The sequence below is a fragment of the Eleutherodactylus coqui genome, chromosome 6, assembly GCF_035609145.1.
Source record: "Eleutherodactylus coqui strain aEleCoq1 chromosome 6, aEleCoq1.hap1, whole genome shotgun sequence".
Lineage (NCBI taxonomy): Eukaryota > Metazoa > Chordata > Amphibia > Anura > Eleutherodactylidae > Eleutherodactylus > Eleutherodactylus coqui.
The window spans coordinates 127,697,264-127,769,352 of NC_089842.1; the positions used below are offsets into that span (position 1 = coordinate 127,697,264).

Here is a 72,089-nt window from a genome sequence, read left to right on the forward strand (position 1 = left end):
CCTGAGTTAGATCTCTACGTAAACCTTCAATAGACTTAAAGCGCAGAGTTTTCAGAACATTTTCAAAAGTAGCCCAGGTCCTCATCGGCTGCGGCTTGTGCCCAGTTTTAGCTCTATCAGGTCAGTTTTCCATGTAGATTTTCCTATTTTTCTGCTACTCTGCTCTAAATCCTAATCCAACCATTTTGCCAGTACTAATCTGAATTTACTCTTCCACACTTCCCATACTGTCTTGCATAACCCCGCTCCAATCAGCTGCAGGGCAGAATCTGAATGCCTGCCCTGCTGTTGCATGTACCATGCTTCTCTGAAAATAAGACACTGTCTTATAGTAATTTTTGCCCCAAAAGAGGCACTGGGTCTAATTTTTGGGGGGTGTCTTAATACTCACCCCACAGTTGCCGTTCGGGTCCCGCTTGCTGGGCTGCGGCGCTTCCAGCAAGAGATAGCCAATTAGAGCTGGAGCTCAATGAACCAATCACAGCCAGTGAATGATTAATGCAGACTCCATCCAGCTGCTAGACCGCTAAATTGATTTGGATCCCCACACCAAGACCGTTATAAGTAAGTCTAATCACATTCTAACCTTTAACATTCCTCGATTTCGAGCTTCATCATCTATCTCCCTGGTGTATCATACCCTGAGCTCCATACCTCCCATCCTTCCCTGAAGTAGTGACATCCAGAACTTCACCACTCCTCCCTGTAGCAATCACATTCAGAGTTTCACCATTCCCCTCCAAGTTATCACATCCAGAGAGCTAGCTATACCTACGCTGATTGTAGCAGAAGGAAGATGCTAGTGCTAACAGATTCACTGAGCAGTGGCCACACTTCCTTGTCCGTCTCTTGCTGGCACCTACCTGGTACTCCCCTGGGAGTACCCCTATCTGGTAGGGGTACTCCCAGGGGAGTACCAGGTAACTGGCTGTAACTGGCTGTTTTGCCAACAAGACAGGAGTTTTGTCAACATTCAGTATTAATTGTCTGAAGTGTAAACTCCCATAAAGTGAAAGAAAGGAAATCAATCAACCAGCATACAATCAGAGGGACAGCCGAAAAACAAAAATAACAGAAAATACAGTAAATATCACTGCCATTCATTCTAGGAAAGTCACACTGTTAGGCTGGTCTTACACGGTCAAGTGAGATGTGGGAGCCCACAGCGGAATCCGGTCCAGACCTTGGCCGGTGACCCCATGTTCCTGAATTATCTTTACTACGGCTGACCGCAGGCGCTCGCTGTCAGTCATGCACAATAGAGATTTAAAAAAAAAAAAAAATTTGCATTTCCCGTGCCGTCGCTAGGCGATGACGCAGGTACCCGTAGCCTAACAGCAATGTCAATTGTGGACTGCCGTGGATTGGACGGCTTCCATTGACCTCAATGGAAGCCGTTCGTCAGAAAACGGGACAAAAATAGAACTTGACGCAATTTTGAGATTTGTGCGTCCTAAGGCCTTATGTCCATAGGCATAATTGGAATGAGGAATCCGCGTAGGTCACCCGCACGGATGATCCGCAGTTCAATAAGCCCATAGACCATCATTGGGCATCCGCAGGTATTTAAATACCTGTAGATGTCATTTTTTTTCCCGGATCGCACGCGCAGGAAAAAATGCAGCATGCTTCATTCTTCTGCGGATCCCGCAGGGACGGCTTCCATTGAAGACAATGGAAGTTGTCACTGTGGCCGTGCCGCGGATCCGCGGGAAAGCAGGAGTTTGAAAGAAAAAAGCAAGGCGCATGCGCGTGGCACGCTGGCCAGCATGCCAAGCGCATCCGCTGTGCAGAGGAAAGAAGATCTGGCCACGACAGAGGAGACCCGTGCCGCGTCCGGACAGGTGAGTAAATATATTTTTTATCTCATGTCTGCGGGCACGTGTAGTGGCCCAGTACATCTATTTCTGGCCCCCTCCATAATGTCATACGTGATGTCTTTTGTAGGTGCGCTGTGCCAATTGTCTAGTCATTCTGTTATCTGTATTGCACAGCTGCAACAAGTGGGTAAATGTTTTCATGAGACTGGGAGATGCTTACAATGTATCAATTTATATCCTGTCACGTGGTATGTGAGGGATTATAAGTATGAGTGTTTTGGGGGTGGTGGGGAGTCCATCATGGAGTTAGAGAGTGAGTCTAGAGTCTGAGTTCTTCTTCTGGGTTCCTGAGAGTTCCAGCCACATGGAGGTACCTTCAACTCCCATGTGCTGAAGATTGGAGGAGGAAGAGCGGTTCCTGATCTTCTGCGTGCCAGTGACTGTGGAGGAGTGAGAGTCCCAAAAAGAGAGAGAGAATGAGCGTGTTGGCGGTGAGTAAAGGCCCAGCCCCTGTGCAGTGGTACACTTGCGCTGCTTACCTACGTGGCCGCCCTGTACCTTGAGATCACCGCATAGAGGTATTAAAATTCTGCTGTCCTACACAGCCGTCCTTTACCCTGGAATCACCGTGTAAAGGTACTAAAGAAGATCCTTGTTGTCCTGCACATCTGTCCTTTGTAATTTGTGCATTTTACCCAGTGTTTGATGAGAAGTAAAGTTCTGCAAGTCCCTGACCGTTCTAAGGGACCTGAGGTACGTTATACAAGCCTGCTTCTATTTATTAACCGCCGAGGGTCTTTCCAGTGGGTAACGGAACAGTGGCATCACTTGTGACAACCCCTATACCTATTCGCAAGTTTATTGGGCATCTTTCTCCGAGGGGTGTCTGGAAGAGGCCCAGTGTTGCTCTGGCTGAGGCTACGTGTGTCCCTCCGGGAGGGAGCGTGGTAAGTGCCACGTGACAAGCCGCCATCTTGCCCTCCCAGCTCAACGTACGCTCTTTGTCTGGGGTCACCCTATGGTATGCTGCACACGAGTGGAATCCGCTGCGGGATTTCACACTCAGAATCCGTGCGTTCCCGTGGACATGGGGTCTAGGTGTGGCCTGCTACTCATGGGCCAGAGGTGTGTGTTTGCTTTGGAGGCTAAAATTTGCCAGTCAGCTACTGGCTTAGGCCTTATTTATTTGCATGACCGTATTTGTGAAGGTATTTCGCTGCATCCAAAAATTGTGACCATCTGAAGCGTTGGATTCCAATGTATTCATTCAGATTAACGATTTTAGGCCATGTAAAAAAATTGTGCCGGGAAAAATAGCTCATTGGTTTGCCGATTTTATAAACGCTGCGCCCAAAGATAGGTCTTACACTATCTTTCGCCGAGATGTGCTGGAAGCTCCCATTGACTCTTCTATGGGAGCTGAAAATAAAGGGAGGGGGAGGGAGTTTAGCTGCGTCCAGCTCTGGGAAAAGAAGGCAGCTGCTCTAACTTGCAGTCTCAAGCGGGCAGGTACTCGCTAAGGGCAATGCTCGCTCGAGCAATTGCCCTTAGTGAGTATACTCGCTTATCTCTAATTAGCAGTCATTCCGAGGATTTCTGCTGATTGACGGGGTTTGCACGCTGCAGCGTATTTTTACGTGTAAATGACCGAGAATACGCCAATTAAGATCAGGACATGATCGCTGCTATTCTTTATTGATATGATTTACTGGCGTGTACATCCGGACGTAAAAACGCACACGGTGCTGGTTACAGCGGTTGAACAGTATCGTACATTGGAGGCTTAGATACAGCGGCCCGGCAGTCAGTATCACACATAGCAGGTTTAGATACATTGGTTCAGGAGCCAGTATCACTCATGCTAGGATTAGATACACCAGCCCAGCAGAATGTAGCACATGAGTAGCATTGTATCTCCTCGGTAGTATGCGAGCCGGGCATATTAACATCTTCATCAACACTTCTGCCCTAATCGCCAATCAGGTTGCTGGAATTGTGAATTAGCCAACATGCAGCAGCTGCGGCGGCGCAGCGCACTAAGCATCTCCCTCCCTACTGTTGCTAGGCGCTGACACTTCCGGGTGTCATGTGACTTAGTCAGGTGATGGGAGGGACGGTCAGATGACAGGCGGCAGTAATGTGGCTGCTGTGGGCCCTTCTGTGTGTGCAGGGGGTGCGGGCGGTGTACGAGCTCAGTGACCGGGGAGGATGGGGCAGGCAGTTCGACGGGATCGGAGCTGTCAGCGGAGGCGGCGTAAGTGACCCGGGACAACCGGGGGGAGGACGGAGGAGGTGTGATGCGGGAACTAGACGGGTGCAGGGGTCACAGGAGGGGCCGGCGGAGGGTGCAGGTGTCACAGGAGGGGCCGGCGGAGGGTGCAGGTGTCACAGGAGGGGCTGGCGGAGGGTGCAGGTGTCACAGGAGGGGCCGCTGGAGGGTGCAGGTGATACAGGTGTCACAGGAAGGGCCGGCAGAGGGTACAGGGGTTTCATGGGCCTGCTGGACAATACAGTGTTACGTGGTGGCCGGTGAAGGGTACAGGGGTTACATGGGGACCTGTCGAGGGTACAGGTGACACATGAGGAGTGGTGGGGGGTACAGGTGTCACAGGAAGGAGGGATCGGCGGAGGATACAGGTGTTACGTGAGAGCTGGGGGAGGGTGCAGGTGTCCCTCAGAGGGTGCAGGTGTCAGAGGCAGCAGTGGCTGAATGATGCAGTTATGATGAAGAGGGAGCTGGGAGGGATGCAGGTGTTAGAGGAAGTGGCAGGGCAGAGTCACACGGCTAATAGTTGTGCCCGAGACCCCCCATCTGTGTGCGGACCGCTGTGCAGGCAGCACACATTACATGTACTGTTCTCTGAGAATCAGACAAGAATACAACATGCAGGCCATTTATCTCGCACGGGACTATCAGTCCACGAGAGAGATCGCTCGTGAGTTATGTTCCCATGTGAGATCTGTCTGTCTCGGAATCTCAGAGAACTCGTACAGGTAAATCACCTGTGTAAATACACTTAGAGGAGGGGACTGAAGGAATACAATATGAGGTGTGGGCTGATGGATGTTATTTTGGGGGTCTCTATTATCCCCCCCATATGGCCATCACCTTGCTGATGTTCTCCCTTGTGATCCTGATTTGTTTTGTTTCCTGTTTGCAGGCCACCTCCCGCTTGCTGGTGAATTACGCGGAGCCGTACCGCTCCCAGATCCTGGATTATCTGTTTAAGGTACAGCGCTGTAATGATGGAGGAGCGGCACTGCTAATGCCATCCACACTTGAGTAGGGGCCTCTGTGGCACTTGTCACCGTACCACCCACCTCAGCCCGAGTCCCTCTGTACTTCTGTTTTAGGATCATACACATTCCTCAGTATTCTTTACTATAACTATCCTCCCGCTTTGTGTATACAGCTCCTATGCAGACCTATGCTTGGTAGGTTAGCAAGTAGTAGGCCACAGATGGCAATATAAATTCTGGTTGACCCTACAAAAGGCTTATAGTGTGTAAGGCCTTCCTCACACAGGTGTTTTTTTACATTTTGGCTGCGTCTTCATCTGCGAATTCAATGAATGGCTGTGATTGGTGCATCAAGTGTTGGCCTTGATTGACTGAGCCAGCGCTTGAGAACCGATCAGAGTAATCTCTTGCTGGAGGTGCGGTTTTCAATCCCCGTTACCAGCAAGAGATGTGCTGACAACTGCAAGCAAGCCTGCAGGAGCAACGGAGAGCAGCGGGAGGGACCCGGACGGCACCTGCTAGGAGAGTATTTTTTTCCTTTTTCCCCCCCCACGTTGTGTAGCTAGGGCGTTTAGCGCTGTCAAAAGCGCAGTACTTAGTTGTGCCGTGTTTTCAGCAGCACTGAAAACTCTGCCCATTCATTTTAATGGCCGTCGCATAGTGTTTAAAAACTCAGCAACACCCAAAAATAGAACATGTACCGCTCAAACATCATGGCACTAAAAAGCGCTGTGACCGATCGGCTGTCTGCACCTGTGTGAGTGGTCCCATTGAAAATAATGGGAGTGTTGTACCACGATTAGCGCAGTGCTGAAAGCGCAGTCAGCGGAAATGGCAATACGATTGACATGCCACGGCTTTGAATTCTGTGCCGCATGACAGTTTCAGCGTGGCTTGGCCGCAACGGATTGACCGCAGCCTGTGGATGAGAATTTTGCAAATCTCGTCCATTTTGCTGCTTAATCCCGGGATTAAAATTGCAGGTAGAATTTCCGTGCAGAAAGTGTGCATGGAAACTCCGCGGCAGTTCTGCCCCGTGTTAACCCAGCCTTTAGCTCTGCTTAGGAGCTGCATACATAAAAGCTATATGTGCTTTGTAGAGTCAGTCCTGCATCCTGTAAATAAATCTTCACCTTTCTGTAATAAACAATCTTACAATTTACTAATGTTTTGGGTTCCACTTCTTTACCATTACAAGATGTCAGCAAAGCCTCAACAGCACAAATGTCTCTCCCATTGTGATAGTCAGAACCAAATCACACTAGGGCGCATTTCTGCCGCATTGCCCCGCAGCTATTCAGTTCTATTGAACCTATTAGCTCAATGCTCACGGTGTGGAATTCCACTGCGGAATTCCGCACCGTGAAATCTCCCGCCCTCACCTGCGGCATGTTCTATTTGCTGTGGGCGTATGCATGGACGGCTTCCATTGCAGTCAATGGAAGCCGTCCGTCATGCTATCTTCTGCTGTAGAACAGCGGAAGATGGCGTGAAAACGCTTCCCCGCCTACCGCCGGCCACGTCATGTGACGCTGTGGGGCGCGTCATGTGCTCTATTGCGCATACGCACTGAAGCGTCATAAGGGACGTCGGGCGGCGGATCCGGCAGTAAGTATGGGGTCTCTGAAGGGGGCGCCGTGACGGGCTCCGCTGTGGAATTTCGATTGTGGAGCCCGTCACGGTTGTGGGCACTAGGCCCTAAAGGACATATGAATTAAAAACGCCCAAGGGACCATATTGACTGGTATAAGGATCCAGAATCCAAGGGCAGGTATAGACATCCCTCAGCATGCAGATGGGCAGATTGCTATATGGAGGAGCATTGCAATATACTGACAACCACTCACATACATACCACATATTAGCTGCTTAGTATTATACTTGCACATAGATAAGGCATCCAAAGGGTGCCAGGCCAACTGATACATGTAGTGCACCATGCAGGCTTACAACCTATTAATGACGCCACATATGATTCAGCAGCCCGGTGGGTTCCCTGCACTTATAAAGTGAGCCACTCTGACACTGGACTCCGCCAGCATTTAGGCTTCTCCGTTCAGAGGATTGCCTAGACTGCATGGAATAGTAACAAACCCTCAGCTGTGAGGTTTTTAGATCCAGTGTCCAAACAAGCATGTCGATTATTCATTGATTGCTAATATACAGTAAATCATCAAAATACTGTTGCCCAGATGAATGGAGCGGTTTGCTTTAAGACTCCTTTTCCGGTGTCATAATGTGACTCTTTTCTCAGAATCTTGGCTGACATTTGGTTCTTGACATCTCACAATCAGGGCACGAGGTGCCAACCGCCATGACGGTGGATGTGGGTTTGTCATTTCCTGGTAGCTCTCATCATGATTAGATTAGCAGCTAGAAATCACTAGTTTAACGCTGACGATGCACTCCAGATAGCTCTGAGCATTTGGGTGACAGCTGTCCCCCCATCCTGCTTCTGTCCTCCTCTGCAGCCTCATCGGCAGCCCGGCACTGAAGACCTGGGATAGGGTGCAGTACAGTATGTAAGCATAGTGCTGACTGCAGAGTCACAGCCGGTCAGCGCTATGCTTGCTTGCAGCACCCGGCCTCCACCACAAGTTGTCCCTCACCCACAGGGTCCAGGCTAATATCTATGTCACGATGCAGAGGAAAATCTGAATCGTGCAGCATTTAGGTGGCAATTTAATCAAATTAATTCAGTTAATTGCCCGGACCTACGTGTATTCCATTTGGTTTTGTGCTCAATATAGGGTCACATTTTTTGGGATCCCTGGACCTTTGTGTTGTTTTTATCCTTTCTGATATCGTCTCACTTTTTGATAGTATATGGTCTTCACATGTAATTAATAGGAGCGCACTTTTTTCTTCCCCCTCTCCCCCCTGTCCCCCCTCTCCCGCCTGTCCCCTCCATTGCAGTAATTTGCGTGACCTTTTTGTTTTTCTTGTGATGTTTCATTGTGGCAATGCCTTGCGGTCGTGTATTCTTATGCTGTTTCTAAGTAAATATTCCTGGGGGGGGGGGGGGGGGGGGGAATTAAGGAAAAACTTGACTAGATTATAGGTCATTTTCTGCTGACACATTACGTGGACTCTGACTCGCGTCACCTAGTGTCTTGTAACATTTTCCTTACCTGCATGTTAACGATCAAATAAAACCGTGAGCTGCACATTGTTACATGTCATTGGACAATTTCCCTGGGACATGTGTAGATAAATATTTTTTTTTCTCCCTTTTTTGCAGCCAAACTTTGGTGCTTCTTTGCACATCTTTAAAGTGGAGATTGGAGGGGATGCCCAGACTACAGGTAAGTTACAAGCTCTGTCTCGTGGAGTCGGCTTACAGGGTGGTTCACGTTAGAAAACCCATTTTCCTACACCCCATTAGGAAATTGAGTTAATAGAGCAAGGGGTAGGGGGCCTTTGTTTCGGATCCTCATTTTTTGCTCGGAGTGAAGAGTGGGTAGAAAGGGCATTTCTTGCTCTGGAGGACTTGTATAGGGTGGTGGAGTAACAGAATTTTAGTGCAATTGGCCTTTTAACCTGTGGCATTCCATGTTGGGGAGTGGTACAGGAAATGCTCTTCATAATGCTGGGTGCGGACGTGTCTGTGTAATAAACCACAGTGTTCTCTGTCAGGCTGCAAGTGATATGCAGGACACGAAACGCGACAATCACAGCAGCCTTTACCAGATCCACATCGCAGGATGTTGTTTCATTACTTTAAGGCCGCTTTCACACGGGCAACAAAATAGCGTGATTTTTATTTTGCAATGTGTCAGCGCTACAAATAATGAAAACAAAGATCTGGTACCGTGTTAGCCAGTAGCGCTAAATGTGATTGTTCTCGGCAAGAGAAACCACGTAATCTTGTAGATATGATACCTTTTAATGGCTAACAAAAATACATGATGTAATAATAGCGAGCTTCCGAACCAACGCAGGGTTCTTGTTCAGGCTTATGGATTGGATCTGAAGAGGCATGCATATTTATACACACTTATAACATACATACTTATGACAAGGTATAGACATGGATGTGATTGGTTCGCACTTAAAAGGAATTCTGCAACAGCAAACAAACTTTTTTTGTCTAGGCACTGATAGCGGAGTGAAAGTTTTATGGTCCCTAAATTACTGTTGGAGGGGGGGAGGTCATCAGGTTTGAATTGCTACAAGAGATACACAAACATTTTTTGCTAAACACTGATAAGGGAGTGAAAGTTTATGGTCCCTGAATTACTGTTGATGGGGGTCTTATCTGTATAATAAATGTCTCACACTTCCCATTCACGCATAAATCCTGGGGAATAATTTAACCCAGTATTCAGCGTGTCAAAGGTTGTTATCAATTTATATTCCCAAATTCTTCTGTGGTTTTGTGACTTGAAACCACCCTTCAATATCAAAACTCTCATATCTCCTATGTCATGTCCATGGTTAGAGAAGTGCTCGGCCACAGGTAATTCTCTGAGAGATCCGCTATCAGTGCCTAGACAAAAAAAGTTTGTTTGCTGTTGCAGAATTCCTTTAAAGTGCGAACCAATCACATCTATATCTGTGCCTTGTCATAAGTATGTATGTTATAAGTATGTATAAATATGCATGCCTCTTCAGATCCAATCCATAAGCCTGAAGAAGAACCCTGCGTTGGTTCGGAAGCTCGCTATTATTACATTGTGTATTTTTGTTAGCCATTAAAAGGTATCATATCTACAAGATTACGTCGTTTCTCTTGCCGAGAACAATCACATTTAGCGCTACAAATGGCATGTATGTGAAGCCCATGCTTGCCTGAGGGTTACGTCACATTTGCAATGTTCTGTAGGCTGCTACATTGCGACAAAAAAAATCACAGCATGCTCTATACAGCCGTGTTTTTCTTTTTTGTCGCCCATGTTTCCTTATGGAGCCTTTATTTTATTAGCATTGTATCACATGAAATCACGTTTTTCATGCGATTCTACTTCGGGGAAAATAAGACCTACCCCAAAATCGCAAAATATGGCACAAAAATCACGTGAACACAGTTGCTGTATCGCTGTGATTCTTCTGAATGAGGCCTTGGGCTACATTTGCACAAGCGCAAATCTTGAGCGATATTTGTGCGTTGTGAGATGCTGCTTATGTATATGACTTTCTTTTGGATAGAGTCATATGCATAAGCAGCTTTTTTTTTTTTTTTCTTACAGCGATGCTGCGACGTAAAGAAAGTTGCTGCAAGCTTTTTTTTTTTTTTTTTTTTTTTTAACCCCGTGTCCCTCAGAACACATCGCCCATTGTTTTCAATAGGAGTGTCAAACACGTTACATGCCGTGCGATGTGATCTTTCCCATTGAAATTAATTGGATACACTTGCCGATCCTCCAACACACGTGAAAGAGGGGTCGGAGGATCGGAATTTCTGAGAAGTGATGCCAGGTGTTTTCTGCGTGAAAGATGCCTCACATCTGCGGGTAAAACGTACCTTTAAAAGTGCGAAATAGGGCTGGGTTTCTTGGACTGATATTGCGCTCACCTGTGTAAGGCAGTATTTACACTGACAAGCATGATATCCATCCGAAAAACTTCCATGTGTGTGAAAACTGCATGTTTTTTTTCAATTTTAAAAAACTGCATCACACTTGCATGAAACGCGCTTGTGAGTGCAATACAACATTTAACGCATGCAGGAAATAATGGGCACGTTTTCTAACGATTCGCAGACGGGCAGAAAAATCGCAGCATGTTGTATTTCCCAGATTCGCTGGAGGAGTAAAGTCACACATGTAAACACTCATTGAAAATAACCGTGCTTCTATCTCTGCATCTCACAATGCAGAAACGTCGCCCTGGAAACTTGCCCATGTAAATGCTGCCTGACTTGAGCACATCAGAAACCCCCATCCTAATGAGGGGGCGGCACACAGTCAGGTCACAAGTTCATAAAGTCCAGAACTTCAAGAGTTCTCCTTTCTTCAAAAGGGTTTTCCAGTTTCTGTCTGAATTATTGTCATGGAAGTTATAGACTTTGTGACTTATTGCCTTACGATTTTCAAGATCTTTGGCTTACTGCCGGTGAATTTGAACATTCCCCATCTAGTTACATACAGACTTGGCCTGGCTGCAGGCTGATACATTTGATACTGATGCATTGTAGCTATCAGGACTGGAGAGAGATTCTTACTGCTGTGTATTGTGTAGACAGTATACACTGTAACAAACCCTCAGCCATAAGAAGCCAAAGGAAGGAAATGAGAAAAGAGATGGAACAACTTCTACTTGGCATGTGATGAGGTGCTGCTAGCCCAGATGCCACCACCGTATTTAACGGGACGTGATAATGTAAATGCAGAAAAAGAGAGAATGATGGACCGCATGCACAGCCCTTTGTATAGAAGGCTCTTTTAGACTGGGGAGATTAACCCAATTTCTGTTTATTGATTGATAACCAGTGCATTGAACATGTTTCAGGGCCGCAGCCCCTTCTTCAGAAATATGCCGGGTAGAGCACTAACGGTAATATACAGAATTATTTGTTATGACAATCAAAAGGATGTAGAAGAAAAAATAGGAAAGACTGAGTCTTCAAGACATACTAAAAAGGATAAAATGGCAGTTAGAGATTGTATTCGGTATATGTGAAGGCGTTGAAATTCATAGAGATAGTTCAAAAAGGATTACATATGCAACCGTTATCCTGTATTGAAAAAATGGCAATAAAAAAACTATTAAAAAAAGGATTACCGTATTTTCCGGACTATAAGGCGCACATAAAATGCTGAGAATTTCTCAGAAATAGAAAGTGCGCCTTATAATCTGGTGCGCCTTATATATGAACCCGACAGTCCAGGTGCTCCCCGACTTGCGAACAGGTTCCATTCCGGGAGCCCGTTCGCAAGTCAAACAAGTAGTAGTATGGAGCGGGATCGCGGGTGGATCCTGCTCCATACAACGTCGGGTGCCGGCTGTTCTTACAGCGGGCACCCGGCGGCAGCAGTTCCGACGAGCCGCGCCGCTTGTCAGAACTGTTAACACTTTAAATACCACTCTGACAGCGGTATTTAAAGTGTTAACAGTCCTAACGAGCGGCGCGGCTCATCAGAACTGCTGCCGCCGGGTGCCCGCTGTAAGCACAGCCGGCAACCGATGTTCAGGGGGCCCGTACAGCGTCCCATGATGAGATCGCGGGACGCTGTGTGGTTGCTAGGCAGCCGGGGACCTCCTGAAAGGCCCCAGGGCTGTCTATGCAGAGTGCCCATCTAGCGCACGACTTGCTAGGCGCTCTGCATAGACAGCCCTAGGGCCTTTCAGAAGGCCCCTGGCTGCCTAGCAACCGCGATCTGACCGGACAGGCTTCTATCAGGCTTGATAGAAGCCTCTCCGGCCCCTGCACAGCACTAATGTGCTGCGCCTTATAATCCAGTGCGCCTTATATATGAAGCAAGATTGCTTATAATGCGCTCATAGAAGGTGCGCCTTATAATCCGGTGCGCCTTATAGTCCGGAAAATACGGTACACCAATTAAATAAAGAGAGTTTTTGACAGCTGTAGGAAAAGGGAACCGGAGAGTTCAATTGTAGGCGGTTAGTGAACTAAATGTAGATGACCGTTTATAGTCGGATACATGACATACAAGGTGTGTGTGTGTGTGTGTGTGTGTGTGTGTGTGTGTGTGTGTGTGTGTGTGTGTGTATATATATAACTTTATGTGTATATACGTCAATACCTAGTAAGGCTGGGCTCACACGAGCGTGTCGGTAGGAGTATGCTGTGCCACTCACCCATTGGTGGCCATGTTACCGCTCATAGAAATTATGTGAAATATGCGTGGAAAAAAAAATCGCAGCATGTTCTATCTTAGTGCTTATTACGTACACATTAACGATGGGCTGCGTGCCATGCACCTACACCTCACTTCCCGCGTGCTGTGAGATACTCGTGTGAGCCCGGCCTTAGAGTCATGGTTTCTCAATGACATTAGTGAGATAAAAACATGAAGCCAAATGTTAATTTAGAATAAACTGTGGGAAACCATGTAACTTAATGTGGGATTTGGAGAATATACACAGGACTATATAATGAAATGGATACAATTAATTAAGGATAATTAAAATGTAGATAATAAGTTATAAAAGGCACACGCCAATTGGAAAGGGTTAGCCACCTGAGCTGAGATTACTAATTGGTAATGAAACGGGGATGAAATAGTTTTTATGGTGTTAAAACAGGTAACCATTTATATTGCGCTATTTGGGTAATAGGAGTGCTGTTGTGTGACAAGGGACATGCTGGGATCGTTTGTAACTAAAAGATAATTAAATGCTTTCTCTACCACTGATACAGAGAAATGGTGATGTGTAATGAAGAGACTAACATTGGTGATGGTAGAAGGATGAAATAAGGGATTGTGCCCGACATGGAGGAAAAAAAACGCTCGTTAGAGGACGCGGGAAAGGGATTTAATCTATGGATGGTGGTAGTTTAGATTATGCAGATTGGTGATTTCATATCTTTTCACACATAATTTTTACATAATAGAAATATCAAGGAATAATAATATTTTCTCTATTATCGGTTACTACATCTTATTGACTTTATGCATCAGGAACCCATAATTATCATGCATATATGTGACTGAGATCTGTTATCTACAGTTTATTAACCGCCTACAATTGATCTCTCTAGTTCCCTTTTCCTACTGCTGTCAAAAAGTACCTTTTTTTTTTTTTTTTTCCCTTCTTACTTTGTGTAATCCTTTTGAACTACATATATGAATTTCAACACCTTCACATATACCGGATACCATGTCTTTTGACTAATAATTTATCCTTTTTAGTATGTCATGATTTAGTCTTTCCTAGATAGGATTTTTTTTTTTTTGCTTTTTCCGTATACATCCTTCCTTTTTAATAATCCTAATATATATATTTCTGTATATGACAGTGCTCCCTCCAGCATAGTTCTGAAGAAGGGGCTGCTGTGCCCACTGAAACGTGTTAACTGTTCTGGTTATCAATCAATAAAGAGAAATTGGGGTTAATCTCTCTAGTCTAAAAGCGCCTTCCGTATCAAGGCTTGTGCCCACGGCCCATTATCTTCGCTTTTCTGCATTTACATTATCAGGGCATTATACTGGTTAACCCTTTTAGTTAGCAGGCCCCTGAAGTTTGTGTTGCTGTAGCTTAATTGGGTTTCTCATTGGCTCTTGTCCAATCGACATCACCAAGAGGAGGCTAGAAGTAGTTTATAGAATCTCAGTTCTTGGAATCTGTCAGTTTAAGGCTGCATTCCCACGAACGTATATCGGCTCGGTTTTCACGCCGAGCCGATATACGTTGTCATTGCGTGCAGAGGGGGAGGATGGAAGAGCCAGGAACAGGAACTGAGCTCCGGCCCCCTCTGCCTCCTCTCCGCCCCTCTGCACTATTTGCAATGAAAGGAGGTGGGACGGGGGTGGGGCTAAGTTCCGAGAATTCGCCCTGCCTCTCCCCATTGCAAATAGAGCAGAGGGGTGGGGAGGAGGCAGAGAGGGGGCGGAAGCTCAGTTCCTGCTCCTGGCTCTTCCATCCTCTACCTCCCCCCCCCCCCCCCCCCCAACCCCCTGCACATGAGGACAACGTATATCGGCTCAGCGTGAAAACCGAGCCGATATACGTTCGTCTGAATGCAGCCTAAGTCTTTAGTGGCATTATGCACTATTTAAGAGGTACCCAATCCATTAAGAATGCTCTTTAATTACACTGATCAGTTTAATATAATTTGCTTCTCCTCCTCAGATGGCACTGAGCCTTCCCATATGCACTATCCAGACGACCAGAACTACTTCCGGGGATATGAATGGTGGTTGATGAAAGAAGCAAAGAAGAGGAACCCAGACATTAAACTTGTGGGTCAGTGGAGTGATGTCTGTCCATGTGTTCTGCTCCTACTTATTTTCTCCTGACCATAGAGCTCAATGGTCAGACAGAAGCCATAGGGATACCCTGCCATGGCCAGCTTGGAATGATTGCGTGCTGCAAGGTCTCATTTTCTATATTTTTCCTAGGTCTGCCCTGGGCATTTCCTGGTTGGATTGGTTATGGCAAGAACTGGCCATATGACTTTCCTGATGTCACCGCTTATTATGTCGTCTCTTGGATCATTGGCGCTAAACAGTATCATGACCTGGACATAGATTATGTAGGGGTAAGCACACCAAGAACATTAGTGCTTTCTTGTCTTTTTAGAGAATGCTCACCACTATATTTATTCCTGTTACTTTATATAGCACCAGTATATCCTGCAGCACGGTGTAGAGATTGTCGTCCCTCACATCAGTCTTGTATCCCGTCATCAGTCTCGTAGGGCTGTGACCGTGCAGAGGGATCAGCCCTATTCTCATTTGCAAAAGGAAAGACTAAAAGCAATGGGATGAATCTGAAAGGGAGGAGACACAGATTAGATATTAGAAAAACCTTTCTGACAGTGAGGGTGATCAATGAGTGGAACAGGTTGCCACGGGAGGTGGTGAGTTCTCCTTCATGGAAGCCTTCAAACAGAGGCTGAACAGACATCTATCTGGGATAATTTAGTGATCCTGCACTGAGCAGGGGGCTGGACCCGATGACCCTGGAGGTCCTTTCCAACTCTACCATTCTATGATCCTGTCTTATACAGAGCTACAGCCAGAAATCTGCTGGCTTCCTGTATGACCTTCTCTCAAACTAAAATTTCTTATGGTTCAGTGTCTGTCCTGGGCAGGTTCTGCTATACTGCATTGTGGGAGATGAAATTCTGGGTCTGCACATCTGCCACTATGCAATGCAGTTGATCTGTTAACTGGGGCTGCATGACCATGTCAGCAGGGAAATGGATAAGCCAGTGATTCTGAATTTGTGAGGAATATGGGGCTGGATTATTACTGTCCAGTCCTATCTAAAGATGTTGAACCCTCACTCTGCCTCCAAACACCTGTGTATGTCTCAAAATTAGTGCGACCCACTGAAAAAATCCAACATCTGTGGAGGAACTTTAAAAAAAATCATAAGTATACTTACTACAGTTCAGAATTTTAAAAGGCCAATCCGCTTTTCTAAATAATTGTTATTCCTTGTATAGTAAACTTTCTAAAGCGCTTTAAGTTCAACACTGTTTTCAAGATCTCTGCTTGCTTTTAGTGAATAGAAACATTCCTTCTTGCATACTGAGGCTGAAATCCCAAATGGATTGTTACAGTCCTATGTAGTCTAGTCAGTTCTTTGTGATCGAAGCATCTTAGACTGATGCATTTTTTTCTGCACTGATACATTGTAACAAACTATCAGGATAGAAGAAAGATTTGGGCTGCTGATGTATTTGGGAATTTCTGAACCGATACATTGTAAGAAACCCTCAGCTGTGAGGTTTTTATTCTGTACTTCATTTACATAAAGCTGGAAATCGGTGTGTAATGCAGTTACATTTGGGAAGCTGTTCTCATTCATCTCTTTTCTCCTCAGATATGGAACGAACGAGCCTTCGATGTCACTTATATAAAGGTAAGTACCTGGCATGGGGTGGTATTGCTTCTGTCTTCCCACTCAGTCGCTGCTATCGCTTCCTGTTATTTTACGATGTTGCTGCCAATAAAAACTAAATGTGTTGTCATTAACAAACATCTAAAATCAGGACTTCCTTACCTGAAGAGCTTACAATCAGACACCTAAGTCATAAGTGACCCTTACCAAGCAATCCTATACTGTGGCACCATAAGCCATCCTTGGGGTTATTAGAGTCGTCATTACTCTGTCATATAAGGGTAAAGCCTCTGCTCTATAAATTGGTTAGCTGATCGGACATTGAAGGGTTCAATACACCTGTTCTCTCCTCAGGGCCAACCTACATTGGTTCTAGGGCTGTTGATTAAACCCTAATGCTCATGCCTTAAGGCAGTAATGGCGAACCTTTTAGAGACCGAGTGCCCAAACTGCAACCCAAAACCCACTTATTTATCGCAAAGTTCCAACACGTAAGGGAGCGGGGCTTATCACAATGTATCATTTTACCTCTGTCGGTATAAAAAGGACAGGGTGATTTTTGAATGCGGAAATACTGCAGAATTTGCCACGACATTTCCGCTGAGGACATTCTGCAGAATTTCCGCCACGTATAATGACATCCCACAGCGGCCCCCAGTAGTAATAGTGCCCCCCTCGGACCCATATACTTACCCCTTCCTCCTCCTTTATGGAAGTGCTTCTACTCCTCTGCTCAGGCTGTTGCTGGCACTGATCCCAGGTGCACACTGTGATGGGAGTGTGCTGTCGGACGCCTCCTCCCCTCCTCTCGCAAAACCTAAGAGGAGACGTCAGGGAAGGGGGAGGAGGATCCTGGCTGCACACTGACGTCACACTGTGCACCGGGATCAGTGCTGCTAGCAGCGCAGTGAGTGAATGCCGGCAGGGAACCCTTGGCACCTGCTGGTATTCTCTAACATGTTGAGCGGCCAACAGTGACGTGTGTCAGCAGGGAGGGCTCTGCGTGCCGCCTGTGGTACGCGTCCCATAGGTTCGCCACCACTGCCCTACGGCTTTCACGGTGTTCCACTGGCATATCCTCAGGCTTGCAGCCACTGAGGACAGAAGACGTGGATTTTTAAGGCCAAATTTGAGTAATAAATATACCCACCCAGGGTCTAATGGCTTAGAATTCCTGATAATTGGCACTTTGCATTATCATTTTTTTTTTTTCCTATTAATTTCACCTCTCTGTATGCGATCATACATCTGTGGTCTGAGATCCACCATGGTCAGTGGGGGAGGGAAGACTAAAGAGACTAAAGAGATGAGAGGGATGAGGCCTGGATAGTTGCGTTGCCTCTTTGGGTAATGGCTGACATTTAAACTTTGTCCCTGAGGTTCTCCGGGAAACCCTGGACAGGCTGGGGTTGCACAACATTGGTATCATCGCTGCAGATGGAAATTGGGAGATTGCAAGTGAGATGGTAATTGATCCCTATCTATATGATGCTGTACAGATAATAGGGTAAGTGAACATTTGCACAGGACTACAATGCCCTGGGCATCCTCATCTGCTATAGCAATCACCCCTATTAAGCCTGTATTGTAGGATCATGCTAAGTAGTTGATGAGCCGTGTGTTAGGGGGTGTTAGTCTTGCTGCTCATCCATAATCAATTGTTATTAAGAGACCCAGCCTTCATTTGCCTAAGCATGACATGGCCTGTATTGACATCGGCGGACCATCCATAAACTGCACAAATGTGCCTGTGCTTCTATTTATTCTAATCCAGACATCACCTGTAAAGGGTGAAATGGACGTTATTACCATATAATTCTCATTGTGTGATACCATAAAACTTAAATCAGTTCAGGAATAATAAAATCTCTACTAAGGCCATCCTAAGGATTTTTTAAATTAATGCAGTGAAATGGGGACCTGAGGGATGATTCTGGAATTTAATCCATTCCATAAGTGTCAAAATGATCAGGTTGTAAACTACAGTGCACTGCATTTTCCACAATGCAATACAACAAATCAATTTTTGTATAGTCATACAAAACCAGTAAGGGCCAGCAAGCAGATCTGAAGCAGTGCAGAATGAAAACCAGTAAAGCTGCAAATGAGGCTCTTTAATATGATTTTAGTATCCTGGTGTATTAACAGAATTATGACTGCAGCTCTGGGGTGTAAGGCAGGATGTACCTCAAGAACAGTAAAACAAGAGAATTACAAAGTTAAAAGGGGCTTGTCTGACTTTTTAAATTAGTGCGCCCCTTTTGCCCCAGTATGCTTTACACATGTACTTATGTCACACTGGAGTGCCCTTTTGGCACTATGGTTTGCTATCTATGACATCACCGGGTCTTCTAGCCCAGTGATGGTCTCGTAAACATGTCATGTGGGCTTCTAATGTAGAAGCTCTATCCGGGTTACAAGTAGTCACGGACGCATCTTGTCGCGTGGCTCCTTTTGACTGCAGCAGTCCCTGTGGCAAACAACCATGGGACCACTGCAAATAGCATAAACAAAGTGACCGGAGGATGGGAGCTGTGGTGGGTGAGCAGAGCTGGGGCAGAGGTGTGTGTGTGTGTGTCTGTGTGTTAGTAACCATTCCCTAGAAGAAGTTGTTGTTTTGCTACAAAATTCGGCAGGCAGATATGTAATGATTAGAGTTGTGGTGTGATTAGATGAACGGTCTTGCCATCTGAGACCCTAAAACTGCTTCCGCCCTTGGCCTATAAAAAGGCTCTCGGAGGCTCCTTGTGTGTAGTGACCTCTTTTTCCGCTTGCGTAGATCTTGTTGACCACTAGATGTCTCTACGACGCAATTGAATAGAGTTCGTCCAGTTAACAGAATTTGAGAGGGGGTATTATTGGAATTCAAGAAGCTGGATGGTCGTATCGACAAATTGCCACCACCTGGGCTTTTCTGCCCAGACTTTTAGAAGGTGTTGGATGCGTGAGGGTGCACACACAAGGCTCAAGACGCCCTCTACAGGCCAGTAGAGAAGATAGACTGATCGTCTGACATGAATGGGCAATTCCAACTGTTTCGTTGGCCACCATACAGAGACAGGTTGCACCATCGTCACCATTCTGTTTGCAGTGGTGTCTTGAATAATTAAACTGGACTGCTACGGAGTGGAACCGGATTGTCTTCAGCGACTAATCCAGGTTTAGTTTGGCACTGATGATGGCTATGTTAAGTGTCCGGAGATCTAGGGATGAGCGCCTCAATCTGTGGAGTGGCACGCTGCCCCCACTGCTGGTGTGATGGTCTAGGGGGCCATTGTACAGAACAGTCGGTCACCCCTAGTAGTGGTACGAGGGACAATGACAGCTCAGCGATATGTTCAGGACATCCTGCAGCCACATGTGTTCCTCTCATGGCCGCTTCCGAGAGGTATTTTCCAGCAGGATAAAGCTTGGCCGCACACACAAGGCGGTCACAGGAATGTCCCCACAACATTGTCACACTGCTGTGGCTGCCCAGTCACCGGATCTATCGCCAGTAGAACATGTATGGGACCATTTGGAATGCCAGCTTCAACAGCCTACGAGTTTACACAATCTAGAGGCTCCGTTACAGTAAATGTGGAGTGATATGCTGCAGGATACCACACAGAACCTGTATATCTCACATCTTGCATCCAAACTAGAGGTGGCCCAACAGGGTACTAGAACCTCCATGTTGGCCTGTATCACATCTTGTATCCAAGCTAGAGGCCGTAAATCAGGGTACTAGAGCCCCCATGCCCTTGTGCATCACATCTTGTATCTAAGCTGGAAGGCAGTACAACAGGGTACTAGAGCCCCCCCCCCCCCCTTCAGGGGTCAGTTTAACTCAATAAACTATCCTTCTGCTCTGATACTGTAATCACTTACTTATATCAATGTTACAATCACACAAAGTTTCATTCAATGACGACAACTTCGTGTGTGTGTGTGTGTGTGTGTGTGTGTGTGTGTGTTTTTTTTCACTTTATTTTTGATTTTTGTCCTCCATTGCCACCAATTAATTTAGTATTGGAAAACACACTTCCATCAATATTATATGGACCTGCTAAGAATTGGAGTAGAGGATATTTAGGCAGTTAGATTGTTGGCTCTTCTGGTCAGGGCCGCATCTGCTTGTCTTTTAACAATACTGTCAATGCATAAAGAAAAGCATTCTGGGCAAACCGTTTCCATAAATAATGGCGCTCCCGCATCACAGGTCACGGTAAGATGATGAGCCTGTATCTAGAATGTGGAGCTATTGGGGCCGTTAGGAAGTGCAGCGATGGGGAAGTGCCATGACTCGGCTAACCTTTAATCTTTCCATTATATGCCCACTGCCTTTCCTTCAATGTATTATCCATCTCCCTCTGCACAATACTTCATGTGTTTGTTTGTTTTTCATAATTCTCCATTTACTTGCAGAACTCTCATGTCCATCTCAGATCAGGGTTACACGGGGCACCTCAGGCACAAAATAACACTCAGTAAACAGCTTTACATGTGGTGGTACTTGCATGCTCTGAATAGGCTATAGCTCCTCCTGATGTGCTGATGGCTCTGTGCTGAGTACTTGGAACTAATCATGTCTGTCTCAGACGCAGAGAGGAAAACTACATATGCAACTTTTTCCTTTGTCTTCTATTTAAAAGGTCACTTAACATAGAAAATAAAAAATCCTAGCAATTCTTTGCTACATTGCTTCCTTTCCTTTGTCCTATTTTGTATCATATTACAATTAAAGGGTATTTCAGGACTTAACTTTTTCTATTGCTGACCAAATTAAATAAAATGAGAGCTGCACCAGCAATACCAACCCTGGCCTCTGCACTATGGTCAGTGCTGTCTGCTTCCTCCATTGACAGTAGTGACAGTGGCACCAAGAATTAGCTGACCGGCGATTCCCTGCCGATCATATACTGTTGACCCTCAGTTCTAGGAACATGCAGATAATACAAACCCAGAAACAGTGTAGGCAAGATGAGATGCTATTTACTTCTAGTAGTATTCTCTATGTTGAGGACTCGTTTGCATTGAACAATAATCATTCAGCTTCTCACTACATCGTGGGAATTGTAACGATTATCATTTAGTATAAATGCCAGCAGCTACTCAAAGATGAACAATAATCTATTATAAATTATAACTTGTTCGTCCTTCAGTTTCTGCTGGCATAAAAAAATCTAACGATAAATACACATAAGCTTGTGAGAATTTGGCATGAGGGTTCTTTTAACCCTTTGCAATCCAATTTTGGATTCAGGGCTTCCTAAGGGGGTTTTCTCTTTCTGCCATTATACAATGGCGCCATCTGCTGGCTAGAGCCAGTACTGCGGTATGGGACATGCTGGAGAGGCCCCCAAAAACAGAGCAGCAAGTAATATACAGTAAGAATACCCTGCCGGACGTCTTCCGACATCGGAGCTGTACAGCCTTCAATCAGAATGTCTTCAGACATCAGACAGTGGATTGGAAAGGGTTATTGTATGACTTCACTGTAGTACAAATGCACTGCTGGAAGAGAAGATGACACTGTCTCCTAATAACATATATTAGTCTAATACAGTTTCACATGTACTGCTGATTCTCCCTTTAACATGCCAGCTATCATTAATCTTCCTAATGCCGCTTTGTGATTCTTCATGTGAAATTCCCATATCTTTAATGCTGCAGTTTCTGCTGTAAGTCACTCTGTATATCTACTGCCAACTTTCTGATGTGTCCCGCCTGCATCGCATGTCACCTCTCAGAGGATATTTTGTGATCTGCACTCTTCCTCTCTCTCTCTGCTTCACTCTCTTTTCTATCAAGTTACTGCGGTACACCCTGGATAAAAGCGGCCTGGAGCGGGTGAGAATCATAGCCAGCGACAATATGTGGCAGCCGATCTCTTTCAGAATGCTGCGGGATGCTGAGCTCCTCAGGGTGGTCGATGTGATAGGGTAGGAGACGCTGCTTCGTCCAGTGAACCATTTCTGAGTAACACTGACACAAACTACTAACGTTTGCATCACTACAATTTAGTAAAATAACATTTAAAAAAATTTTTGTTCCTTTTTAAAATCAATTCCGATCCGTCTCAGGAAAAGACTCCCCTGTAGCGCCTCACTAATGTGATATGACAGTCCAAAGTATGCTGTTTGACCATCGCAGCCGCCTGTCCCACAGTGCTATAGGGCCCACAGTATTGTAATATCATTAGTGTTCATCAGCACCTGAGATCTCTGAAGTGGAGACATGATTGCTAATATTTAACAGACCCAAGCAGTTTACAATGTATACAGCAATATGTCATAACACAGCTCAGATTGTTTTAGGAGCCACGTTGGTCTCACTACTCCATTGTGTCATTCTACTTTTATTGGTGACATAGCTGCTCGTTAAACAGCGTACCTACATGTTTCTATCTAACTAATTTCATCAGGGGTCGGTTTATTATAGTTGTATAAGGTTTTCAGCGCAGCACACTAACTTTTGATATCTAGTATGGCATAGTATTTGGGCACTGATGAAAGCCTCCACTGACTTCAGTGCCTAAATACTATGCTATAGTAGATATCAAAGTTAGTGATCCCTGATGAAATTGGTTATATAGAAATATGTAGGGGCTGTTATACAGTAACTTCAGTCATGTCAACACTTTAGATATCAAGCACTAATGAAAATGAATGGTATAGGTCACACCAAGTATTGTGATTGTGTACATGTAATAGCGCTATGGGACAAGTAAACGGCATTCTTTGGACTTCTATTTTACATTATTGAGGCACTGCACAGGTATCTCTTCCTGAGACTGACAAGAACCAAAAATAAGTTATATTTTAGCTCACATACTGTCCGTGTAGCCCCAGCATGGATGATTTTGTACTTATCTAGGGTTACAGTCTTGTATTATACTCCAGAGCTGCACTCACTATTCCGTTGTACATGCATTACAATCAAGACCATTTCTATAATGTCAATGAGATCCAGACTGTATCCCATACCAAGAGGTTACATACAGAATAATGCCAACAAGCAGCCAGGTTAGTGTGTGCATGCATTACTTATCCTGTTCTGATCCTGAGTTATACTCCAGAGCTGCACTCACTATTCTGCTGGTGGAGCCATTGCTCCCCCCCCCCACTCCACCCTTCCCCAAATTAAATGTAACAGGGGAGTGACTGGACTATTCTGGCACACACTTGTTCATACACAGGAGAAGGGAGCAGGACTGATGGCAACGTCTTGTACCTCCATGGGATTATAAGATGGTGGCTGATGCTGGTGGCCCCATCTCCTGTAACACCATGGTGGCTTTGGGACACTTTGGTAGGTGAGAGGTGCAAACACAGATATACTGTTAAAAGTTGTGTTGTCCTGGTCCCTCCTGTGTTTGAGTAGCCATCTGCTGGTAATAAGCCAGTCCCCGGGAGGTACATGCCGCCCCACTGAAGAGGAGCAGGGCTGTATAAACTGGAGGATAGCTATTCGCACAACACATGGGAAACACGTGCAGGTGGCGATCTGGAAAAGATGAGCAAGATAGCCGCTCTGTTAGGTTAATTTCACATTGCACAACCATTTATGGTTTCCGACCTGGAGTGCCATCCAAAATACAGAAAACTGCATTCAGATGGAAACCTAGGCTGTCATTACTAAAGCGGTCCAAAGGTGCAAGCTGACTGATGAGGTGAAAGTCTTCAGCTGTTTGTGCCAGACAGAATACTGTAGTTGACTGCTATTCTCTCCAGCTAAAATGAGTTTTACTAATGACAGCCTATGATGGTTCTGTTTGGGAGTCGGTCTGCATTCAGTTTTTGGCATTTCAGACGGAACCCTGCAACAGAAACCATAGACACATCCACAACTGCACTGTGAATCTAGCCTTCTTCTGTGTGTAGGTTGTGGTTACAGTTTCGAAGGAAGAACAGGCAAGATTGTAATCATGGGAAATGTGTTTTTTAGTTTCCTCATTGCTACTGGTAATAGTATCACAAGGCCGCCTTAAGGCCCCTTTAGACAGGACAAATGTCGGGCAAACGATGCCAGACACTCATCCCCTCATACTCTCTCTCGAGCACCGGAACAGGAGCTAGTATCACTGACTCACAGCGGGGCAGCTGGAGGAGATTTCACTCCTCGCTCTCCCCCGCCATTCTCGAACAGTTCATCGCCCATCATTTATGCTGTATAAACGGTGGATGATGAGCTGAATGATGATCGCTCATTGTAAATAGCAGCAGTTCAGTATTGAACATCCGCTATGTTAAGTCAATGGAGAGGGGCGGGGGAGAGCGAGGAGTGAAATCTTCTGCAGCCTCCCTGCTGGCCGCTCTGTTAATGAGCCAGCGATTCTAGTTCCCGTGCAACAGCACAGAAGCGAGGAGACACAGGGACGAGTGTTGGCCATCGCTTGCCCGACATTCGTCCCATGTAAATGAGCCTTAAGAGTATTTTTACACGAAATAATAATTTTTCAGATTCTCAATGGATTGCTGGAATATGAGCGCTAATTATTCAGTGTAAATGCCGATGGGATTGAACGACTAACGATAGTTCCTCCATAGTTCAGTTTCTGCAGGCATAAAAATCAGACAATGATGACTGCCTGTTTACTGGGAATCGAGGCTGGTGGCCAGAGCAATCTCCGGCCTACTTCGCCTTAATTCACTGAACAGTCCTCAGTCTTGTAATGATTATAGCTGGGATGACTATCGGGCGCCAAAGCGCCTGACAGTCATCTCGTGTAAAAGGACTCTTGTAAAATGTCCAAACCAGGAAAGGACAGAGGAGCCAGGTCTGAGTAGGCCTTCATGGATAACCCGCCAGGGAAATGTTATTATAGGTGCCTAGTTTTTAGGCTTCCAATATAGATTATTCTATGGTGCAGATAAGAGAATATATAATTTCAGAATGTGTTTAGGTTGTTAAATGTCAGTTGGTAGGCCCAAGATGCGAACCTGTGGTCTACAATCTCACTATACGTCCTTATGCTTATTATAGAGCTCACTATCCTGGGACTCTCACTGTTGAAGACGCGATTTCGACAGGGAAGCAGCTTTGGGCTTCGGAGGATTACAGCACTTTTAATGATGAGGTTGGGGGAGGCTGCTGGGCTCGAATCCTCAACCAGAATTATGTCAACGGGAACATTACATCGTGAGTCTACAGCATGAAACATTCACTTTCATTGAATCACTTGGTTAACATATTGGTTGCCTGGAGCGCTTTCAGTCGTGTCCTCAGTATTAGCACTTCCTTTGTACTATGTCTCCTACACTTGTGCTGTCTCTTCTGATATCTCCTGTGCAGCAGCATCATACATCATTGTGTGATAACCGGTGACGTGAGGTTATTTCTGTTCTTCTAGAACCATCTCCTGGAATCTCGTGGCCAGTTATTATGAGCAGCTGCCATTTGGTCTGGAAGGACTGATGACGGCGAAGGAACCGTGGAGTGGCAACTACATAGTGTCCTCTCCCATCTGGATTACAGGTAATTCCCGCTTCATGTAGATGACTGTATATATTATACAGTAGGGCATTCTTTATTTAAGCCTTTTTTTTTTTTTTTTAAACGAAACAAAAACCATAATGATCCCACTATGGGATACATGCAGTATACAATATGTCAGAATATATAAAAACGGTAACAATTAAAGATTAGGATTCATAGTGTGGCGAGTTCTGACAAAGAGATACTAATTGGCATAGCTCCCCGGACCTCCGAGTCTACTTTCAATGATTACAACCTCTTGATTTGCAATGTGACTGTAGATGAGCCTCGAGGATTACTTTGAACCCTCACAGTCCTAAGTAATCAATCTGTCAGAGGGCATTATACAGGCGGGCTTTCAATTAGATTTGAGAATAGTTTAAAGATGTAACCACCTCCATCTGCAAATGACTGATCACAGGGTAGAGTGGATCATTTATTGTTTTATGTAGTGTATGTGCGAAATGTTATATTTAATTTTTTTTTTTTATAGATAGAGATCTATATAGGGATTCCTAGTTTGCTAGTTTATTTGAAGATTATAGATTTTTCAGCATAGTCCTGTATATCATCCTCTGTCTTACTATGACACGGGCTGTTATTAGGACTAGACTAAATGTGCCTCAATAGCTTGCGTAATGTACAGACAGCCCTGGCGTCCAGTCCAGAAACCAACTGATCTAATTGAAAGTAGAGGTCCCCTTTTGCTTGTGCCGTGGTCTCTCTTGACCATGGCTATCTTGGGGTTAAACAGCTGGCATCAGAGATACCTTGTATCCTTACCATTGGAATAGGAACTTGGTTGTTATTAGACCTTGTGAAACTCCTCCTAGGGCAGCATAGGGCACTGGTGCATATTATTGCAGTGTATCACTATAAACCATCCTCTGTGAGCTCAACGCATCAGCAAAAGGTTCCTGCCTGAAGGTCGCTGCAGTGTATCAATGCTACAATGTATCTTCTGCTACAAGATGTATCCGCCTGGAGTCCACCATCATGTTTCTCATCTGTTTCAGCTCACACCACTCAGTTTACGCAGCCAGGGTGGTATTACCTGCGGACAGTCGGTCACCTGGAGAATGGCGGGAGCTATGTTGCCCTTACTGACAGGAAGGGGAACATCACAATTATAATTGAGACCATGGTAAGAAGCAGGAGATATTGAGTATTCATAGTGCTGCATATTGTATTGTATCCATGGATTACATCAGGGGTTGGGACAACTATAGCTCTTACTACGGAAGATATGAACTAATGGGTGATGCATACAGTGCTTTCTTCCTAAATTATAAGGGGGCACACACACCCGTGGCTGCAGCCAAACATTGAGGAGAGACTATAGACACCTTTACATGGGATAACTGTTGGGCACATAAGCGCTGTCTTACTGACTATTTCTCTTGTGCTTTACAGAGTAGAGATTGTTCTGTGAATAGGCAGTTGTTCAAAGATTGAGGGGCTCCCATTCATGCGGCCCCACCTTCGCTCGCCTCTTAGTACTGCTATGTCATCCTCACATGACAGCCACCTGGTCCTAACCACGGATGCCTGCCAGAAATGGAGGCCAAATAAATGCAGGGGAGCGCAACGAACCAAGGACATACGCACAAATCGCAAACCCATCAATTAAACGTTACATGTCTGCATCTATGATATTGCCTACATCAGTGTGAAGAGGTCCAGTGCATCACATGCCTACATTTGTGAGTGCATTATCTTATAGGCATGTACATGTGACGAAGCTTCAAGTCAAATGTCCCGCTGGTATTTTTGGTTCAAAGGATTTATGGTAACCGAACAGGATTGCCATAATGACAAGTTACAAATTTTCAATGTTATAGCCATAGATATGTTTTAACCTCTTAAGGATTGCCCCCTTTTTTCCATTTTTCGTTTTTTCCTCCCCACTTTCAAAAAATCATAACTTTTGTTTATCAACCAACGTAGCTGTCAGAGATCTTGTTTTTTTTCTGCTGCCATCTTCTGAGAGCCAGAACTTTTTTTAATTTTTCTGTTGATATAATTGTGCGAAGGCCCTTTCTTTTTTTTTTCTTAAACCTTTTTAAACTGATTTTTATTTTTATAAGTCCGCATAGAGAACAAAAACTTGCGATGGTCTGACCGCTCCTGCAGTATGATGAAATTCCATAGCATTACATTATACCACGATCTGACAGGCAATCTATCAAGCCATGCCACAGGCATGAGTTGATGTGCAAGCTGCAATGGCAGCCCTGGGGTCTCTCAAAAGGCACCTGGCTGCCATGCAAAACATGGCACCCCACAATCTCATCGTAGGTAGCTGTATGGAATCCTCTAACATCGATCGGGGCATTTAAAGGCCTAACAGTTGCGATCAGTGGGAGTGCTGATTGCAACTATTGCCAATGGGTGTCAGCTGGAAGAAACAGCTGGCACTCACGTTGTATGGAGCAGGATCAGCCCCCATCCCCTTCCATACATTACCCGAATGCAGGGAACGTGACACTATCTCCTGTGTCGTTAAGGGGTTAAAGGGATTGTCTCTGAAGATAGGAGTAGCTGATTTTGCTGGGGGAAGCGGTAGTAGTAGCAGATGATTGTATGTCTATTATACACAAATGGCTCCAGCCCGCCAGAATAGCAGCTGCTTTTATAGAGTGGATCCCAAGCAGGGGAGTATTATGTATCACATAGAATCCAAGAAGTAATAGACTTGGGGCGTGTTCACATGTTGCTAATTTGTGCGGATTTTGTCTCATATTTTGGCACAGCTCTGCAGCAGGTTTCACTCCTTCAATTTGAATTCAATTACATGGCTGCTGCAGATCCGCACCAAAATCTGCAACCGAATCCACTGCAAATCAGCAATGTGTGAACGCACCTGTAGGGTCTTTCTAGTGAAAGAAAAAGGTGCAAAAGCCCTTCTTCCAATCTCATACAGCCTCTTTAACAGTGTAAATCTTCACAAATGATCGGCTTGTCCCCTCCATCCAGAATGAGGGTAATCCTTGCCTCTTCTATCTCCAGTCTCATGACAACTCCATCTGTATCCGGCCCCCGCTACCCAAATTTAATGTCTCTGCACAGAATGCCACCTTTAAGCTGGACGGCTCCTTTGTGAGTATAAAATGTTAATGATGAAATATACAATAATTCATGACTAAGGGGTTGTGCCATTATTAACATTTCTGTACTTTTGCTTTTTCGTAGAATGATCTGAAGTCACTGCAGGTCTGGTACTCCAAGCTTTGTACCAACGCCACTAAACCCGCCCTATTCACAAAGAAGTCAGCGATACCGGTAACTGTTACATTGTAATGTGTTGTAATACAAGAATGACAGGCAGTCACAACAGTCAGGCACAAGAGGAATAAGTAAGAGTCCTGATCATACTAGTTTTACAATTTATAAAGCATAAGGAAAATATGCAAGAGGTGGAGGATAAGTTATAGCCCTGATAATAGGAGATTACAATCTATAAGGAGGCAATAGAAGAGGTGGAGCATGAGTAAAAGCCCTTATCTTGTGCGCTTAGTCTATTATGATTATTGAGGTGATATCAGAGGTGAGGGATGAGTAAAGGCCCATTTACACGCAATTATTATTGCTCAAAAGTCATTCGCATGACCGAATTTGAGTAATAATAGTTACTTGTAAACGTGGGCATCGAGCATTTTTCGTTTGAGCGATGATTTTAAGGTGAACTTAAAATCCATCATTCAGCTAATGGAGATAAGGCAGTTTGCTTTATCTGTCAGTAGACTGCAGGCTGTTATTTTTCGTAGGAACTCTGCAGTTAACATTGTATGCTGCTGTGCGCACAGCTGGGTGTGGGGTTAATCACACACTGGGATCTGCAAACAGTTTGTGGAGGCCCATTTACATACAAATGAAGATGATAAAGTGTTAATGGCCATTAGTGGCTATTAAGACTTTATGCAAAAAGTTTGCTAAAACTTTCAATCGTTTGAAAGATTATCTTTGCATGTTAATGGGCCTTAAGGGTCCTGACTATAGGCACTTACTTTAGAAGGTATAGGGAGATACAAGAGGTGAAGGATGCTTCCTGACCAGTCTCTTACAGCCTATATAAGGGATAGTTAGTTTTCAGTATCTCATCAATCTAACATTTCATAAACCTCCAGTTTGAATACGATGACATTTTTTTATAGGTCTATTGACAACCCTTGTTCTCAGGCTCTGTGCTCCCTTGATTGCTTGTGAGTAAACTTTCAATGATCGCATGACTTTGTTGAATGTTGGACCTCCTATTGCATTTGCAGGTTACTGGTGGCTTATTTACTGTGGAGCTTGGAGTGGATGAGGTTTACACGTTGACAACCTTAACAACAGGGCAGAAAGGTTCATATCCAAAACCTCCAGAATCTCAACCTTTCCCTCGGAAATACATGGACGACTTCAATGTCCGTAAGTCATGGACCGATACTGTCTGTAATCACTGACCACTCCATCTGGAAAATCTGTGTCTTTCAGTAATTTCCTTCCTTTTTCAAGATTTGTTGGATTTCATAATAATTTGCCTTTAGAGGTCACTCTTTCTTCTCCTCTTGGTAGCTTACTGTAATATATTTTACTGATGGTGTCATATTGTTATATATGAAGACTATGATGATCTGGATTCCCATGGGTCTTTTCATGTTTCGTTTTTTGTATGTAATCCTTATCTAGGTAATCCTCCCTTTAGTGAAGCCCCCTATTTCGCAGATCAGTCAGGGGTCTTTGAATATTTCACAAACACCTCGGACCCCGGAGAGCATGTGTTCACATTCCGTCAGGTTCTGACTCAGCGGCCGATTACCTGGGTTTCCGATGCCAGTCAGGCAATCAGTGTAATTGGAGATTACTCATGGTGAGACCTTTTTATTAGTATGTCCTCTTTATATGAGTAGCAGACTGATGTATATATTACCGGCACTGACACATAGTAACTACTAGAACAGGGAAGATTTGTGCTGTCTTGTGCTTGGCTAACAGAAGATTGTCTAAACTTGGAACAGTTGTAACAGCACTTGGGTTATGATGGATTTTCTGCCTCTGGAAGTATATAGAGTTGTTTCCATCCATTGATGGAAATCGGGGCTTGTGAAATAAATGAAGCAATAAAATCCGAAGGTTTCTGAACTCATACAGTGCTTATGCTTTTAGCGTACCGTGCTCTGAATAGTTTCTTCTGTACAGGTCCAACGTTATTGTAACCTGTGACATCTACATAGAGACCCCAGGCACGGGTAGCGCATTCGTTGCCGCCAGGGTGAACCAGGGCGGGTCACTTTCGAATTTGGCCAAAGGGATCTATTTCTGGGTATTTGTGGATGGCACTTATAAAGTCACAGGGGATTTGGGTAAGTGCTCATTTCCTAGAGTTTGGAGGCCACACTACATCACAAACTCATAATGTCTCCTAATAACTGTGACTTCCTTTATCAGAAGGGAAGATTGTGCTACGTAAGGGTCTGGCTGGGGTCCGGGCGAGACAATGGCACACACTGACACTCCATATTAAGGTAAGGAGGTTGTGAATGCCGGTACTTTTTAAATTTTACCTTAGTTCAATATAGTTTAAATAGAACTTAAATCTGGAGAGCGGTGATGTCACTGCTGTACAATATAACTTGTATCTGCAGAGCAGTGCTGTCCACTTCTCTAGAATATAACTTGTATAGTGAGCAGTGATGTTGCTGTACTGTATTTTTAGATTAGAAGACTCACTTTTTAGCAAGCAAAAATCTTGCTGAAAAGTTCCTGTGTTTTATACTCCTGAGTCGGGGGAAAGGGGGTAGTAGTGCCAGACCCCTTGACCACTTCCTTATTGCTTGAGCAGAGTGTGTTCATAGAGCACTTTGCCCGGTACAGGAAACAAGAACTGCCTCTATAACTCGCGTCTGACTGCCTGGACCTGACATCTTAGTCCGTATTTACATGGCCAATTTTCTTACCCGAGACGCCCATTATTTGTAGTGAATTTATTTACATGGGTGATTATTTTTTTTATTTTTTTTTCCATCTCGCAGCATGTCCTAACTTCTTGCATTATCCAAGTGAAAAAAAAAAATCCCCTAGCTCGTTTCGTACGGGAGTAGATGTAACCACCGGTATTTAAATAGTAGTATACATTTATTATAAAATAACAGCCGGTATCAGTGGATGCTATTTTTTAATAAATGTAAACTACAATATAAATACCGGTCATTACATCGATTTCCGTATGAGCGGATATTTTTTCATTTGGATACGTACTTTTATATATGCCAGTAGGCATACATCTCTTACCGGCTTTCCTGGAAAACCGGGATTCAGAAAGTCTCGGGGGATTCCCACCAATTCAAAGCAGACCGGGCTGCAAGGTGCTAGTGGGGTGGTCCCTATCTGGGATCCCACTAGACACCGGGTAAGTCCCTCTATATTATTTCCTACCATCTATATGCTAATAGCACAGAAGAATTTCACTGCGGGGCACTGTCCAAATTATTTTACCAACTTTTTGCATAACTCGCAGGAGAGTAGTACATGCAAATGTGCAGCGTCCTGCATAGGGTGTCTGTATGAATTCTCGGGCATGACTTGCTATCGGCCATGTATATAAAGCCTTACTTTATTGGTACTCCATTTATTAAAACACTACCCAAACTCCATGTCACTGGCAGCCAGCAAAGAGGCAACTCTAAGGGATGCTTATCTTATCAGATGCCTCCTGCTGCCTTTCCCAGGCGGGCGAGCCCTCAGTATACCTTCTGATCTTCCTTCCTGAACTACTCATCGCAGGCCAACCCCATCATCGTCCTTGAGCAGGAGAGAGTAGATAACCCAAGGAGCTGCTGTTTCAAATGGTTGCCATGTGTTTAAGCTTCCTGTTCTCATGTAACCAACATTTAATGATCCATCACCCCATAACATACTATGGAGCAATTTACAGGCAGCACAGGCCCACAGGCTCTCCCCACACTTGGGACTAAAGTCTATTCCTCACAGGTTATTTGAGTTTTCATTAGCAGACCTCCCCATAAGATTCCTCCAAGTTCTTTCTTCTTTGTCTCTAGTAAAATATATAATTCACAAGTCTAACTTCTCCGTTTGAAATGTCCTCTGCTTAAGAACCCCATCAAAACCCATTGTATGTAGGGGTGGATTGAGACCCTAAAGTGGCCCCTATGTTGTAGTTGGGCCAAAACAGGCAGTTGGTTGGACGAATACAAGTAGGCAGAGGATAGCAAACAGCCATCTGCAGCCATGTTGTCATTTGAGGGAGGGGGGGGGGGGGGGAGAAGTCTATGTAGCACGCACAGCTCACAGCAACAGATTTTCTGCGAACCGCAAAGCATTAGGACTGGAGATATAAATTAGGGTGCCTTTTATTTTTATCATTAAGCCTCCATGACATGAATGAATATCATAAACTGGCTTGTCTTAAGCCTTCCAGGTATGCCCCAGCTGCATGCCTATTAGGCGGTGCCTTCAGTACAACCTAATAGATTGCTTTGCAATTCTAGACTCGCTGGGAATCATTATTTGCTATACGGAGTATACCAGAGCATTATAAAAATGACTGAAGATCGCATTGTGACTGCCATAGTGTGACTAAATATGTAGCAAGAAAAATGTTAATAAAGTTAATTTAAAAATGTGCACAGTTGATTACAAGTGTTTTTTCCTTATTTTGTAAATATGAAAGAACCGCATACAGTATTACTATCATGACGCGTATAATTACATTAGTACTGTTGCTGTACAGAACCCACTATATCAAAACCAATGTTACAAGTAATAACACGACATGAGGGCCAAATAATATCGCCACACCATGAACACATCCTACCATCATATAGTGACTGAATAATACTACCATATTGTTACTGAATGACCACTACAAAGATCAATATTACTAAAAACATCACTGTATTGGGCTAAATAATACCCCCAGATTACGACAACCTAATACTACCATAGTGTTGCTGAAAAGCACTATACCAAGACTATTATTACCCTCATAGAGGGACCATATAGGAGTAGTTACCAGTTTTGCACAGGTGCTCTGCGAATTGTGTAACTAATTACAGTACAGTTACCTCCAATGACCACAAGTGATGTCCCATATGACTGGAGTCATTCATTCTCCTTTTTTTTTCCATGCGGCCCTGACCGCCATGATGACCTCTCTTGGAAACAACTTGTCTTTGCAGAATTTGGCAGAAACCTCTTTGACTACTACATTTCCCATCCACATGTTTTCTAAAAACTCTAAATACTTTCCCAATCCATGTTGCCCTGGATAGTAATAATGCCACTCCTAGTGCCCCCACACAGTAATGGTATCCACCTTTTTGTGCTCCCTGCAGGCCCCACGCAGTGCCACTTTTAGTGCCTCACATACAGTAAAGAAGTCCACAGTATTGTTTTCCTTATGTTCCAACTTTGGCATACTGTCCCCATTATGCCTCCAGTTGTTTTGATACTATCCCCCTTATGCCTCACTGTGGTAAAAATGCCCCTCATGATTATGACCCAAACTCTGTAGTAATGTACCAACTTCGTAATAATGCTATATACAATATATATACCACTTCTACTCACCCGTGTCGTTCCTCACACTCCCAGCCTCTGCAGTCTGCACAGAAATGGTCATCTAGCCAGTTCCCGGCTGCACCATTACTAGGCAGCACTGATCATGTGATCATGCTTTGCAGTCTTCGCAGCACTAGTGGTCACCTGCTGACTTCCAGGTAAAGGCCAGGAGTGTGAGGTGCAGCAGAGGCGAGTATCCTTTTTTTTTTTTTTTTCTTTCTTTTATTTTAGTGCATTCCGGCAAATATTATTTATTTATTTTTTTAACCCTTACCCTCCACAAGCCCTGAGATGTGGCCGGTATACTGGGAACTTTTCTGGGGGGTCAATGACCAATCTGCTCCCAATTGCATTAGATTCCGAATTTGGAGCACAAAATCAAAGTTAGTGATGTTAATCCTGCCACTTCTTTAAACCACCAAGGAAATTTTAATTGCATTGAAATTTTTTTTCCTGTTGTCTAAAATCTGAGCGCGTGTTCTAGTGTGAAAAATACAGTAACTTCTATTTGGCGAGCGGTAGTGTTGTGGTGTAATATAACTTATACAGTAGTGACATCATTACTCTCCAGATATGTTATACAGGAGATGTCTGTACTTTATACTGCATTCATGTTCTGTCTAATAATAGTGATACTTTTTATTTGTGATTCAGGGATTTTCAGCCTACGGCCTCCTGAATGGTAACCCACTATGGACGGGCGTCCTCACCCTGGGACCTGTGCATGGCTGGACCGCCATAGGAACGGGGTCCTTCGAATTTGTTCAGTTTGACAATTTTATGGTTGAAGCTGATGTTGCTGATCCATAAGGGGCAACCTTCTTGTAAGACATGTACCTTATAACAATGTGAAGATGGTAGGGGGTCTTCTGGATCATTACTGAAACTTAAGGAATCTGGCAAGAAAAAGTTGTAGCGTCCAGCTTTATTGAAAGAGCACAGAGTACTGCACTACATTGAGGAAAGGAAGCAGGGGCTCCTTACATCGTGTACACTGCTGCTTGTAACTTATTGACATGAGACCCCCACCAACATCACTATGCTGCCTCTGCACAATGGGGGGGATACACTTCCTCCATAACATTCTCTAATAGACTACACTGGAAGGGGCCATTTCTCCTGGGGTCTGTCTGCTTTCTAATTGCTGTTAACAGTTGGCATCACCTTCTCAAGCTATGCAAAGAAACTTATGATTAAAGAAAGCTTTCCACTTTGTATATAATTCTTAAAGGGATTGGCCCATTAACCGCATTCATTGGCTAGCTCTGTCATTCCCATTTATGGTGGATAGAGTGGTACAGTGTATGCATGACCTGAGGACCCCTGTGCTGGTAACCAATGAGGGTCCTAGTGGTCATACACTTATCTCCTACCCTTTTGATAGATGATAAATGTTGGTTATGGTCCAACTCCTTTAATCAGTGGAGAATAAAAAGTTTTGTAACTTTCCAATAGACTTTGTTTCATTTATTCATCATTTTCCAGATCTCTGCTTAAGGTGCTCATTCAAACTCAGGCAGTCTGTTTATACAGGCAGATACATTGTTGGCTCATTCGCTCACTAAATCATTCACATTCACTGTACAAGTGAATGAGAATGACTGAATGATCCGTACTTAAACCGAACGATTAGTGAACGAGCCAGTGATGATATTCCTGCCTGAATGAAATGAACGATAAGGGACCAAATTATTTTGGACGGATATTCGTTCTGTATAGTCTGCGATTGGATGCATTGTTCACGTGTTTAGCTTGCTACAACGTATTAGTGCAGATTAATGTATTGGTATAGACGCAAGACTGTTCACAAAGGTTTATACTGATACATTGTAGCACAACCTCAGCCACGTGAGCATCACGGGTTACTGAATATGAACCAGCAAGTTCCTTTTTATTAACAGTAAGTGGAGATTTTGAAAATAATGAGAATTTGAACTTCAGATCTGTTGATGATCTGGTGATTGTGCTTCATTCCCATCAGACTGGATGAGATTGTACATATAATGCCTGGAAGTGTCGTTTATGGGTGCAAATATTTATTTTTACATGATTTATAAACTGTTAGGAATATAATTCACTTCTGAAGATCGGTAATCTCTTTTTGATGTGTGAGACCAATAAAAGTGGGGATTTTGTGATGAATTCATCATCTGGTACTTTGCACTTCTTCTCACATCCCTATACCTTCTGTACCTAAACTGCTTAATACATGAGGGTAAGGCAAAGAGCGGTCTGTCTGTGATCATTGAAAAGTCGGCGACCGGTGGCTAAATACTTCGCTCAGTGCCTAATATAATGGCTAGAACTATAGCTTCAACTTCCTACATCTCGGGAACAGTCTAGCACTGGGGGCTGACACTGCGAATATTACTTGTTAAAGACTCAACTGCACAGAGTACTTAGAACCACAGAGAGAACTTGAGGGGGGGAATTTATGGAACAGTCTAAAATGAACACTGTTTTTGTTTTCCATAGCAACCAATCGCAGCTCGGCTTTCGTTTCATATGCTGCCTTTGAAAAATGAAAGTCGCTCTGTGGTTGCTATGGGCAACAAAGACAGTTTTTTTTTTTTTATTTATTTTGTTTTTCTTTTTAGACCATTTCAGAAATCTCCTCCAGGGTTGGTATGTAAGTCGGAGAGTGACGCCGCACGTTGCTTAGGCTCCATTCACATCAGCAGTTTATTCACCTTTCCCCCTTTATGGTCCGTTCAGAGACCAGAAAAATGGAAATAAATGGAGCCATCAAAAGTCCCATTGATTTCATTGGGGAAAAATCTGTTGTGTGCGTCGGTTTCCTTTTTTTGAATGGGGAAAATGGGACACAACCGCTGCTTCCACTCAAAATAACAGAACCGCGATGGAATGGTCGAGTCATTGATGACTTTTTTTTTATTTTTCTGTCAAGTCAATACAAAATGGATGCAGACAGTGGTTTCCATCTCTGTTATTTATTCCATAACGGGGACCTGCAGACGGAATATAATTGATGGATCTGTCATAAACTGATGAGAAGCCAAGATTATCTGTCAAACTCTCTTCCACAGGTACTTAGATCCTGGATTATGCATGCATTTCGCATTAGTCTGCTTTAATTTTATAAGGGCTCATTCACACGTGTGTGATTTTCACCGGGTATTAACGCCTGCCCGTATAGTGCGTGTTGAATGGAGTTAATGATGGTACAGTGGTTATACATGGTGTATGGATATGCGCATGAAATAGATCACAGCATGCTCTATTTCACTGCATATTACGTACCAACAGCCCTATTGTTCTCTGTGGGTAGCATATTCAGTGCTGTCCATACACAGTACGTTGCAGATGGGTGGTGTTGCATATGCAATGCCACTATGAGACAGGGGGATTAAAAACCGAACTGGTCACACTTGGCGTGACAGCGTGCGTGAGATACGCTATCTATCGCAGGACACTATGGCTCACTACTGGCTTTCAGAGCGGTAAAGCGCTGCGTGATCCACGCATTGTTGTACACGTACGGCCGTGTGAATGAGCCCTAACTGATCTGTTAAAAACTGATGCTGATGTGAATGGAGCCTCACATGGGCATTCTGGCAGGCACACAGCTTAGTCCTGTAGAAATCACATTGTTCACTTTAATCAAATTTTTAGTTATTCTGTGTGATTTATTTTGATGATCGGAGTATTTCCATGAAGGATTAATGATAAATAAAATATTATAACAGTGTGGGTGTAAATACTTTTTATGTACTTTATGCTTCATATCTAATACTGTATACGGATCGTAAAATTATATGGATCAGCTGTTAAAAAGGAGGCTTCTTTAGAGCAACTAGACCAGCCGAGACTACAGTAGAGCGTATAGCTAGTCTATTAGCAGACGGCACAATATGTTGTATGCCGTACTGTTTGTACATGGTATATAGTAGTTATAATACTGCTCCTATGTACAAGAATATAACTACTATAATACTGTCCCCTATGTACAAGAATATAACTACTATAATACTGCCTCCTATGTACAAGAATATAACTACTATAATACTGCCTCCTATGTACAAGAATATAACTACTATAATACTGCCCCCTATGTACAAGAATAGAACTACTGTAATACTGCCCCCTATGTACAGGAATATAACTACTATAATACTGCCCCCTATGTACAAGAATATAACTACTATAATACTGCCCCCTATGTACAAGAATATAGCTACTATAATACTGCCCCCTATGTACAAGATTATAACTACGATAATACTGCCTCCTACGTACAACAATATAACTACGATAATACTACTATGTACAAGAATATAACTACGATAATGCCCCCTATGTAGAAGAATATAACTACTGTAATACAGTCCTCTGTACAAGAATATAACTACTATAATACTGCCCCCTGTGTACGAGAATATAACTACTACAATACTGCTTCCTATGTACAAGAATATAACTACTATAATACTGCCCCCTATGTACGAGAATATAACTACTATAATACTGCCCCCTATGTACGAGAATAGAACTCCTATAATACTGTCTCCTATGTACGAGACTAGAACTCCTATAATACGGTCTCCTATGTACGAGACTAGAACTCCTCCTATAATACGGTCTCCTATGTACGAGACTAGAACTCCTCCTATAATACGGTCTCCTATGTACGAGACTAGAACTCCTCCTATAATACGGTCTCCTATGTACGAGACTAGAACTCCTATAATACGGTCTCCTATGTACGAGACTAGAACGCCTATAATACTGCCTCCTATGTACGAGACTAGAACGCCTATAATACTGCCTCCTATGTACGAGACTAGAACTCCTATAATACTGCCTCCTGTGTACGAGACTAGAACTCCTATAATACTGCCTCCTATGTACGAGACTAGAACGCCTATAATACTGCCTCCTATGTACGAGACTACAACGCCTATAATACTGCCTCCTATGTACGAGACTAGAACGCCTATAATACTGCCTCCTATGTACGAGACTAGAACGCCTATAATACTGCCTCCTATGTACGAGACTAGAACGCCTATAATACTGCCTCCTATGTACGAGACTAGAACGCCTATAATACTGCCTCCTATGTACGAGACTAGAACGCCTATAATACTGCCTCCTATGTACGAGACTAGAACGCCTATAATACTGCCTCCTATGTACGAGACTAGAACGCCTATAATACTGCCTCCTATGTACGAGACTAGAACGCCTATAATACTGCCTCCTATGTACGAGACTAGAACGCCTATAATACTGCCTCCTATGTACGAGACTAGAACGCCTATAATACTGCCTCCTATGTACGAGACTAGAACGCCTATAATACTGCCTCCTATGTACGAGACTAGAACGCCTATAATACTGCCTCCTATGTACGAGACTAGAACGCCTATAATACTGACTCCTATGTACGAGACTAGAACGCCTATAATGCTGCCCCCCCTATGTACGAGACTAGAACGCCTATAATGCTGCCCCCCCTATGTACGAGACTAGAACGCCTATAATGCTGCCCCCCCTATGTACGAGACTAGAACTCCTATAATGCTGCCCCCCCTATGTACGAGAATGTAATTGTTATATTCTTGTACATAGGGGGCTGTATTATAGTACGGTAGTTATATTCTTGTACATAGGGGGCAGTATTATAGTACGGTAGTTATATTCTTGTACATAGGGGGCAGTATTATAGTGGCTATGTTCTTGTACATAGGGGGCAATATTATAGTTTAATACTGCCTCCTGTATACAAGATTATAGTAGTCTTGCACATAGGAGGACAGTATTTGTATTGTACATACTGTATACTGGTTCTCCTGGGTTAAGCAATTGACCGATACATACGTATCTGATGTAATCTGTGGAAAGTTTCAAGCACTTGGCATCCATTATTTGCAGAGAGCCATTTCACACATGCAAGCCACTGATTCTATAGCCAAAATAATGTCTGGTTTTATATTTGCAATCATCAGTGACCTTATTACTTTCACAGTTCATCTATAGATGGTTCTGCTGGTAGGGTATTTGAAATCTGCAGTTTGAGCTACAGCAGTAGTTGTCCTAGAGGTGGCGCTGCAGGATATTTATTTCATATGAATGGAGATTATAAAGGCCTATGCTCCTTGGCCACATTGCAGTTCTCCATTTGGGCTCAGAGCTTTCCTGATCTTCCATTCTACACTATGTAGTTATAGTTCTCCTTTACATACACTTCATAGCTCCGCAGTCAGAGGAATCAAAAGTGCTGCACAGTAAGAGCTTTCCCAAACCTGACCTTGGAGCCGCAGTGAGCCCCCACCCGCTGGCTGATCTAGATGGAGCTGTTTACACAAGTGATGCCTCACGTACTGTGGAGTTGCGATTATATCACACAATACACGGAGCCGAACTTGTCGCCAGATGATCCTCTTTACTGTTGTGCTCTTTATCATCTGAAGAGGCCACTTATGTATCTTCCTGGAACTGAGATGAATGTGACAGAGTAAAGTCACAACGTAATCTGCGAGCCAGCAAAGTGGTCATTATAAAGCACGTCCTCGCAGCGCGATGACAGCCAGGTACAAAGATATCATCCAAACACTATGTACTTATCCACAGGGGCCACTATTATAATAATCTTGTACTTTGAGGGCAATATTCAGTGTAATTCTATTTTTGCACACAGGGGGGCAGTGTTATAGTAGTAGGGATGGGAATAGATTGGTGCTCTTATATATTTTGGAGAAGACAGACGCTCATGCATTTTTTTTGAGCATGCTGCCTTTTTTTCAGTAGCACAGATAGTCCATAGACTGTAGTGCAATGGTTTCTTGAATAAAGCAAAAAAATCCTCTTCATCCTACAATTGTTTAACTTCCACGTGTTCCGAGATCAACATGGTTATTTAATAAAGGGTTAGCTGTTCAGTTTCTACCTTCAGCAGATTTTCTTTTATATATGCAGCAAGTAAAGAAATTCATCCAGTTTATCACTGAATGTTATTTTTTTGATAGAGGTGCTATAACAATTGCAGTTCCAGCTTACTGCCACCAGATGGCAGCATCACCACATCCATGAAGCTCATTGCCCCCTTTTTACCATTCAGTCTTTTGTTTCTGCTGTAGGAGGTGAGAATAGAAGAGAAAGTTGGAAATAAATGGAGGTCAGCCGCTCCGAAGGTTCAATTCACACACGGTCGTTTGTGTTAAAAGAAACATCTCCATTTACTATCTGCTCTAAACAGATTGGCTACAACAATGGACGGCTTAAGTTCCTTTTATATCTTGTATTTTCCTTATAAATTCTGATGTGACTTCTATCTGTATGTTTGGAAGAGATCGAGGTTAAGAAGAGAATAAGGTTCTGCATATTTCTGACGCACTTCTCGCTGCTGCTGCTGTTATTATTTTTAATTAGCGCAGCGACAGAGCTATTGACTAATCTATTGAACGCTTCTTTCCTTTATCGTGTTGCTCTGGCGGCTGAAGGAGCTCAGGAACGTGAGACTCTTGAGTGAAGAATCTCTTGCCGCAATTCATTTCAAACACGAACGTGACACCGAGAGATGGGAACAAGGTGACCTAGGTTTATTTCAGAGGTGCAGCCTGGATGTAAAACCTACATCATCCGGGGGCCCGCTGTCGATTGGCCCCTCGTCTCTAGTAGGATCCTTCTCATACATCAGGGGATACAATCAGGAACAGTCTAATCTATATGGCCTCATCTCTTCTGAGGGCAGTTTAGCTGTCACAGCTATGTGATGGGCACGGTTACAAAGTACTGTGGATGCCACTATGGTTGGCTCTATTAATTAGGGCACTGTAGATGGCCCTATTACTGCATACTGTGGCTGTAATTGCAGACACAGTAGTTATTACCATTATGGAGGTACTATGACCACATTGTTTTAGGGATTATTGTGGTAGTCCATGTCATGGAGGCAATGTTTGAGGGGACTGTGGCTAGCTCTGTTATGGGGGCACTTGTTACTATCATGGCCTATTCACACAGACGTATTTTCTGGCCGCATTCAGTCTGTTACTGACAGAATACACCAATTTAATTAAGTGGGTCATTGTGCTCTTAGTATTCAAGCATACATTTATGTGGACTGTTATTATGCAGAGGGTACCTGCACTTTGGAGCTTCTGCTCTGTCGGTCAATTTTGGCTTTGGCAGCTCTAGAGAGTCCCATGTAGCCCCATATAGCACTATCTGGGGCGGTCTTTAGCTGCCGGATGGAGCTGAGAATGGCGGCAGGAGCTATTCAAAGATTGTAATGGGAACTATTTTGGTCAGTAACTATGGCGTTAAAGTCTATGGATGCGTTGAAGGAAAAAAAAAGGCAGTGAACATGCATTGGCATCTGTGCTTACTGGGGGTGTTTTTGTATTTTATTTTTTTTTTGCACACTGTTTTCTATGGGTGCTGACAAGTGACATCACTTGGGCCTTCTTGTAGTTTTTCTGTGTCCAGAAAAAACTGGTCGGGAAGGGTATCCTCTCTCCTTAAGGAGAGCACCTAGAAGGTGTGTGAGTAGACACTTAGGAGGCCAATAGGTGGCGATGCAGAGCTATTTTAACATCTTCCTTAATTGCATATTTCCCAGAGGAGCATGGATGCCTTTTAAGTCTTCTCACACACCTTCTAAGTGCTCTCCCTAAGGAGCAATGATAGGCTTCACAACCCACGTCATAGGCCTCTCACTAGCCGAGCCAGAAACCAACTGCAGGAGCCCCCAAAACAGCTGTCTGTGTATGGTCTCTGGCTTTTGGTTTTCAATTCCCAATCATTGTTATACAGACCTATATAGAGTCTGACTTTGGCTTGCAGGAATGCTGCCTTCCAACAGGTGGCGCTGCAGAGGTATTTTCAATCTTCCTTATTTGAAAAATGGATGATGCGGTGATGCAACATGGATGCAAAATGTCGCACATTGGCACCAAGAACGAACATGCACACGCGGTGAAAACTGCACATTTTTCAAACCTGCACAAATTGCATACGCCCATGTGAATGAGCCCTTGTGGGGGTTCTGTGGCTGTACCGGTTATAAAGACAATGTCAGTATCACTGTTTTGGAAGCATTGTTATGGGGACACAGGCTGGCTCTCCTCTGTAGATATCTGTGGCTGTCACTATTATGGGGACACTAGCTGGTTTTATGGGGGCACAGAGGCTTGTCTGTTATGCGAACATTTGTGGCTATCCTAGATAAAGGGTGCTGCTCCATAAGCCTGTAACCTTATAGCCTGATAGTACTTCATTTTTTGGCTTGTTAGATATCTAGTAGCCTGATTACTGACCCCCTGGAGTGAGGGACTTGACAACTTTCTGTGTTTGTAAACCATATATGATCCATGGAGCAGACGCATCATCCTGGGGAGACTGCATGTTATTTATGAGACAGCTTTTTCTCTGGATCTAGAGAAAAGCAAAATCCGATTTGATGTTGGGAAACCGTTCCCACAGAAGACAATTTAATTTCACTCACTTGGAAGAACTTGATGAATATCTCTCGGCATATAGAACAGGATTTGATGAATGCGCCCCCCACCCACCCAGTGCAGCGATATGGTTTATAAGGTGACGGTTTATGTATTGTAATGTGTATCTATTTCATTGTGTCAGGTCCTGAGAGGTGAAACATCGATAACCTGGTTATTCCATCACTGACAGTAAATTGTATTCTGCTGCAGATCTCACTCCTAACAATTTCACATTGAAACCTTTTGTCATCTTTGCAGGACTGAAATGAGAAATATTAATCTTTATAGCTGGCACAATGAATAAACTCTCCACCTTGAGGTCAGGCCTGGTACTACATCATGCAAGGGTGTATTCACACCTAGCAGAATTCTTTTGCAACTGAAAATAAATGTTATATATCTGGTGGTCTTTTACACCGCGGATGCCGATCCCATTGAGATGAAGGGGACCGTTACATATATTTCTGCTACAAATCTGCCTTGTATAAATATATTATGAATCTATTCAAAATACATGATTCCTTTATTACCATATGGATGAAATATATAAATATTCATGAGATCTAGACCTTTACATCCCAATAACACCTACTCTTTATTTGACCTGCATCTACCAACCTGTGTTTCATGCAAAGGCATGAAATGTTGTCAATGTTTGACCCCTGTCCCTAGAAGCATTGAATAGTAATGTGTATGTGACTCCTTATCAACTGTGTCCGAATACACATATATGATCACATATATGCAAAGATGCAGTACATGTTGTGCTACTGTGTTTAAATCAAAGATTGTGTACATGGATACATTGTAACAAGCCCTCAGCTAGCAGAAAGACTAGGGTTTTCATATCTAGAATGTTTAAGCAGACCGATGACAACAAGCAGAGATCTTGATAATGTTGAGAAATTGAAACAACCTTTAGGAAACTTTAGGCTACATTCACACAGGGCGGATTTGCCGCGGAAATTCCGCGCAGAATTTCGCCACGGCGAATCCGCCTGCGGCCGCTAATCTCAGAATTAGCCAGCCATGGGAAGGCCAATCCGCTGCGGTAAGTCTGGCTGAAGATGCAGCATGTCTGTTTATTGTTTATTTCCGCCGCGGCCGCGCTCTCCTCTATAGGAGCGCCGGCCGCAACAGAAGAGCGAGCGGCCAGGCCGCTTCAAAGCTGCCGCGGGTTTTTCCGCGACGGTTCTCCTGGCGGAAATCTTGCGGTTTCGGCTGCGGCCAAACCGCGGGATTTCCGGCGGGAATACGCCTATTGTGACCCCAGCCTTAATGGCGCTTTTCGTTATAGAAGAATTAAGTGTCATTTACATTAGATGGGATGATGGTGTGATCACCTTAAGGCTCCAGCTCTTCTTGACGGCAGGCTGTGTGAGTAGAGTTGTGCTTGTCTTCAGCGTATGATAAGCTGCAGTGCTATAGAGAGCAGCCCGGCCTAGCTCCATAGATAGTTTTCCATCTGTAATTCTAAAGCAGGCAGCCGCCCAAGAAGACGCGATAACGGGAGAATGTGCAATTCGTTCTAGATCAAAATCCTGAAGCATCTGATGACCGAAGCCGGGCTCTGCCACTCTGCAGCATTCTGTGAATTATAGCACAGAGAGGGCGAGATAACACCCGGATCTCATTTCAGATTACAACTATGTTCTGTGTGGTCAGCGCACTGACAAAGTTTAACTTGGACTTCTGCCAAATCAGACAGCATGGTACTTAACTCATCCCCTGTCTCTAGCTGGACATGGGATATGTTAAAAATATAACCAGATGCAATGTCTTATTTATTGCATTAGAAGGAAACCGTAAAACATCTTGTTACTTAACTAGTACAATACTGCCGCCTAGGTATAGGAATATAACTACAACAATGCTGCTACTTTGTACAACAATATAATTACCATAATATTGCTCCTATGCACAAGAAAATGTAAGTATTATATTCCTGTACAAAGCGGTCAATATTATAACTCTCATACTGCCCTCTATGTTACAGAATAGAACTACTATAATACTGTCCCCTATGTACAAGAATATAACTACTATAATACTGTCCCCTATGTACAAGAATATAACTACTATAATACTGCCCCCTATGTACAAGAATACAACTACTATAATACTGCCCCCTATGTACAAGAATACAACTACTATAATACTGCCCCCTATGTACAAGAATACAACTACTATAATACTGCCCCCTATGTACAAGAATACAACTACTATAATACTGCCCCCTATGTACAAGAATACAACTACTATAATACTGCCCCCTATGTACAAGAATACAACTACTATAATACTGTCCCCTATGTACAAGAATATAACTACTATAATACTGTCCCCTATATACAAGAATATAACTACTATAATACTGTCCCCTATATACAAGAATATAACTACTATAATACTGCTCCCTATGTACAAGTATGTAACTACTATAATACTGCCCCCTATGTACAAAAATAAAACCACCATAATACTACCCCCTATGTACAAGAATATAACTACTATAATACTGCTCCTATGTAAAAGAATATAACTGCTGTAATACTGCTCCCTATGTAAAAGAATATAACTGCTGTAATACTGCCCCCGATGTACAAGAATATAACTACTATAATACTACTCCATATGTACAAGAATATAACTACTATAATACTGCCCCCTATGTACAAGAATATAACTACTATAATACTGCTCATATGTGCAAGAATATAACTACTATAATACTGCCCCCTATGTACAAGAATAAAATCACTATAATACTGCCCCCTATGTACAAGAATAGAACTACTATAATACTGCCCCCATGTACAAGAATAGAACTACTATAATACTGCCCCCATGTGCAAGAATATAACTACTATAATACTGCCCCCATGTACAGGAATATAACTACTATAATACTGCTCCTATGTAAAAGAATATAACTGCTGTAATACTGTCCCTGATGTACAAGAATATAACTACTATAATACTACTCCATATGTACAAAATTATAACTACTAGAATACTGCCCCCTATGTACAAGAATATAACTACTATAATACTGCTCTTTATGCACAAGACGATAACTACTATAATACTGCCCCTTATGCACAAGATAACTACTATAATAGTGCCCCCTGTGTACAAGAATATAGCTACTATAATACTGCCCCCTGTGTACAAGAATAGAGCTACTATAATACTGCCCCCTGTGTACAAGAATAGAGCTACTATAATACTGCCCCCTGTGTACAAGAATAGAGCTACTATAATACTGCCCCCTATATACAAGAATAGAACTACTATAATACTGCCCCAATGTACAATAATATAACTACTATAATACTGCTCCCTACTATAATACTGCCCCAATGTACAATAATATAACTACTATAATACTGCTCCCTACTATAATACTGCTTCCTATGTACAAGAATATAACTACTATAATACTGCCTCCCATGTACAAGAATATAACTACTGTAATACTGTCTTCTATGTACAAGAATATAACTACTATAATACTGTCTCCTATGTACAAGAATATAACTACTATAATACTGCCTCCTATGTAGAAGAATATAACTGCTGTAATACTGCTCCCTATGTAAAAGAATATAACTGCTGTAATACTGCCCCGATGTACAAGAATATAACTACTATAATACTACTCCATATGTACAAGAATATAACTACTATAATACTGCCCCCTATGTACAAGAATATAACTACTATAATAGTGCCCCCTATGTACAAGAATATAACTACTATAATACTGCCCCTATGTACAAGAATATAACTATTATAATACTGCCTCCCTATGTACAAGAGTATAACTATTATAATACTGCCTCCCTATGTACAAGAATATAACTACTATAATACTGCCCCCTATGTAGAATAATATAACTACTATAATACTGCTCCCTATGTACAAGAATATAACTACTATAATACTGCCCCCTATGTACAAGAATATAACTACTATAATACTGTCTCCTATGTACAAGAATATAACTACTATAATACTGTCTCCTATGTACAAGAATATAACTACTATAATACTGCCTCCTATGTAAAAGAATATAACTGCTGTAATACTGCTCCCTATGTAAAAGAATATAACTGCTATAATACTGCCCCGATGTACAAGAATATAACTACTATAATTAGAGATGAGCGAACGTACTCGGTAAAGCACGACTCGTCCGAGTAATGTGCTTTATCCGAGTACCTCCCCGCTTGTCCTGAAAGATTCGGGGAGCGCCGCGGAGCGGGGAGCTGCAGGGGAGAGCGGGGAGGAACGGAGGGGAGATCTCTCTCTCCTTCTCTCCCGCCCGCTCTCCCCTGCTCCCCGCCGCAACTCACCTGTCAGCAGCGGCGCTCCCCGAATCTTTCAGGACGAGCGGGGAGGTACTCGGATAAAGCACATTACTCGGACGAGTAGTGCTTTACCGAGTACGTTCGCTCATCTCTAACTATAATACTACTCCATATGTACAAGAATATAACTACTATAATACTGCCCCCTATGCACAAGATGATAACTACTATAATACTGCCCCCTGTGTACAAGAATAGAGCTACTATAATACTGCCCCCTATGTACAATAATATAACTACTATAATACTGCCCCTATGTACAAGAATATAACTACTATAATACTGCCTCCTATGTACAAGAATATAACTACTGTAATACTGTCTCCTATGTACAAGAATATAACTACTGTAATACTGTCTCCTATGTAGAAGAATATAACTACTGTAATACTGTCTCCTATGTACAAGAATATAACTACTATAATACTGTCTCCTATGTACAAGAATATAACTACTATAATACTGCCTCCTATGTAAAAGAATATAACTGCTGTAATACTGCTCCCTATGTAAAAGAATATAACTGCTGTAATACTACTCCATATGTACAAGAATATAACTACTATAATACTGCCCCTATGTACAAGAATATAACTACTATAATACTGCCTCCTATGTACAAGAATATAACTACTGTAATACTGTCTCCTATGTACAAGAATATAACTACTATAATACTGTCTCCTATGTACAAGAATATAACTACTATAATACTGTCTCCTATGTACAAGAATATAACTACTATAATACTGCCTCCTATGTAAAAGAATATAACTGCTGTAATACTGCTCCCTATGTAAAAGAATATAACTGCTGTAATACTGCCTCCTATGTACAAGAATATAACTTCTATAATAGTGCCCCCGATGTACAAGAATATAACTACTATAATACTACTCCATATGTACAAGAATATAACTACTATAATACTGCCCCCTATGTACAAGAATATAACTACTATAATAGTGCCCCCTATGTACAAGAATATAACTACTATAATACTGCCCCCTATGTACAAGAATATAAGTACTATAATACTACTCCCTATGTACAAGAATATAACTACTATAATACTGCCCCTATGTACAAGAATATAACTATTATAATACTGCCTCCCTATCTACAAGAATATAACTATTATAATACTGCCTCCCTATGTACAAGAATATAACTACTATAAGACTGCCCCCTATGTAGAATAATATAACTACTATAATACTGCTCCCTATGTACAAGAATATAACTACTATAATACTGCCCCCTATGTACAAGAATATAACTACTATAATACTGTCTCCTATGTACAAGAATATAATTACTATAATACTGTCTCCTATGTACAAGAATATAACTACTATAATACTGCCTCCTATGTAAAAGAATATAACTGCTGTAATACTGCTCCCTATGTAAAAGAATATAACTGCTATAATACTGCCCCGATGTACAAGAATATAACTACTATAATTAGAGATGAGCGAACGTACTCGGTAAAGCACTACTCGTCCGAGTAATGTGCTTTATCCGAGTACCTCCCCGCTTGTCCTGAAAGATTCGGGGAGCGCCGCGGAGCGGGGAGCTGCAGGGGAGAGCGGGGAGGAACGGAGGGGAGATCTCTCTCTCCTTCTCTCCCGCCCGCTCTCCCCTGCTCCCCGCCGCAACTCACCTGTCAGCAGCGGCGCTCCCCGAATCTTTCAGGACGAGCGGGGAGGTACTCGGATAAAGCACATTACTCGGACGAGTAGTGCTTTACCGAGTACGTTCGCTCATCTCTAACTATAATACTACTCCATATGTACAAGAATATAACTACTATAATACTGCCCCCTATGCACAAGATGATAACTACTATAATACTGCCCCCTGTGTACAAGAATAGAGCTACTATAATACTGCCCCCTATGTACAATAATATAACTACTATAATACTGCCCCTATGTACAAGAATATAACTACTATAATACTGCCTCCTATGTACAAGAATATAACTACTGTAATACTGTCTCCTATGTACAAGAATATAACTACTGTAATACTGTCTCCTATGTAGAAGAATATAACTACTGTAATACTGTCTCCTATGTACAAGAATATAACTACTATAATACTGTCTCCTATGTACAAGAATATAACTACTATAATACTGCCTCCTATGTAAAAGAATATAACTGCTGTAATACTGCTCCCTATGTAAAAGAATATAACTGCTGTAATACTACTCCATATGTACAAGAATATAACTACTATAATACTGCCCCTATGTACAAGAATATAACTACTATAATACTGCCTCCTATGTACAAGAATATAACTACTGTAATACTGTCTCCTATGTACAAGAATATAACTACTATAATACTGTCTCCTATGTACAAGAATATAACTACTATAATACTGTCTCCTATGTACAAGAATATAACTACTATAATACTGCCTCCTATGTAAAAGAATATAACTGCTGTAATACTGCTCCCTATGTAAAAGAATATAACTGCTGTAATACTACTCCATATGTACAAGAATATAACTACTATAATACTGCCCCTATGTACAAGAATATAACTACTATAATACTGCCTCCTATGTACAAGAATATAACTACTGTAATACTGTCTCCTATGTACAAGAATATAACTACTATAATACTGTCTCCTATGTACAAGAATATAACTACTATAATACTGTCTCCTATGTACAAGAATATAACTACTATAATACTGCCTCCTATGTAAAAGAATATAACTGCTGTAATACTGCTCCCTATGTAAAAGAATATAACTGCTGTAATACTACTCCATATGTACAAGAATATAACTACTATAATACTGCCCCTATGTACAAGAATATAACTACTATAATACTGCCTCCTATGTACAAGAATATAACTACTGTAATACTGTCTCCTATGTACAAGAATATAACTACTATAATACTGTCTCCTATGTACAAGAATATAACTACTATAATACTGTCTCCTATGTACAAGAATATAACTACTATAATACTGCCTCCTATGTAAAAGAATATAACTGCTGTAATACTGCTCCCTATGTAAAAGAATATAACTGCTGTAATACTGCCTCCTATGTACAAGAATATAACTTCTATAATACTGCCCCCGATGTACAAGAATATAACTACTATAATACTACTCCATATGTACAAGAATATAACTACTATAATAGTGCCCCCTATGTACAATAATATAACTACTATAATACTGCTCCCTATGTACAAGAATATAACTACTATAATACTGACCCCTACGTACAAGAATATAACTCTAATGAGATTGCCTGCTATGGACAAAAATCTGGCTACCATAATCCCATATCCTATGGACTATGGCATGTTTCTCAGTGCTGACTGTATTCTGTGGTTCAGTGATTATAAGACCTTATCATTATATTCTACATACTGGTATAACATCTATATTGTACACTGATTTCTGTAGACATGTTTCTGCATTTCTATTAGATCTGATGAAACCGGCTATAAAGCTTCCCCGCGGTCAGTGCTGGATTTGGGCTGTGACTGAGTGCTACTACTTTATTTTCGTGTATACAACAATTTTAACTACTATGATTCGGTCCCTTAACCCCTTCCTGCTCCAGGGCGTAAGTTTACGCTCTGGCAGCGGGGTACTTCCTGCAACAGGGCGTAAACTTACATTCTGAGGATAGCGCGAGATCATAGGTGATCTCGCGCTATCCCGCAGCGGGAGCCGCTGCAACAATGGGGGTGCATCGGAGATGCGCCCCTCGCTGTTAACCCCTTCCCTGCCGCGATCTATGCAGATTGCGGCATGGGAAGGGTTCACAGAGGGAGCGCGCTCCCTCTGTGAAGTTGACAGGCTTTCGCGATATAATCGCAGAGAGCCCGGCTTGTTGCCATGGCAACAGGACGCCAGATACCGACATCCTGTATTGCCATAGCCTGTGATCGCTGTATAAGCGATAAGGCATGGCAGGACAGAAGTCCTGCCATGCCTTATCACAGCGATCATCACTGCTGTGCCTTAAAGGGGTTGTCCCGCGCCGAAACGGGTTTTTTTTTTTTTTTAACCCCCCCCCCCGTTCGGCGCGAGACAACCCCGATGCAGGGGTTAAAAAAACAACCCGCACAGCGCTTACCTGAATCCCGGCGGTCCGGCGTCTTCATACTCACCTGCTGAAGATGGCCGCCGGGATCCTCTGTCTCCATGGACCGCAGGGCTTCTGTGCGGTCCATTGCCGATTCCAGCCTCCTGATTGGCTGGAATCGGCACGTGACGGGGCGGAGCTACACGGAGCCCCATTCAGAAAAGAAGAAGACCCGGACTGCGCAAGCGCGGCTAATTTGGCCATCGGAGGGCGAAAATTAGTCGGCTCCATGGGAACGAGGACGCTAGCAACGGAGCAGGTAAGTATAAAACTTTTTATAACTTCTGTATGGCTCATAATTAATGCACAATGTACATTACAAAGTGCATTAATATGGCCATACAGAAGTGTATAGACCCACTTGCTGCCGCGGGACAACCCCTTTAAGTGCCCCAGAGGAACACAAAAAGTGTAAAATAAATAAATAAAAATGTAAAATACATTTAATTTAAAAAACCCATATTAGCATGAAAAAGGTAAAAAAATGTAAATCCCACATACAAGAAGTTGCACATGCCTTTGACTGTGCACGGAAAAAAACGTTAAAGAAACACAAAAAAACCTAATTTTTAGCTTTTTGCCTCACTAAAAACGCAATAAAAATGATCAAAAAAGCCATATGTACCCCAAAATGGTACCAATAAAAATTACAGTTCGCCACGCAAAAAAAGCCCTTATATCTCTGCATCAATGGAAAAATAAAAAGTTATGCCTTTTAAAAAATGGAGATGAAAATCCGCCCAAAATCCTTGCATCCTTAAGCCCAAAATAGGCCATGTCCTTAGGGGTTAAGTGTGACTGTAAGTACAATAATTCTGCTGTCTATGTACAGGAATATAACTACTATAATACTGTCTCCTATGTATAAGAACTAGTAATTATTAGGAAATTATAATACCAGCGCTTCTGGTGGTGTAATGCGCCACACAACTGTGCTACATGCTACAGCCATCCTGATCCCCAGACATCACACACACACACACACACACACCCCTACTACATCTATCCTGACCCCACACATCACACAGCTCTACAACATCCATCATGACTCTCAGACATCACACATACAGCTGTACTACATCCATATTGATTCCGACACATTACACACAGCTGTACTACATCCATGTTGATGCGCAGAAACTGCACACACAACTGTATTACATCCATGCTGACCCCCACACATGACACACACAGCTGTACTACATCCATCTTGATTCCCACACATGACACACACAGCTGTACTACATCCATCTTGATTCCCACACATTACATACACAGCCGTGGTACATCCATCCTGATTCACACACATTACACATAGTTGTACTACATCCATGCTGATGGCCAGACATTACACACACAGCTGTACTATATCCACGCTGATGGCCAGACATTACACACACAGCTGTACTATATCCACGCTGATGGTCAGACATTACACACACAGCTGTACTACATCCACGCTGATGGTCAGACATTACACACACAGCTGTACTATATCCACGCTGATAGTCAGACGTTACACACACAGCTGTGCTACATCCACGTTGATGGTCAGACATTATAAACACAGCTGTGCTACATCTGTAGTGGCCCAGTGGGTCCTACAGAACACTCTGTCCAGTCACACCTGTTTATGTGCCATCCTTGGACATAGAAGGTGCAGTCCGTAGGAGAGACCCTGTTTCTTCCCTAAGCCTAGAGCTTTGCCCTGATGTCAGCTGGTGCCCTATTGGCTGACAGTCAGCTTCAAATTTGTTGGTGCACAGTACAAGGGTGGGAAAACAGCAACACAAGTCCCTATGTAGAGTGGGAGGAGTGAAGAAAGTACAGGAAGCAGAAGAGTAGATAAAAGGAGGAGGCAGTGAGTAATTGGAGGAAGTTGTAGTCAGGCGTTGGAGGAGTTACTCATAGAAGAGAACAAGCGGTAATCACACGTTCTTCCCAAGGTTGAGTGAGGTCTCATTCCGCTCCCTTGGTGATCCACAGCGGAGAGGAGGAGGATCTTTCTGAGGTCAGTCTTTCACTAAAACAGCGAGTCCAAAACTACCCGGTGAACTCAAGGCCAGGATTAGTCTAGCGACCACCTTATACTGTGCTTTACCCCCACTTCGTTAAATCTTAATCATCCCTTCAGCTAGAGCAACTAGTGGGGAAATTGTCCTTCACATCAGTTACAGAGAAAGGAAAGGAGAATGCGTTGAAGTCAGTTTTCTATTCAAGTCAATATTGCTGTATTCTTCATCATGTTCAGTTCACTGTATACTGCTATATCTACTTGTACCATTACCAAGTACCGCATTGGAGATTCTGTATTTTAAACTGTTACAAATTTTAGCTTAGTAAATCGGCGTACTCCCAGATTACTACCACAGGCTACCAGATTTGTCTCCATTATTTCATCGGCATTCTATCCCGAGGGTCCCAGTTAGAGTACTGGCGTCACCCGTGACGAAACAGGCCTTTCTGTTAAGTGTACCACGGTATGTTCTTTGGGACACTGCATAACCCCCGAGCAGAGGACTTTTAGCGCCACTGTCAGGAGCGACCATAGAGCCACCCGTGACAACCCTTCTGAAAACCCCGTGGTCTCCTTCACTTTGGTACGCTCGGCTTGGATGTGGCACATCCATGCTGATGGCTACACATTACACACACAGCTGTACTACATCCACATCCATCCCGATTTCCAGACATCACTAGCACAGCAGACTCCTGGATACAGTAATCAGCCCCTGTTCATGTGATCCCTGACTCCACCCACACAGGTGATCACATGACGGTGACATCATCACAGTTCCTTCAGCCCACCAGATCTCTGTGGTGGCGGTAGGTCTGTGCCTCCTGTCAGGACCACTGAGTTGTGTCTGAGATAATGGCTTAGTTGTATTCTCGTTTTGTTATTTTTGCCCTCCCCTTCCAAGAGCCCTAACTTTGTTCTTCTGTTGGTCAGGCTCTGTATTTTATATATGCTGTAGAACCTGCAATGATGTCACCAGGGGCGGAGCATGAGAAGCACACCTATGCATACTAACAGACAAGTGGTCATTAGTAGTTATAACTACTATAACACTGTCCTCTATGTACAAGAATATAGGTGAATTATACCTACCCTATCAGGTTTTCAGGAGTCTTCGTGACAGCACCACCTGAGATCGCCTCTTCCTAATAGGACAGGAACACACAGTGAGGTTTAAAAGCTCCCACCCTCTCCCACCTTCCTCAGTGATTTCTAACGGACCACCAGGGGTAGGAGCTTTAACTAAAATGATTACCTATACTGGTATATTTTAATGAAAACTAAATTATATTTCTTCGGGGGGGAATGTACAGGTGCTGTTGTGGAGACTCCTTAAAACCCGATTTATTGGGTAGGTATAATCCACCTTTTCCCAGTCGTCTCCACGACAGCACCAACTGAGACATACCAACTAAATCGTCAGGGTGAGACTACGGCCGAAAGGACCCTGTGACTGAAGGCCAAGTCCTTGTCTGTCTGAACGTCCACCCTAGCATGTATGATAAAAGGTCTTTTCCATACTGCAGCTTTGCATATTTGTGCCACTGATGCCTAGGCATTTTCTGCCCAGAAAGTGGATACCACTCTTGTAGAGAGGGCCTTGAGTCTAGCAGGGGCCTCTTTATTTATTGCTTTATATGCTTCTGTAATGGCCAGGCGGATCCACCTGGCTACAGAACTTTTTGCTGTTTTCTTGCCCTCGATGAGGTCAAAAAATGTAATAAACTATCATCTTGTCTCCACTGGCTCGTGGCGCAGGACTGCTCTCCTGTTCATGATCATTTTTAGGTTTATCAAAAAACTAGGGAATTACTATGTATTGTGTCCTATGGAATGGTGACACTACTTTAGGCATAAAGGATGGGTCTAATTTGAATATTATTTTACTCCTGGTTTTCCAGAAAAAGCCTGGCAAATGGATAAGGCCTGTAGTTCACTAACCCGTCTGTCCAAAGTAATTGCCACTACAAAAACTGCGTTTAGTCTCAGCACTCTAATAGGGAGTGATTTCTGCTGGTTCAAAATGTTCTGAAGACAGATCTTTAAGGACCCAATTTAGGTTCCAATCTGGGACTAGATTCGTAATTTTTGGTTTTAATCTGTCTGCTGCCTTCATAAACCTATCTATCCACTTCACCTCAGAGTCTAGTGTGAAAGAAGGCACTAAAGGCCGATACCTGGACCCTTAGTGTATTCGGAGAAAAGCCCTTATCCAGGCCCTCCTACAGGAAATCAAGAATGGTCAGGGTGTCAGGGGAAGAGACTAAGATCTTTTTTCCTCACCCCACGAGATATATCTTTTCCAGATTTTTAGATAAATCTTATTGGTTATTTTCCTACTTGCTAATAAGGTATGCATCACCTTCTTGGAAAAGTCTCTTCCCAGCAGCATGGATTTTTCAATATCCAAGCTGCAAGGTGAAGGCCTGCTATATCCGGATGTCTTAGGGGACCCTGTGTCAGAAGGTCCGGCTGAGCAGGCAGAAGGACTGGGTCTTGTATGCTTAGGTTATTTAGAAACCCAACCAGCTCCTTCTTGGCCAGAATGGAGCTACTAGAATAAGCAGGCATTTGTGGTAGTGGAATCTCTGGAGGACCTTTGGGATTAGCGGAATTGGGGGGAATGCGTAGGCCAACCCTCCGCCCCAATCCTGAGCCAACATGTCCACTGCCACTGGGTGATCTCCCGGGCTGAGGGAGAACTTCTCCACCTTGTGGTTTCATTTTGATGAGAATAGGTTCAGATGTGGAACTTCCTATTTGTTAGGCATTGGAAGGCCTCCTATGAAAGGGACTATTCCCCCCAGGTCTATGCGTTTCTGGCTGAGAGAGTCTGCTTTTTGGTTTAAGGTTCTGCTATGACCAGGATGTCGTCCAAGTAAAGCACTATCAGGATTCATTTTTGTCTCAGGTATGCCCCCAACTCTGTGATGATCTTGGTAAAAATGCGGGGTGGGCGATGATAGCCCGAAGGGGAGACAGGAGAATCGGAAATGCCTCATTCTTTCCCCCATGCAAAGCACAAACCCGAGAAATTATGGATCGGTAGGTACGTGAAAGTATGCGTCTTTTAAATCTATGGATGCCATGAAGGCACCTTCTTTTATTATTTTCACCTCTGAGTTTACTGATACTGACTCCATTTTGAATCTTCGAAAGTTTATATAAGCATTTATCAGTTTTAAATTTAGGATCACATGGGATTTTTCACATGGTTTTTTGATCATAAATAGTCTGGAGTAATAGCCCGTTGATTTTTCTATTTGAGGAATTGGGGTTACTGCTTTCAGCTTCAGCAGGTCCCGGACCCCTTATTGGAGAAAATGCAATTGGTGACCAGAGCCTCCTGTGGTCAAGAATTTTTATCGGGGTTGAGATACGAATTCTATTTGGCACCCCTGGTCTAGGATTTGGGGACTCCACTTGCTTTCGCAGAATGAGGCCCATCTGTCTGCGAAAGCCTGTAATATCGCCCCAACCAGGATGGCATCACGGCCTTGGTTTGGGTAAATCCCCCTGATGAGGGTTAAAATGGTATCCCTTCCCTTTGCCCCCTTTGGGGTAGCTCCACAGACCTGTCTTGCCCTTACCCTTATAGAGCTCTGAATGTTGCATGGGGGACATTCTTTGTTTCTCTTCTGGAAAACCTTTTTTCCTATCTTTCTCCAGGATTTGGTCCAAGTCTGGGCCAAATAAAAATTGCCCGTGAAAGGGGAGCAAACATAATTTATTTTTGGAAGCTAAATCGCCTGACCAGGATTTCAGCCACAGCACCCTTCTAGTGGAATTAGATAATGCTGCAGCACGTGCTGACAGTTTGACCGTTTCAGCTGATGCATCAGCCAAGAAGTTTGGTGGCCATCTTCAATACCGGGAGGGAGTTCAGAATTTGTTCCCTCAGGGTCTTATTGGATATGTGGAGTTCTAACTGATCCAGCCACACATTTAAGGTTCTAGCCACACAGGTGGCCACTACGCCAGGTTTAAGTAGACTGGCTGCTGCCTCACAGGTTTTTTTCAAGAGACCCTCTACCTTTCTGTCCATAGGGTCCGTCAGCTGCGTTGCGTCTTCTGTCCATAGGGTTGTTCTCTTGGCCACTTTAGCTATGGGAACATCCGTGCCCTATGCGGGCTCGCGGGTCCCGTAGACCAGCAGTGCCAGGGAGAAGGCAGAAGACAGACCACGGGCCCCACATAAAACCTCCAATGGGTCGTGGTGGGAGGAATCTAGCCCAGGTGAACCGCCCAATGCAGCATCCCGGGAGACCATTCTAGGGAAGGGAGGATCAACTTCCTGACCTCCGATCCCAGTAAGTATTCCTGCTGAGGTCTCCCCCAGCACCTCTCAGGACTTCAGGAAATGGGAATTTCAGGTAAGTAAATTTAAACTTGTCTGATCATCCTATGGCAGCACAGAAACAAATGGAATTTGATGAGCAATAACTTCTACATGAGTGGAGTAAAAGACACCATTTCTAGCACTCTCTTGCCAAAGATGGAACCCTCTGCTGCCAGTCTTTCCAACTTGTACTTATTAAAGGTTGTTGATGTTGACCACATGGCGGCTCTGCAAATCTGTTCCAAAATATGTCCCCTTTCTGACCAAGGTGTTGAAGTAGCATCTATGGTATGAGCTCGAATTTTTTTTTTTTGCACGAAAATAGGACCTGCTGCGAATTCTCAGTCTTGCAGCATCGCCAAATAATGGGTTGTATTTTTGTGTGTCTCGCACAGGCACAAAACTTACATGATTTTTGTGCCTGTGCGAATGCTCCCTTACTAAGGCAGACAAGACTACAGTTAAATCCCAAGAGAGGGGGAGAGCCTGGAAGGCTGGTGATCAATTCTTCAAGGCTCTGAAGAAGGTCCTAATCATGTTGTTATTGGAATATTTGACAAGCAGCTGCCTATTCATGGCTGTAATTTGGACTTGTTTTTATGTTGGGGCTTTCTCAAAACCCCCTGGTAGAAATCGTAGAATAGATGACAGAGACCTGAGAAAAATTGTTACGTAGCCACCAGTTTTCAAAGAGTGACCAGACTCTGTTATATACTTTTATTGTAGATAGTCTGTGTGCACCGATTAGCGTTGTGACCACATTGGTAACCCCAAGTTCTTTAGAGATTACCACTGAGCCTCAAGGCTGTCAGCTTCAACGTATGGGGGCGAGGATGAGGATCGCCGTTCTGGGATAATAGATCTTCTCTGAGAAGAAGCCTGCAGAAATTGCCCTTTGCTAGAGTCCATGCTGTAGGGCATGCAAGAAGCCTGCCCCCCGGACTGACTGTGGGGTCGGTATGTAGCTCTATTTCCACTCCACCGTCACTACCTGGCCGTGTTACTGTACCAGCTAGCAGGGGGTTAATAAGGAGAGGGATTTCTTTGACTCCTCTCCCAGCAGCCTTGAGCTGGGTTTAAAAGAGCAGCTCGGGCTCAACTCCTGCCTCTTGTAGTGCATCCTCAGGTCAGGACTTTATCCCTTCCTCCCTTGTTCTTCAACGTTTTCTTGTTAATGTATATGGATTTTTGTACAACTTGTTTTAGTTATGATTTATTATTGAAAAAACCCATAAATATAATAATATGAATAAAAAAAATGACAGTGAGATGTTTCTTAATATTTAATTGCGTTTGAGAAAGAGAGACAGACCGAGAGACCCCTTTTTGAGAAAGTCTGGTGCCGTAGTTCTTCTGGTAATCGGTGACTTGCCCGGGGATTAGCCTGCAGTTGGCACTTTGCTTCCCTGCAAAAGGTAGGTCATTAATAAAGTTCTTGTTAATGTTATGGTTGATTCAAGTCTTTAATAAATGTCGTGACCAACTTCACTCAGCAAAAAGAATATTGTTGTCGTGTCTTTATAGTTACAGGACAAGTGTCTTGGTGGTTCGGGTGGAGTGGGGTTTTATGCTGCTGTAGTATCTAGGCCATCCAGGGAGATCCAGGCTTGTCATGGCCAGAATGGAAGAATGGTTATTGCTTCTGCTTGTTCTTCTAACACTTTTCTGAGGACTTTTGCTTCTGTGTTTCCTTCTCTTCTACTGATAGCCTGTTTGTTTAACCAGCTGACTGAAATCCCATCTAGTGCTAGGGTTTTTGAATATTGCAGGGGACAGAAGCTATTAACTTTGTTGTTTTCTACTGTTGGCATGGCATCTAGGCCTGGGGTGATTATCCTCTTTACTATCTTGTGAAGAAACTGTGGAATTGAGGCTCCAGTCCCCCTGGAAGAATCGCTCTGCAGCTGAGATGATATGCTTTGGTGTTTAAAGTGCCTCTTTATGGATAGCTGAAATCCCTAGGAGATTTATTCTGCCCATTTAATTAACGTTTTGCACTCAATAGCCAGCTATCGACTTCTGATTCCATCTTGTTTGTTGGCTAATTGTCTGTATTGACACCCTATGATTCTGAAGAGGAGTCTTAAAATGAATCAAAGCCAATCTGACTGATTTCACATTTAAGGATAGAGACTTGTTTTTTTCCTTTCCATTTTGTCTGTAATGAAGAGTTTCTGAGGTGGGGACCCAGGTATCTTCCCTAGAGAAGGTGATTGTGACACGGTCACCATTTTAGATCTTGACAGGTGGAAGGGTAAGGAAGAACAGGTTTTTCAGAGATCACTGGCATCTGTCCAATGATACAAAGATGTTGCTTTTATAGTGCTCTGATATGAACCTTTGCCCAGAAAACGGTGTCTATTCCTGATGTTAAGAGACCCAAGACTTTCATAACACCTCTGATTGTACCTCTACGACCGGACAGAGGATGGCATGCTTCCTGATTTCTGTATATAAAGTATCTTTTCTGGAGATAACTTGACTTGTAACTGCTAAGAGTCGAAAATAAAAAAACAGGATCTTCTGTTGTTGAGGAGGTACAAGTTGTGATTTCTTGTCCATAAACCCATGTTTCTGTAAGATCCCGATTGTTAGATTTAGATTCTGTCGAAATTGTTGTTGAGAAGGAGCTTTCATCAGGTAGTCGTCGAGATATGGAATCGCACAGATTTTTCATCCCGAGTGCTGATGTTAAGACTACTGCTATTTTTATGAATACCCTTGGTGCTGCAGATATGGCAAAGGCAGGCATGTGAATTAGAGATGGCATATTCCATATTGTGCCTGTATTGCAATTCTCAGGTATGTGCTGTGTGTTGGTAGATATGTATCTGATTGATTGATTGTAGCAAGGAAGTCCCCTTCTTATTGTCATCACACAATTGATAGTTTCCATTTTTTTTATTTCATTTTTACCAAATAATGATTGAGAAAGGTGAGATCTATCATGAGCCTCCATCTGCCCCCTGGTTTTGGAACTGGTAAGAGTATTGAATAACCTTGGGCACCTTTATGCTCTAGAAATCTTCCAGGGCTGTTTTTTTTTTTTTATAAACTCTTGTAAAAGTTGAAACGTGATTAGATTTCTGGACGTTTTGAGCATAAAATTCTCTGGAGGGAGCTTGAAGAATTGTATGGCATATCTTTTTATGGTAATAGAAACCCAAGCATCTGAGGAAGTTTCTGACCATTGCTTGGAAAAACTCCTTAGTCTGGCTCCGATTAGAATCTGTGAGGGCCTGGCGTTATGCATCCTGGGTTTTTTGGTAGGCTCTTTTACTTTTCTTGTATTAGTTTGTCAGAAGAACACTTATCTAATTATTGGATCTAAAGCTCAGAGACATTTGCCCTCAAAAGGGCCTATATCCGGACTACTTTTTTATTTCTTTCCATCTTTTGGATTCATTCAGATTCTTAAGCATTTTTTCAAGTTCAGGACCAAAAACAGATTATGATTGGAAGGGAAGGTTGCAAAAGTGGTGTTTTCACAGTATATCCACTGGCCATTGTTTTACTCAGAGGCATCTTCTTGCAGAATTAGTTAATTCTGTAGAAGAAAAACATTTTATAGTGTCTGAGAATCACATGAAAAAGTTCCACTTCTCAAAGCTGCAGCAGAATTTTTAAGTATCTCTTCTCTAGAAACACCTTCTTCTAGGTCTCTGGATAGTTGACTTAACCAGGCCCGTAGGGACCTTGCGACAGGAAGAGAGGACATAGCAACTTTGACTGCAGCTGCTGAAGCAGTGTATGATCTTTTTAGGAAAGTATCTGCCTTGCGGTCCATTGGTTCCTTCAGGAGACAGGATTTCTCTTGAGGCGAACACTGCCTTCTTAGAGAGCTTTGTAATTGCTAGGTCAATTTTAGGTACTTTTTTTTTCAGTTTCTGGATGTGTTTTCAGCTTGCAAATTGCCCTGACTCTTGAATCCATATTGCATCTTTTTTTTCTGGCTTGCCCCAATCATGTTTTAACCACCCCTGTAAAACTGTGTAATCAGGAAACACCTTAATGTTTGTTTTCTCGCTCGTATGATTCGGGGACACAGCAAAGACCATGGGATATAGCTACTGCCATGGTCTTTGCTGCGTTCCCCAATGACGAGATGAGAAAGAGATTTTACGGTTAGTAAAAAATCCTCTTTTTGGGAAATGGAACAGTTTTTCCTTTTTAGGTTTATGGGAGACATCCTCGTCTGACTCTATAGTATACTTAACGATTTTGAGTAATTTATGCATTTTGTCTATATGTAAAATGAAATAATCATCTGAGTCATCAGAATCTGAGTTTTTGGACAGTAACTTCCCCTTGAAGATTCAGATTCTGATGTATTCAATATTACAGTAGAGGTACACATATTATATACTAGATCTCTTATGGATTCCAGCAGATCTTTTTTTTTTCCTTAAAGATCTCCGACAGCTGCACCTTAGAGGGAGCCTGTTATATCCCCACAGTATCGGAAACTAAATAATGGTGTGGTTAGGGGACATGGAGCCGAGTGATGTGTTTCTATCTTATACTCACCAGCTCCCATGATCCAGCACTGTTACCCTACGAAGACGGTGTGGTGCTAGAAAAATTTCAGAACCATTTGCATGCTCTCTTGTTATAGACTTGTATAGAGCAGCGTGCACACAGGACTCTGAAAAGAGTAAGATTTTCAAGGGTTGTGCGATCTTCGGAGGGTGATAGCGTTGGATTGAGGGAGTGGCTAAATATAAAAAATACATCCCCCAGCTCTGTCTCACCTCCCTGAACAGAATCATAACTTAGTCTGTAATAATGCCACCCTATGTACAAGAAAATAACTACTATAATACTGCCCCCTATGTACAAAAATATAACTACTATAATACTGCCCCCTGTGTACAAGAATATGACTACTATAGTACTGCCCCTGTATACAAGGATATAACTTCTATAATACTGCCCCTATGTACAAGAATATAACTCCTATAATACTGACTCCTATGTACAAGAATATAACTACTAGAATACTGTCTCCTATGGACAAGAATATGACTACTATAATACTGCCCCCTATTTACAAGAATATAACTACTATAATACTGCCCCTATGTACAAGAATATAACTACTATAATACTGCCTCCCTTGTACAATAATAGAATTACTATAATACTGCCCTCTGTGTACAAGAAAAGAACTACTATAATACTGCCCCCTATGTACAAGAATATAACTACTATAATACTGCCCCCTATGTACAAGAATATAACTACTGTAATACTGCCCCCTATGTAGAAGAATATAACTACTATAATACTGCTTCCTATGTACAAGAATATAGCTACTATAATACTGCCTCCTATGTACAAGAATATAACTACTCTAATACTGCCACTATGTACAAGAATATAACTACTATAATACTGCCCCCCCGTATGTACAAGAATATAACTACTATAATACTGCCTCCTATATACAAGAATATAACTACTATAATACTGTCTCCTATATACAAGAATATAACTACTATAATACTTCCCCTATGTACAAAAATATAACTACTATAATATTGCCCCCTATGTACAAGAATATAACTACTATATTACTGTCTCCTATGTACAAGAATATAACTACTATAATACTGGCCCCTATATACAAGAATATAACTACTATAATACTGTCCCCTATGTACAAGAATATAACTACTATAATACAGCCTCCTATATACAAGAATATAACAACTATAATACTGCCCGCTATGTACAAGAATATAACTACTATAATACTGCCCGCTATGTACAAGAATATAACTACTATAATACTGCCCCCTATGTACAAGAATATAACTACTATAATACTACCTCCTATGTACAAGAATATAACTACTATAATACTGTACCCTATGTACAAGAATATAACTACTACTAATAGTGCCCCCTGTGTACAAGAATATAACTACTATAATACTGCCCCCTATGTATAAAAATATAGCTACCATAATACATTCCATGGACTATCAGATGTGCTGACTGTATTCTGTGACCTAGTAATTAAAGGTAATATTGATATTCTCTACATATAACCTCTATACTGTACATTAATTTCTGGAGACACATTTTTGCATCTTCCATTAGATCTGATGAAACCGGCTATAAAGCTTCCCCGCTGTCAGTGCTGGATTTGGGCTGTGACTGAGTGCTACTATTCATTTTCATATTCCAGTAAATTCTGCCTGAAATGTGAGTTATTTGGGACGTTAGATATTTTGGGTGTCTGCAGTCATGGTGCATGCAGAATGCTTGCGGTGTGACCAGTTGCGAAAGCCACCCGGTGTCTTATACACATGTGTAATCAATTGGGAAAGACATTTATGATTAGGACTCCGCTCTGCCTCCCGCTTGTGAATTTATGAGCTGTGCACTGATGGCGGAGTGACACGCATGGTGTACAGAGACCAGGAGCCTGCACTCTTAGGTTACCTCGTAAGACTGCCTCAGGCCATTAACTCTATGCAAAAAGCACCCAGGAAGTGGGGTGCAGCCCTCTGTGAAATTGGAAAAAGTTGCTAATATCGCAGCCTCATTGCGCTTCTAGGGATGAAGACAAGCAAATTGTCCCTGGAGGAAAAGCTAATCCTCCTCATGTGGAGACATCGCTGACTACCCCCAAGAATTGGCTAAGAGGGGATGAGAAGCAGCTCACTGCAGACACTGCTCTGATTAACACTGTCACTGCCAGCTACAACCATTATTAAACATGGCTGCTCCTATAGAATCCCAAACTGATGGCAGAAAAAAAAGCTGACTGCTTGCTCTCTGGAGTGGGGGTCTGTCCTCCATGGTGTACATATGTCCTTTCTCACACTTTTTGTAGTTTTCTTTCCATTTCATAGAGTTTTCTTCATACAGTAAAGGACTTCTGTCTACCCCAGGCCTGCTCACATTGATGCTGATTTCTCTTTTCCACCAACATTGCTGCTGGCTGGTCTACATTTTTGGCATTTTTTGATGTTTTCATGGCTCCTGTAAATACAAGGTGTCTCAAAAGTGTGGAAACACACATCACTACAGGCAATGTGAATGATGGTGTTATCTCAAGCAGAATGTGTTGAGATTGTCCTTATGTCAGGTCAACTAAGCGGATGTTTCCTCAGTAATGGTTTTTGGTCATCGAGATTTTGGTTTATCAGCAACAGAATCTGTTTTTTGGAATTTGGAAAGAAGTTTGGCAACTACATTGTGGGTAATGGGAGGCTTTGTTGGGTGGTGTTGACTGAAATTGGCTGTGATGACACGTCTGCTTTGTTCACCTGACATTAAGATGATCTCAACACATTCTGCTTGAGAGAACACCATCATTCTCATTGCCTGTTATGAAGAATAATTGCTGTGTTAACATAAAAGAAAATACAATTATGTTGAAATGAAGCACACCATTGTTTTTCTGGTGAAATTATCTGCCAGTTTGATATATCACACACCTATCTTACCATTGGGAAAATTAGAGTGGAATCCAAGATAGTGGAATTCAAAATGGCCGTCATACTGATGACATGGCCTAACAGGTTTCTCCCTTCCCCTATGCAAAATTGGATTACCATCTGCCAAACAGTTTTCATTCTATATGGGTGTTTTCACAGTTTTGAGATAACATATATATTATTTTTCCTTTTATGCCTTCTAAGGGGACAGGCTCCTCTTGGTCTGAGGCTCGTCCTTTCTTTGGTAAAGTTTGTTCCATGGAACTGTACACAACATTCTGAATCTAACGGCTCATTCAGATGGCTGTATATTGGAGTCGTGTGCTGTCAGTGTATTGCATGGAGAACGCATGGCTCCATAATGGCCTATGGGGCAAAACAGACAGACGGGTTTTCATATGGACCTATGTGGAAAAAAAATAGCTGCCTGTCCTAATCTTATCCATCTTCGCAGACAAGACTGGGGCATGCAGAGTGTGGGGTCAGGGAACATCACAAAGCACTTGGATGGTGCCTGTGTGCTGCTAGATTATTTTTTTGCACCTATTTTGTATGGTTCAGGGGTGTAACTATAGTGGATGCAGGGGATGTGGTTGCACCCGGGCCCATAAGGCCTCTCTTCCCAATATAGGGAACCCAGTACTATGAGTAAAGCATTATAGTTGGGGACCCTGTTACAAGTTTTGCATCGGGGCCCGGGAGCTTCAAGTTATGCCTCTGGTATGGTTGCAACTAACACACAGCAAGTGCAGCCTAATGGGTATCTCCAACCTGCAGCTCCTACTCCTCTCTCACAGCATGCAGTCTCACAGAAACACATAGAAGCTTCGGCTGCATCCCCCTTCTCTCTGTACAGTATTTACTGTATTGATGCAGACACATGGACATTTGTGGATATTTACAGAGATCTTGCAGGCAGGGAGAGGGGCTACAAGTTGCTGTAAAGTGAAGATGATGCCAATAACCTGTATTACACAGTTTCTTATATTAATACATACTATCTATGCGGTTTGATGGCTTTTCATTGATTCATGTTCTCTCTTCATCTTGTATTACTTTCCTTCCTTTTCTTCTCATGCTAGAATCTTTTGGAGATGTCAATGACAATTTCTTGCAGAACAAAGCTGTGACATTTACACCGTAGAAATATTCCCATCGTGTTACTTGAGGTGGTAACGTGTTTTCCGGTCAGTGCACCACAAACCACTGCAGCCGTGCTTGAACTTGTACATGGTAGATTATTACTGTTGTAATTGTGTCATTGCTTAAAGGGGGTGTCCTAAGATTTGAACTTATCCCCTGCTGCTCCATTTATCTCAGTGGGACTACCGGTGATAGATGAGCATGTGTTCTTGGCTTCTCTCTGGCAGTCCCGCAGAGATGAACAGAGGAGCAGCAGCACACATGCTTTGCCATTGCTCTATTTATACAGAGGAACAAGGACCCCTGTTCTCATGATCGGTGTGGGTCCCAGCAGTTGTACCCCCACTAATCAGTCACTTATGCTGTATCCTGTGGATAGGGGATAAGTTTACATCTTGGGACAACACTTCAATGGGCCTTCTGATTTATTATATGAATTGGTAGCAGTTATGGGATGTCACTAGACCTTGTGGCCAGGTAAAGTCACCTTTCCAATGCCATGTAGTGGGAGCGCTTAGGCAGCAGTCTAGTACTCTCCCTCAGAGTACTAGTATACATCTACATAATAGATACTAGCTGTACACAGTGATAGTAATTACAGTGTAGTTAGCTCCAGTAAACACAAGTAATATCTTCCCTGGCCCAGACTGCCATAATGACTTCTCCCGGCCACAACTTCTCTCTGCAGAATTTGACATAGACATATTTTGGCTCCTTTGGTTTTTTCAACATCCTGCCTGTGTTTTCCACACCTCTATACAATCTGTCTAACCATAGTGCCAAGATAGTAATTAGGCCCCACACAGTAAGTACTGATTTTAGTGCCCTCTCCATATTTAAACTGCACCTCTCTGCCCTGTGGGTAATAATGCTACATTTCCTTTCCTCGTAATGGATAATGCCTCCACTTTTGTCCCTGAAATAGGTAATGCCCCCTTTCCTGAGTCTGAGGCTAGGGTTTGGCCAGCGCTAGTCACATGTCACTGCATGTACATGTATCAGCGCTATACTACCCAGAAGGGAGAAGAAGCAGTCCAAAGTGGCTTGGGGAGCCACTCGCCTACTTCTCGCTCAGTGCTTCACCTCCTATCGGAAGTGCTAAGCGGGAAGCATTTGCACGGAACGACAAGCCAGCGAGCTAATAAGAAGCTGACTGAAAAGTCCGCTTAAACAACTGCTAACAACAAGTGAGCTTTTCTTTTTTTTTTTGCATTCATTTGAATGAATTTCCAACAATGATCATTATTAGTGATGAGCGAGTACCTGCCCGCTCGAACGAAAAGGTTCGGCTGCCGGCGGCGGGCAGGGAGCTTCGGGGAGGAACGGAGGGGAGATCTCTCCCTCTCTCCCCCCCCCCCCCCGCTCCCCCTGCTCTCTGCCGCAACTCACCAGTCACCCGCGCCGGCAGCCGAACCTTTTCTCTCGAGCGGGCAGGTTCTTGCTAAGAGCAATGCTTGCTCGAGCAATTGCCCTTAGCGAGTATACTCTCTCATCTCTAATCATTATGTATCAATGGGCCTTTAGGCCACTTTTGCACAGTTGTTTGTAAAAAAGCTGAGTTTTTAAGTGCAGCTTGACTGTGACATTTTTGACTGTGATTGCAATGGATAATGTGGTATGTCGAAAACGCTCTGGACACACGAAGATAGAACATACAGTGTTCGCTAAAATGCTCGTTGTGAGGGTGGCCTTAGCAGGGCTCACATGAGCTTACTTAATTTGGCAGTTCAGATACATTGATTTTCGCTGTTACACTCACTCTAGTACTTTTTTCATTGCGTATAATACGCGAGTAAATAAAGAACGCAGCATGTTCTATTTTACCTGGTATTATGTGCGATAGAGCCCTATTATTATTTTCTATGAGTGTGTACAAAAGGCTGTACAAATGCAATTACATTGCTTATGTGTGGCGTTTATATGCATCATCACTAAGCGACTGAGCGGGAAATTAATTTAAAAAATGAAACCAGGAAGCCTGCACATTACAGCGTGCGTGAGATACACCGTCATGTGCCGGCAAAAATTGCTGCCATATGCAGGTCCACACCGCAGGAAACGCTGCGTTATATATGCAACGCTTTCCCACACGCTTGTCTAAGCCTGGCCTTAGAATGTAAGCACAAAGTATGTTAGAAAGTTGGAGAACTTTTCATTATACAATAAATCTACACAACGGTGTGTGCATCCAGTCAGGTGAAGCTTGCCAGCAGCAACTTACTTATTGACTTGATGTACTTTATAGAACACATCATGTAGTTACGGTAACGCCTGACAAGACTATCCTCATGGGTAAACATCCCCTTTAAGGCGCTTTGCAGTCTGACATGGAATGGTCTATGGCTGCCGGTGTCTGTATAATTGAGTCCTCAAGTCAAGTGTGTGGCTCCTTCTCCCTTCCAGATGCCGCTACAGAAGCCGCTCGCTTCACCTCTCACCCCTCTGTCATTTACAGCTCAGCTTATTTGTAATCCAGAGCCCGGGGTGCTGCAGGGTGAGCCGCCTGGAGTAAGGTATATGTAAATCCGCTCTGAAGTCAGGCTGTTTAGTGCAGTGACCTGACTTGTTCTACTAAAAATAATTTATACTTGGGGGATTGAGGCGGCTTGTACATCATTAAAGTTTCATCCTACTGTGGTCCGTGGGAAAACACGCTGAAAGGCGAACAGAGACGGAATCCATTGTAAAGGTTCCTGAAATTTAACTTCTGGAATAAAAATACAAGGAAAATGTGAAAGGTGGAAATTACCAAATCTGCACCCAAGGCCACCCATACATGTCATCTGGGACTATGTTCAAGTTTAGGACAATGTGTGCAAGTCAGTCCATAAAGACATAATGACATCAGTAAGGCGTGTTTAAAAGGGAGGGTCATCTTTATGTCACTTTCTATTCTTTATCTTCCATAACAATGATGGGCTTCTTCCTTGTTTTCTCTTTGCTGTCCCTTCCCCTTCATTTCCCCTTTTTTCTTTTCTTCCCCCATTTATTGGTTAACACTAATGTATTTTACAATAAGGTTTATCTCATTAACTTCTTATTTCTTGTTTCCTTCCCTGTTTTTTCTATGCCAATTTGTATTTTCTATAGCTCCCAGTAGTTTTGATGCTATGGCTAATCACTGTATATGGTTCATTTAATACATCACCAGAAACGTGTTGTGTATTGTCTCAGTATATCGTTAGTGAATACATTCTAAAATGTATCTTCCTCCATCTGCTGTTCTGCATGTGTATCAGTCTTCACTGTACTGCTAGCATACTAGACCTGCTCACATGTACGGACCGCGTACAGGATACCAATCCCCAACACACAGCCGGACTACAAGATCCCGGGGGCATTCACATGTTCCACGTTCGATTTCGTGTATATGATCCTGTTCAGTAAATGTCCTGTTGGGGTCCTTTATGTTGGAAAAACAGGACAAAAACTGAAAGCAAGGATGAGATTGTATCACCACATGATTAAAGAAAGAAAGAAAGACAGAATTACCTGTGGCAAAGCATTTTTCTAGTCATGGACACAACATAGAACACATGAAAGTTCTTATACTTTGAAGCTATTTCGAATCACAAAGCCATAGAAGAATTTGGGGGTACAAACTTGTAACAACTTTTGACACTTTCAACAGAGGGTTAAATTGTTCAAGAGGATTCAGGTGTGAATGGGAAGTATGAGAAATATATAGCACAGATAACACTGCTGGCCAGGTGACCCCCTATCACTAATTCAGGGACAATAAAAGCTTCACATCTTTATCAGTGAGCTATTTTAGTATGTTTTTATTTCTCTACTCCTCCTGTTGTTGTATCCTTTGAAGTGCAAATCAATCACATTCATGTCTGTGCCTTGCCTGGGGAAAAATCCTGAGAGGTTTGAAAGCTCGCTATAACATCATGTAATTTTGTTAGCTGTTAAAAGGTATCTTATCTACAAGATTACTTGGGTTCTTTTGCTGGGAAATATCACATCTAACATTGTATTCATAATCCTAGAAAGTGCATGATGAATAGAGCTATAGTCCCCTTTTAAGTAAAGGAGCACTGGGGTTCATAGATAGCTGAAAAAAAACAAATGTGGATCATGATCTTCTGTATTCCTCATGCACAAAGGACAAGGTCCTTCTGTATATTGTAATGAGCTTGATAGAGATATTTTCAGATTCTAACGAATTACAGTGCCATCCACATTTTATGATAGGTGGGGGTTAAGCTTTAGGACCATCACCGTTTCTGTAAATGAAGAGACTTCAGCACTTCTTTAGCGTTTTCTATGTTTTCACTTGAATTGGAGCTGTACTGCTGTTGCCTGCACAGCCTCGTGCCTGGGGCGCCACTGAGCAGGATAAACAGTGCCAAATCAGTGTTGCTGCCCCTTCTTTCTCAGGATCTGCCAGGAAAAAGAAAGTTGCATTCTTTTTATTCTTGTTCCTTGTGTTGTTGACTAGAGATGAGCGAGCATACTCGCTAAGGGCAATTGCTCGATCGAGCATTGCCCTTAGTGAGTACGTGCCCGCTCGAGAGCAAAGATTCGACTGCCAGCAGCAGGCGGGGAGCAGCGGGGGAGAGCGGGGAGGAACGGAGGGGAGATCTATCTCTACCTC

At 43.0% G+C, this 72,089-nt stretch overlaps 1 protein-coding gene across 2 annotated transcripts; it reads left to right on the forward strand.

The window, feature by feature from the left end:
• Positions 1-3,916: 3,916 nt before the first annotated feature.
• Positions 3,917-38,265, forward strand: GALC (galactosylceramidase). 2 transcript variants are annotated; one of them, XM_066607594.1, is made up of 17 exons: positions 3,917-4,074; positions 4,982-5,050; positions 8,302-8,365; positions 14,817-14,930; positions 15,086-15,225; positions 16,518-16,556; positions 17,915-18,042; positions 25,503-25,658; positions 25,870-25,994; positions 27,011-27,138; positions 29,004-29,093; positions 29,187-29,276; positions 30,260-30,404; positions 30,666-30,846; positions 31,176-31,339; positions 31,425-31,501; positions 35,211-38,265. In XM_066607594.1, the coding sequence occupies exons 1-17, from the start codon at positions 3,958-3,960 to the stop codon at positions 35,364-35,366; spliced, it is 1,983 nt and encodes a 660-aa protein (XP_066463691.1). In that variant the 5' UTR covers positions 3,917-3,957; the 3' UTR covers positions 35,367-38,265. The 2 variants fall into 2 exon arrangements, with proteins under 2 accessions (XP_066463691.1, XP_066463690.1); XM_066607593.1 differs by lacking the exon at positions 17,915-18,042 and adding an exon at positions 22,329-22,459.
• The last annotated feature ends 33,824 nt before the right edge of the window (positions 38,266-72,089 follow it).

Bases quoted from the DNA above. Each gene is read 5' to 3' on its own strand.
- GALC (XM_066607593.1), top strand. From the start codon at position 3,958: ATGTGGCTGCTGTGGGCCCTTCTGTGTGTGCAGGGGGTGCGGGCGGTG. The intron at 30,405-30,665 runs GTAAGTCATGGA...ATCCTTATCTAG, and splicing joins CATGGACGACTTCAATGTCC to GTAATCCTCCCTTTAGTGAA. The intron at 31,340-31,424 runs GTAAGTGCTCAT...TTCCTTTATCAG, and splicing joins TAAAGTCACAGGGGATTTGG to AAGGGAAGATTGTGCTACGT.